At 35.5% G+C, this 72,089-nt stretch overlaps 1 protein-coding gene across 5 annotated transcripts; it reads right to left on the bottom strand.

The window, feature by feature from the left end:
- Positions 1-38,522: 38,522 nt before the first annotated feature.
- On the bottom strand, positions 38,523-63,684 carry LOC145664687 (uncharacterized). Of its 5 annotated transcripts, none has more exons than XM_081731547.1 (3): positions 60,443-63,684; positions 43,064-43,226; positions 38,523-40,319 (listed from the first exon to the last, which is right to left on the bottom strand). In XM_081731547.1, the coding sequence occupies exons 1-2, from the start codon at positions 62,247-62,249 to the stop codon at positions 43,069-43,071; spliced, it is 1,965 nt and encodes a 654-aa protein (XP_081587673.1). In that variant the 5' UTR covers positions 62,250-63,684; the 3' UTR covers positions 38,523-40,319; positions 43,064-43,068. The 5 variants fall into 5 exon arrangements, with proteins under 5 accessions (XP_081587673.1, XP_081587670.1, XP_081587672.1 ...); XM_081731544.1 differs by having other exon boundaries at positions 43,083-43,226; XM_081731546.1 differs by having other exon boundaries at positions 38,523-40,316; positions 43,083-43,226.
- Between the last annotated feature and the right edge of the window lie 8,405 nt (positions 63,685-72,089).

Here is a 72,089-nt window from a genome sequence, read left to right as displayed (position 1 = left end):
TGCGGGGACGCCGTACCCCCACCTCGAAAAAAATTAATGCGTCCCCCAGTTCCGAAAAAAAATATAATGGGTATAGATAGGCAGGGGAACAGCGTGGCGTGATGCCGCTACCTACCGTTCTCCCATCTTTTCAGATCCACTTTTACCACTGGTTGGCCCAGTATGTCAAATGGGAGGCAATTTGCATGGTGTAAGACGCCATTACCCTTCACACCATTCCAACTAATTGCCCTTATCTTGCAAAATGCATACGTTTTGAACTTACTACTGTGTTGGGTATCCAGGAGAACTCCCTGATATCAAAACTGGAGAGTCCATCTCAAGAAATGGCACTTCAAACTTTCTGCAAAATCTGTTCAATTTTGAACTTTTAACGCTCATAATTCGAACACGCTTGCGATCGAAGATTTCTCCGGTTGCCTGTTTCATATGTAAAAAGGCGTCGACTGGGCATAATATCGAAACGACGTCAGAGTAATAACCCGCGATCTTCTATAGTTTGTACTTAAAAATTCATAAAACCGTAAAGCTTGAATTGTTTTTTTTTTTTTCTATGATGAAAAGAAAGTATTCAGACCCTATAGCTTCACTTGAGAAACGCAACCACTCGTGTAGAAATGCAAATCTTTTTCTACTCCGGAGCTGCAGTGACTCCGTGGTAGAGCATTGACATCTTGTATGGTGAGTCACTGGTTCGATTCCAGCTTTGCCAGGTGAGTTTTTTGGTGGACACACACCATGTGTGTGTGTGGATTTTCTGAGTTTCTCTTTGTGCTCCTACTTTCTCATTCTACCATTTAATTCATTCTTATCATCATCATCTCGTTTAGCCTATGGCATAACCGAGAGACATGATTTTTTTTGTAACGTCCTATCATTGTGCTTCGAAGGAAAGATAGAAGGTGATGATGACAACGAATGAAATGGTTGAATGAAAGAAAGGGAGGGACCCGGAAGAAACTCCACTCATGGTTTGTCCACCACAAAGCTCACTTGGCGTGAGCTGGGATCCAGCCAAAAACCTGACCCACCAGAAATGAGTGATCTGTGTCTAGCTCTTATTGATCCAATATTCTGACGAATATTGTCCGTGAATTCCGATTTGTAAGTGATATGTTTACCGCTTGCGGTTGCAACATAAGAATAAGGAGCGGAGATGGAACCCATGCTTGGGACGCTGAATCTATATCAACAAATAATTTCTTGTTATCGCTTACCATTTTGCTCTATGTAAATTGGAAGTGTGATAAGGAGCAATGCAGAATGACTGAATGAAGTAGCTACAATCATTGGCATAAGTTACTGTTCAATCTGTAATATTATCCACGCTGTACTCAGATTTCGGAATGTGTGTGCCAGGATGGCATCACGCCATTTGATAGACGAACTGAAGCAGCGATGTGTTGATGTGTCACGAGATTTTGTCACGCCGTAAACGAGAAGGTAGTGACTTTCAGAAGAGATTCGTTACTGGGTATGAAACATGGGTGCACTACTACATTCCGGAAGTAAGAAAGCGAGCATGCAATGGAAGTATCCATTATCGGACACAACCATCTACAGGGAAGTTAGTACTTTCTTCTGGGACCAAAAGGGTAACATTTTGGAGCGTTACAGCATAGAGAACGCATAGTCAATAATATCTTGTATTCCGATCTCCAAAAAGGTCCTAAACTTACTATACGAAGTAATACGGACTTCTAAAAACAAATTTCCTCTATAACATAACAATACTACTGCCTCATACTACTGCCTGTGTAATGGCTGCGATCATTGAAAATCTTTATTTCATCCTGCTTTCGTACCGAATCTCGCCTCAGTGGTAAAAGGCACTAAAGAAAAAGAAGTTGCAATCTGATGAAGAGGTGCAACGAATGGTGTATGTCTGATTGCTATCCTATATATATATTTTAAAAAAAGATCTTTAGAGGCATTGGGACACTTTGGAAGTAATGAGAAACATATATTGAGCGTAGAGTGGATTGTGTAGAAAAATGAAATTCATTTGTTCCATGGTCTCTCAATATTTTCCTTTTTTTAAGTTTTAAAGGTTTTTTGACAGCTCGTAACACTAGAAAATTGTTGTTTCCGTAAGTACCGGATATGGAAGTGGAGATACGATTTGAACAACCGGTTCCAAGAACCTGAGAAATTTTAATAACCGGTTCGGACATACCATTGAGTAAAACAATAGACCCGTATGCTCTGTCAACGATCAGGCTATGAGCGTACGCAGTGGAGGCAAGGGGACAATCGCTTTACCCTGCATTTTCGAAAGGTGTTTCGTTGTTTCAAAACGCTTTTACCCAGAAACACACATGAAGGAACATTATATTTGGTTACAACTACTAGAATATTTAATATAGACCTATTTAATGTAGTCCACTGGAAGAAAAAAAAAGTCCTATTCTTATCTCTTAAGCTAATAATCTTCCAAGTATGAATATCAATTCCGTATAATTAGCGATAACAGCTAATTACTTTCTAAATATTCAAAACTTCCTATCTACGTCCTTACAATAGTATCTGCTCGTAATGTCTAGGGTATTAGGCTCATATCAAAGAATATTAAATGAAATTTCGAGAAATTAAATAGGAGATTATTCGTTTATTTACAAATAGAATACTCTAATTTAAAGGTAGGTTACTAACTTTAATTCAGGACGCCACTCCGCCCTATATGCACTCTATCTTCCTTCTTACCCTTCCCCAATAACTAATGGAGAAAGGAAGTATTTTAATCTAAACTCTAGAAATCCTAATTTCCTTATTAATCAAATTACTCTCTATTATAGCAGGGACCTGTGGAAATACGGTTTACAGAATTCAGTTACTCCTGGACCGTACTCCTTGCTTTTAAAGACGGGACCTTGAGTCATAGGTCACTGTCTGGCCTAAACCTGTCTCTGGGACTCCAAGTTAAGTCCACAAAAGGATTCTATCTAGCTTAAGCAAATAATTATATAGGATAGGTTGGTATTAGGGATAGGATGTCAGCCTCTACTCACGGCTCTATCTAAATTTCCTTACACTCAAGGAAATAAAGGAATTTGGTTAAATACTCACTCTAACACTCTCTTAAATGAAAGTTGCAGTGAGAAATCTCTAATCTCTTACAGCACCTAAATATGCTATAATTACATAAGCAGGGATCGAACCCAAACGCATTTGGATTTCAAAATAAATGTTCCTCCACCACTAGGACGGAACCAAAACCTCGAGTCTATACGCGCGTCACTCACCTCCGCCATAGACCCTTAGGAAGCTTATATACTCCCATTCTAAACAAGCAATAGTAATCCAATAGCCTCTGTTATAGGCGTAGGATTAAGCATCTAAAAATAACAACTTATTTCCTAAATCCCTATCATTTGTATATCCTATCTCACGGCCAAAGCTCAATTGCTTAAGCGGGCATCTGTAATGTAGTAGAATCACTATTCTGTCTACATACAGTAACTAAACTAGAGGGGACTCTCTCCAAACTGCACTATTCACTTCCAGTGCAGCGGAAAGGCTGGCCAAGATCCTACATTCAGGAATCCTCAAAACGCACAGCGACGAAGATAGGGGAGGCAGCCTTTTTATACGTTTCGACCTGCTAAAAAAAATAGCAACAAAAATTCTTTAGAAAGTTTTTTAGCGCCAACTTCTAGAATGGAAAATTCCCAGTAAGGGAGACTGAAATACAATGGATTTAGCAGCTAGCCTCCTCGACAGGCTTCTAAGAGAAAAAGTTAGCATGGAAAAAAGCAACGATAGAACTAGCTAAACTGTAAATAATAATATGGTTAATTCTTAAATAATAGGGGATGATGCTCTAATATATATATACATAAATATACAACATAAATTGATTAAATATTTCCTTACACTAATAATAATAAAATAAATGAATAGATATATATATATACCAATAAATTAATATACTCCAGGCCTGGATTTCTAACTTATAAATAAACACAATTATTTAATAGAGCAATATTTAAATTATATCATTTATATTTGAATATAATATCAGCAAGGTCGCAAGACGTACCTTGCATATAACCCCATCACAAAAAACAAAAAAAAGAAAGAAAAAAAAGAATATTATTCTCACATGCTATTTTGAGTATTCAGTTTATAGTCCGGATCAGTCTTATATTTCAAAAATTTTTCATCACAACACTATCACAATCACAAAAACAAAAACAAACAAATTTTTCATTTAATTTCGTAACGACTTAATTCTTTAGGGAAAATTTCCCTTCAGTACTTAGTCTCGTGACCGTCTTTAAAAAACATAAAAAATTGTTAATTTCCAATTTAATTCAATATTTATTCACTTCACTTGTTCACTCACTTCCACTGTTTTTTTTCTGTTTATCTGCACTACCGACTTGCAGATTTCTGTTCACTAGAAGTCCAACTTCCTTTTTGCCGTCTCGACTCCGTTCACAGTACCTGATAAATCTAAGTCCTTACCTGGTGTTAAGGGAAGGTTATCTAATCCCTCACCATCAGTGATTAGATCCAAGAAACAACCATCCTCGACAATAGCATCTGGATTACTGGAAGAATCTTTCGAACTCGGTCCACCAAGGTTGGAGTCCTCTTTCGTGAACAACTGCTTATTAAACTTTTGCAACGATTCTTGATATTGAAGTGCTCTAATGTCCTTCAGAGTATAACCTGGGTCATTTACTCGAACTTTTTTAATATTACTGTTATTTAACTGTGAAAAACGCATACGACGCTTATTGTTTCGTGAAGCATCTACGTGACACAATAATTCAAGTTCAAAACTTGCATCTGCTTTAGGACGAGCAGCAACGTACACACTACGTGTAGGTTTCTTAAATCCGTTCGACATTTTTTCAAAGCTTTTAGACTACAAACAACGATGTTTACAGTAAACGACGAGACGAGAAATTGTGATCTTGGCCAGGCTTGTTCCCTAAACTAGCTAAATTTCTCTAAGAAAGAAAAAAAATAACAGCACAAAGAATCTTTTTTTTAAGCTTAAATTACTACGTCTGTGGGATGTTTTATTTTCCCCCCAACTTTACTTTCTCTTTCGTCTGGAAATAGTGTTTTGGCAAACTCTGGCTGTAGTTCACGGACCTTCTTACATAATTCTGGGGCCATAAAAACAGGTTTGATCATATCAGCGTTTGTCTTGACTGTTCTACCACTGTCTTGATTCCGAAAAAATATAAGTATTTGCAGCTAACTGCTTTTCGATCTTCCAAGGACCGCTGTATCTCGGTAAGAGGCCTGCACTCACTTTATTAGTGGGTGAAGAAAGCCGTATTATCCGCCACCATACCATCTGACCGGGTTTGAATGGATTCGGTCGTCGACCTCTAATGTAAATTTGTTTTCTGTCAGCATGTTTTCGTCTCTGTACCTCATTCGCGCGTTTGTAAGCAGTCTCCATTCTCAGTTGGATTTCCCAAACATATTTACAATAATCTGGCTCCTCTTGAACTTCTTCTTTCTCTTCTTGGGTTTCATATAACGGGTGTTTAAAAGACCTTCCAAAGAATAGAAATGCTGGGCTGTATCCCGTAGCCGAACAAACTCTGGAATTTATTGCAAATTCAATAAGTTTAATATCTCTCGCCCAATTTTCATGCTTGTTAGCATACATGCCGAGTATTGTCTTTACATCTTTTATCATTTTTTCGCTTTTATTTCCCTTTGGCCTATAAGCGCTAATAAAATGACATCTTGTCTTAAGCAGACTCATTGTTTCTCCCCACAATTTTCCTGAAAATATTGAGTGATTGTCACTAGATATCTGAGAATAAGGTCCAAACTCCGAGAAAAAAGTTAAAAGACAGTCTACCATTGTCTTTGCAGTAAGTCTTCTGACAGGATAAATCTTTACCAATCTTGAAAATCCATCAACAAGGACTAGTCCATATCTATATCCTCCTATTTTACTCGGCACTAAGGATCCAAAATTATCGACATACAATATCTGGTTAGGCCTAACAGCTAATGAAGATTCCATAAACCCATACTTAGTATTAGTATTTTACTTGTATAAACTACAGGGAACACAAGCTTTGCAAAAATTTCGTACATCATCACGCATACTTGGCCAGAAGTAAGCTTCTCGCAACTTTCTTAGCGTTTCTATCCACGAAGGATGACCTGATTCTTTAATTATATGAGCCATCACACAGAGAGTTGCCCTCAATGAGTTTGGGATCCAAACCACATCCCTAACTTCATCATTTACTCTCAATCTTCTTTTCAGAATTCCATTCTCGTCTATAAAACAATTTCTCTTCAGTCTGTTAAATTTTTGTCTCAGCTTACTAGAAACTGACACCTTATCTCCTTTTAAGAAAGCAATGAATTTCGGAATAAAAGAATCTCCATTTTGATTTTCTCTAAGTTTATCTAAATCTCTGATTTGCGAGAAGTCTGCATAATTATTTTCTTCCTCTTCTTCTACTAACATGCAGTAAGGTAATTTTGATAGCATTTCTCTCTTTTCTTCTAGAGAAAAATTTTCTTACTTTGCTCACGACTAAGTTCTTTCTTCTCTTCCTTTCCTTCATTTGTTTCTTTAATAGTTTTACTTCCCTAAAACTATTATAATCAATGAGTAAAACTTCAGACGTTGGTAGCTCCTGAACGTCTACTACTTTTCCTTCGCTTGTCTCTATCTTTAGAAAATCAGAATCGTTTTCAGCTTCTAACGGTAGTAATTCATTAGCCTCGTTGCTCCCCTCAAACTCTGGACCTTCAGTGTGCGAGTTTTCGAGACGAGACAGAAAATCTACGGGATTTGTCTTAACTTGCTGAAATCTCAGCACAACTGGAAATCTCATTATTCTTGTTAACCACCTCTGAACAAGCGCTGGTACTTTCATAGATTTTATCAGTGATAAAATCGGTCTATGATCTGTATATACATAAATGACAGGAGCATGAATCAAATATAACTCGAACTTCTCAAGTGCAATAACAATGGATAAAAGCTCTAGATACGTAGAACTATATTTACTCTGAGTGGGAGATAACTTTCTAGATCCATACTCTACTACTGCTAAACGGCCCTTATCATCCTTTTGGCAGAGGGTGTACCCAGTAGCCACCGAGCTTCCGTCCACATATAAGTAGAACGGATCATCTAACTTCGGTAGAAGTAATTCAGGATCTTTGGCTAATTCCTCCTTTAGATGCAATAACGCTTTCTCGTGCTTTTCTTCCCATTTAAATTTTGCATCTCGCTTCAACAAATCTGTAAGCGGTGAAACTATCATAGCCATATTTGGTATCCGAAAGTGAAAAAAACGGGAAAAATCCCAAGATCGATTGAAGCTGTTTTACATTCTTCGGCCTAGTAATTTGCTGCGCCATCTTTAATTTCTCCGGAGTGCATGTTATTCTACCGGAAGTAATAGTATATCCCAGAAATTCTATTTTCTGCGTAAAAAGAACTGCTTTATCCGGGTTAAGGGTAAGTCCTGCATCGCTAATTCTCTTCAACGTTTCTTCAAGAGTTTCAATTAACTCATCAGGTGTTTGACCGCCCACCACTATATCATCATAGAATGAGATGACCTTAGTATAATATAGTTCCTTTAAAACCATTTGCATTAACCTGGCTAAAGCAAATGGGTAATTACATAATCCATAAACTCTTCTAATGAACTGATACGTGCCCAAATGAGTTATAAAACCTGTATACGGTTTACTTTCTTCATCTAATTCAATCTGAGCGAAAGCATATGATAAATCAAAACATGCATAGAAATTCATCTTTCCTAAGTGAGTTAGGGCTTCCATTATACTTGGCAAACCTACTTTTTCCTTCTGTGTTAGTTCGTTAACTTTTCGACTGTCTAATATGACCTTGAAACTACCATCCTTTTTCTTATGCAAAATCGGGCAGCTTACGTACGGAGTACTCGCCTTTTTTTATAATTTTATCTTTTTCCATTTGATCTAACACTTTCTCCATAATCTGCCTTTTCTCTATAGACATAGGTCTAACCCGACAGGAAAAGGGTTTGGGGTTTTTAATATTTATATGATGTTTCATTAAATGTGTAACTCCTGGTTTGTCTGAAAAAACGTTCTTATATTTTTCCAAAATATTTCTCATTTTATTTTTTCTCTATGGGTCTAAACTAACATTGTTTAACATCTTTTCTGTAAGTTGGCTGGGGGCATTCTCAATGGCCGTACAAGGGACATTTCCCTCCCCTCTACTTTTATGAGGTTTGTCATACTCGCATACCGCCATCCCTCCGTTCTCAATACACCATCCTCGGAGCGATATACACAAAACAATCTTTACCCTCGCCAGGCAGTCTCTTCCTGCAATCAAGGGTTTTAGAAGAGAAGATACCACGTGGAACCGTTGCCTAATTTTATGGCCGTAAAATTCAACTTCTACGAGCACACTCTCTAAGGAAGTCGTTGACCCACTCGCTAGACTTAAATACAATGGATCTTTCTTAAACTTCGCCCCTCTCTCTCTCCACAAATTTGCTTCGTTTTCGTCAACAAAGCTCAGTAGGCTGCCAGAGTCGCAAAACAAGAATACCTCTCTATTTAATATTGTCGCTTTTATTAGTGGCTCTGTTCTCCACCCTTGAGATTCCTTTTTTGCTTTCGATGCAATAAAAAAGAATTCTTTCTTTTCCCTGACGCACCATCGTTTCCCTCTTTACAAAGAGTACCGTTATCCCTCATTGATGTTGACAAACTTTTTGGAGTTCTCTCTCGATCCTCTGGAATTACGAATCTCGTAAGAAACGACTCATCGCTAAAGCACCATGAATTTTTCGCAAGGTAAAGATCTATCTTTGCTTCTGATAGAAAATCAGCACCAAGCACTAATTCAATAGAAGCGTGAGAAAGAGCATAGAATTTATGCGTAAATATCCTCCTTTTTATGAAAAAAGTTGGCATAACCACAAGACTACAGCTAGCTTCACCTGTAGCTAACAAAATCTTTTCATTTACTTTTTCCGACTTCGCTCCTTTCTCAATTAATTTTTTCGCGGTCTTAACATCAATTAATGAAATAAATGATCCACTGTCCAAGTAACAGTCTTTAATCTGTCCGTAAAATTTTCCAAAAAGATAAGGAGGTGCATTTTTCCCTCTAGCAAGTTTTCTAGGAAATCTAGTGACCGTAGCTGCAATATTTTCTCTTTTCCCGTGGTTCTCAACTTTTTCTTGCTGGGGCAGACATAACTTTTGTGCCCAAAACCTCTACACGCATGACATTTAATTTCAGCCTTTCTTGGTCCCTCTTTTTTACTTTCTCTCTTTTCATTTGTTTGCCTGCTAAAATATGCTGGATTTAATGCTTTCGGCCTAATCGGGGGGACTGACTCAGTGCCTATCTCTCTACTACTCACTGCAGCCAATTGGATACTTTCTTCCTTCCCTGCGCTATGCTGCTTAGCATAGTTATAATCTTCTAATAAATACGCTTGAATTTTCAAGGCGTATTCTTCCAACTCCCTTAAGTTAGCAAATTTCCTATCATGAAGAAATTGTTTATACTTAGGGTGTGCTTTACTTACAATCTTGGCTATCTGTTCTATCTCCTCGACTGGATTTTTCATACGAGAGAAAAGCAATGCCATTTCTCTAATAAATCTTGTGAACGATTCGTCCGGTCTCTGAATTCGTGTCGCCAATTGTGCTTCTATTTCGCTTTCATAATTAAAGCTAAAATATTCCTGCAGTAGACTATGCCTAAATGCAGTAAAATCTGTAAATTTCGACTTGAAATTAAACCATTTACGGGCGTCAGAAACTAAGGCATTTGGAATAACTTTCTCTAGCAATTTATTCATTGTCATATTTTTGCTCTTGGCAAAATCTGTCAATTCATCGAGGAAATCGAATGGATTCTCCGATACTTGTCCTGAGAACTTCGGTAACGGTAGTTTTATTTCATCCAAATTACTACATTTACAATTTCTGTGCTCAATATTTTCTTGATTCCCCTCTCTAAGCTTACGTATTTCCTCTACTATTTGGTCTATTCCTAGATCAACATCCGAATCTATCCCTAAAGCGGATTTTAACAAGTCTAATTCAATTACGTTCTCCATTTTCCTCCTACGTCTGTTTCTCGGTTTCATTTAATTTCTATGCCGGACGAGAATTCCCCACTTTTGGAACAAAAAAAAGTCCTATTCTTATCTCTTAAGCTAATAATCTTCCAAGTATGAATATCAATTCCGTATAATTAGCGATAACAGCTAATTACTTTCTAAATATTCAAAACTTCCTATCTATGTCCTTACAATAGTATCTGCTCGTAATGTCTAGGGTATTAGGCTCATATCAAAGAATATTAAATGAAATTTCGAGAAATTAAATAGGAGATTATTCGTTTATTTACAAATAGAATACTCTAATTTAAAGGTAGGTTACTAACTTTAACTCAGGACGCCACTCCGCCCTATATGCACTCTATCTTCCTTCTTACCCTTCCCCAATAACTAATGGAGAAAGGAAGTATTTTAATCTAAACTCTAGAAATCCTAATTTCCTTATTAATCAAATTACTCTCTATTATAGCAGGGACCTGTGGAAATACGGTTTACAGAATTCAGTTACTCCTGGACCGTACTCCTTGCTTTTAAAGACGGGACCTTGAGTCATAGGTCACTGTCTGGCCTAAACCTGTCTCTGGGACTCCAAGTTAAGTCCACAAAAGGATTCTATCTAGCTTAAGCAAATAATTATATAAGATAGGTTGGTATTAGGGATAGGATGTCAGCCTCTACTCACGGCTCTATCTAAATTTCCTTACACTCAAGGAAATAAAGGAATTTGGTTAAATACTCACTCTAACACTCTCTTAAATGAAAGTTGCAGTGAGAAATCTCTAATCTCTTACAGCACCTAAATATGCTATAATTACATAAGCAGGGATCGAACCCAAACGCATTTGGATTTCAAAATAAATGTTCCTCCACCACTAGGACGGAACCAAAACCTCGAGTCTATACGTGCGTCACTCACCTCCGCCATAGACCCTTAGGAAGCTTATATACTCCCATTCTAAACAAGCAATAGTAATCCAATAGCCTCTGTTATAGGCGTAGGATTAAGCATCTAAAAATAACAACTTATTTCCTAAATCCCTATCATTTGTATATCCTATCTCACGGCCAAAGCTCAATTGCTTAAGCGGGCATCTGTAATGTAGTAGAATCGCTATTCTGTCTACATACAGTAACTAAACTAGAGGGGACTCTCTCCAAACTGCACTATTCACTTCCAGTGCAGCGGAAAGGCTGGCCAAGATCCTACATTCAGGAATCCTCAAAACGCACAGCGACGAAGATAGGGGAGGCAGCCTTTTTATACGTTTTGACCTGCTAAAAAAAAGTAGCAACAAAAATTCTTTAGAAAGTTTTTTAGCGCCAACTTCTAGAATGGAAAATTCCCAGTAAGGGAGACTGAAATACAATGGATTTAGCAGCTAGCCTCCTCGACAGGCTTCTAAGAGAAAAAGTTAGCATGGAAAAAAGCAACGATAGAACTAGCTAAACTGTAAATAATAATATGGTTAATTCTTAAATAATAGGGGATGATGTTCTAATATATATATACATAAATATACAACATAAATTGATTAAATATTTCCTTATACTAATAATAATAAAATAAATGAATAGATATATATACCAATAAATTAATATACTCCAGGCCTGGATTTCTAACTTATAAATAAACACAATTATTTAATAGAGCAATATTTAAATTATATCATTTATATTTGAATATAATATCAGCAAGGTCGCAAGACGTACCTTGCACCACAAAGATATGCAATATACCTCACTAATAACTGTTTTGCATCATGCGTTATGCGCATCAATGTATGTCGGGCTTTTGCCCCTTCCTCGGCCTTGGAAAAATCCTGCGGGTGTTTCTGGATAAAAGTGTTCTTATTCGTAACTGTTATTATCTTCAGGTGTGCATAGTATCAAGTATGAACCAGTACTAAAAGATAGCATGAAATTGTTTTGAATATATGCCACTATAAACAAGAATCACAGAATTCATACTTGAGCTTATTATTGTTGAAGATCATGTGATATATGAAGTACAGCAATCAAGGTTCAAAAGCAAGTACTTGCAAGACACATAGAGAAATGAAGTAGGTTAAATATACTAGTAGATTTTTATAAAATTAGTTGTAAATAGCTTGGTAGGTAGATCACCTCTGGCGCACGAGATCGCTGGTTCGATCCCACTTTTCGCCAGGAAGACTTTCTGTAGGACCCATAATGTGTGTGGATTTTCTCGGTGTTTTCCCACTTCCTTCAGTCCACCATTTCGATAATCATCATCACTGCTCCTTTTAGATTCAGATTATAATCGTGGAATATTAAACTAGAAAATTTCAAATAGCGCCTTCGGCACCCTAACACCCGTGCTAATCGCGTAGTTTTACTCGCTGCGAGAACTTATGCAGAGTCATTCTGACGCGTGATTACTAAAGAGTTCGATTAACATATGTTTCCTGCAGTAGTCAGGCCTTTAGTATGACGCTAATCATACGTCAAAAGACTCTGCATAAAGCCCTATCTCAGTTTGCTCATTCCACCTGGATTGTGGAACAAATCTGTATGTAAGTAAGCAACCTAGTAAAAGTTGGTGATAGTTTTCATTTAACGTAGCCATGTTTGGTCCAGAAAACGCTGGAATTTTAGCCATAATGATTATCATCCCGGTAGCCACTCCAAAATTGTAGGGGGGCTCGGTTGAAGTTAGAGGGGGCTCGATCGAACAATATTATAGTTCATTTGCAAGCCTACGGTGAAAATTTTAGGGGGCCCGGCCCGCTTAGACCCCCCTGGATACGAGCCTGATGATTATGCCATCTAAAGTAAAGTTACACTAAGACATTCAACTTACAAAATATATGCACTGGGGAACACAACTTACAAAATACCTGCACGGGAATACAACTGACAAAATACCACGCTTGAAGGAACTAAGTCTGTTTTGTTGAAAAGATCGGATTTGTGTAATGGTTTTGCACTTGGATACTTATTCTTAATTTGCACCTTTCAGACATCTAGTTATAGATAAACGTATATCTTTGTAATTTGCAAAGAAAATTTTACCATTCAAGTAGTTTTCGTTACCCCTAAATACAGTTTAGTCGAATTTTGCCCAGAAAACGCTGGAATGTTAGCCATGATATTTAAGCCCCTAAAGTAAAGATGCTCCAAGGATTGCAATTTCGCCTATAAAATAACATTTTTGAACCTACGAAGAATATGTTTTGTCCTATCTATCTAGGTAATGATTTTGTATTTGTACACGCATCCTTAATCTGCACCGTAGAGGCATCTAATTATAAATAAATGTATAACGTTTAACTGCCGTTCTCTAAGAAACTATTACCAAAGAAATGATATGATTTCCCCCTAAATGCAAATTGAGTTGCTCTTTGACCATAAAATAATGGAATTTTAGCCATGATATATTAAATCTCTAAAGTAGAGATAAGTTTTACATCAAGGATTACAACTATTCTTATAAAACACCATTTTTGAGCGTGCTGAGAGTCTGTTTTGTCCAAAAGATGAAATTTATGTAATGATTTTGTATTAGTATAGGCATTCTTAATCTGCATCGTAAAGACATCTAGTTTGAGAGATACGCATAACGTTTCCTAAGTTAAAAATCACTTTTGATCAAAGAATATAATTAATTCATATTTTAAAGCAGGAAGTATTGAGTAAAATGGAAATAAAAACTCTCATTTCTCTTTGTTGTAAATCTTGTATAAAATGCGGCCGTGTCTAAACACTTTTCTATCCGTAACTCATGTGGCAACGTCGCATGTATTGCAATGAGCTCTGCCATCTAGTGAGCAAGTTTTACCCTAAAGGTGACTAGCGATCCAGCTTAAGGTTGTCAATGCTGTGAAAATCTTGTGATTACCGCCTCCCATTCGTCACTCAGTTATCCCTTGTCTAAATTTATTATTTTGTTTTAAAAATGGATCAGTAAATTTTTAAAAATCAGTCTCTCTACTTCATTTCTAGCTCAAAATAAATTCTTTCAATCTTCTATCCTGTGCTGCATTTCTTTCAAATGCATCGACAAACTTGACACCGGATTTTCCGCTTTCGAATCTCTAATGTGTTCCTTTACTCAGACTTTTAAATTTCTTTTCGTTTTGTCTATATAACTCTCTTAGCAACTGCTTTTTATTTCGTAAATACCCGATTTTTCATTGAGATCCGTGTAATAACTATTAAATTGGGTGATGTTCTTTTCTAAAGTTTTAGGTGGCTTTGAAGCTGTACGAAAACCGTATTGTATGCAGATTCTATTTAATGCAGTTGTCACTCTGGGAAAAATAGGCAATAAAATCAATTTTTTAATTCTTTATGTCGGTTTCAGATTTATCGGAACTTAAATTCCTTTTAACCCGATTATACCAATTATCTAATAATAAAGCTGGGTATCCGTTCAGACTACTCGGTTTCATCAGGTATTCAATCTCTGTTTGTTAATCTGTTATTAAGGAAGTGAGACGTATGGCTCGCAAAGAAGACTCTTCCAAATATTTGCTTTGGTACCTGCTGAATGTCAGATATATTGAATGTACTGTGTACCTGCTTTTGGCTTGTGGTGGATACTGGTAACGGATTTGTTGTTATGTCTTCTTACATTAAGGTCTAGGTACGTAAGACTGCCGTCCTTGTGTGTGTGTGTGTGTGTGTGTGTTGCACGCAGCTTTTTCACCTTGTTAAGTCCGTTCCTTTTTATTACTTGATGTTTCTATCATTTTTCCTCCTCCTTTTAACCTCCGTGACCAAGACTTTAGGGGAGAGTCGACAGCTTGGAATTTTAAAGATTCAGGAACTATAGAAACCTGTAAATAAAGTAAAAGAAGGAAACACACATACCATTAACAATAGAAAAACACAGAGAACTTATGGGTTAATCTTGTACATTACATATTCATGTTTACATACCAACTTCCCACCACACAACCTCAACCTACTGAGGTAGAGCGATACCTCCAATGCATGGGGTCCCTGGATTTGATCCCAGCTTGCGCTGTGTAGACAAACACCTTGCTCGTTGGTTATCTCGGAGTTCTCCCGTTTCCTCTCACTTTCTTCATTCCACCATTTCATTCATTTGTCATTATCAGCGTTTCCTTTAGCTTAACCGGCATACGCGTGGGACGTAAAACCTAAAGATCTCATTTTCATTTAATTTTTGTAAAGTTTGGGTTTCATGAGTTACGAGGTTTTGCACTTTCGTCGTATGTTTACCTAAGCGGTCGACTCAAAGTAAATTTTTGCCCTCATTTGTCTCATACACGTTGACTACCATAATCACTTCCTCACTATTGACATCCGTAATGGTACATATGACAGAAAAAAGGATCTGTAGAATCCCACAAACACACTTTGCGTAACGTTTCCTTTCGCTTAAAAAAATATCCTATCTGTCCCTATCATTTACCACTTTATGTATGATCAATAAAGAAAGTATACCCACCGCGGGTAATGTGCCTAAGAAACTCATTACGTAGTAAGTACTGGAAGATCTACCAAACGTTGTACTAAATAATTAAATATTACTATACTGATGTCCTGCGTTCTAATATGGCCCCTTGCATATTATTTTTAAAAAATCAGAAGTTCTTTAGACTCCAAAATTTGTCACAGTCTTACCATTAGTCCGCCAGATTTAGTGAGCAATTACGTCTTCCATTGACAAAGTAGAATGCGCGAAAATACTAATCGGTTGCGTGTAGGGTGACCAAATCGTCAACTAGAAAAAACGGGACATTTAGATAGATTGCTCATATATATATATATATATATATATATATATATATATATATATATATATATATATATATATATATATATATATATATGCCTCTCCGTTCTGTATCTCTCTTTCTGTATCTCTCACAAAAAAGGGCAAATTTACACTTTTCATTTTAAAACCTATTGAAAAGGTTGTGGAATTAATTGAATAACAAATGACTATCAGAAACTAACAAAAAATGAAATTTTGTAAACATTACTAAAAATATATGAAACATTCATCAATATCTGTCAATCAACAAAATCTGTCACCGGCAAAATTTATAACGAACTACTCTCAGCTTCTTACACTGTCGTCTGCGGAGTGAGAGTCTTGGAGGGGAAGGCCTAGGAGGGAAAACAGTGCAGCCACCTCCACATCCAATATCGGAAACGTCGTAATGACGTTGCTCAGTAATTAGACATATTCCAATATAATCACATAGCTTAGAAAATAATAATATAAACTAGGAAATTTTAGATTGGAAAGTTTTTTGTACCCGATGTACGTAAATACGGGATATTTTGGCGTCCCGGAAACATTTTCCGGGACACCGGGAATGGTTGTGAAAAAACGGGACAATCCCGTTTTTATGGGACGGTTGGTCACCCTAGTTGCGTGTCCACTGACGTGACGCACGTTAGCTAAACTTAGTCTATGTTCTGTTGGTATTATTTGTTGTTAAAAAAATCCGTAACAAATGTACCATTGCGCCAAGTATCCCTTTTGCTATATATATATATATATATATATATATATATATATATATATATATATATATATATATATATATATATATATATAGATAGATAGATAGATAGATAGATAGATAGATAGATATAGATAGATAGATAGATAGATAGATAGGAAGATAGATATTTCTAGATAGATAGATAGATATAGATATATAGTCCCCGATTTTCTAAAGTTGATGAGCTCGTTCGGCACTTCACCCCTCCCTCGCTACCACAATCAAGCTTAAAAAAGGCACTTCTCATTCATTATAGGGTAACAATATACAACGTCTACTCCATATATAGGACGTTTGTGAAAAATAAGGCGTTACTCGAGCAGACGGTTCTACCAAATTTTGACACATTTCTTACATTTTCAGGTTAGTCTAAAGCAATGTATTTCTTTTAGCAGCGCATGCACTAAATGAAGAACTCCATTACCACTTGCAAATTGACTTCAGGAGAGCTTAGTATAAATACAGTGTGGACATGTGGCATAAAAACTACAATGCATAAAACGCGTAACAATATGTGCTAGGTGGCCATTAAAAAGCACGAATGCTATCTAACTGAGTCAGGGCAGAACACAGCAGGGAGGCCCGAAGGGGTGTTCCGTAGGGAGCAGGCGCGTCAGCGACGGAGAGTATACACATAAACGAGGATAGTGGAAGAGCACACCTACATATACAATACTTGTACTATCACTCAAAATTCACTTCAGTATGCTATGCACTGACACGACTTACTTATATTCACACTCTCATTTCTTCACAAAAAGTGTTTCACATCGTATTTTATCTATAGATTTTCTATTTGGTAGTACCATCTGCTCGAGTAAACCTAGATTTGGTTATGTTGTGTTAGGTCTAAGTACTTGCATTATCCATTTCTCCTGTAAATCTTCAGTTTTTTAAGTGGTTCTGGACCCTTCTGTTAAACATAACCCGAACCGTGTGCTCGAGTGAACCCAAAAATAATACTTATGTAATATTATGAGTGTTTACGAGCATTATGCTGAAAACACGCATTAAGTGCAAGGGTGCTTTGAGTGTTTACGCGCATCAATTACGTTTTTAGCGTAACGCACGCACAAACACGTATTAACAATATCTTTCACAACTACAACCACAAAGATATGAAAAACCTTCCTGCTTACTTTATGTTCATATTTAATATAATTTACATTGTTGGGGGCCGCGGTGGCTCAGTGGTAGAGCGTTCACCTCTGGTGCTAGGGGTCTCGGGTTCAAACCCTGCTCCCGCCAAGTGAACTTTGTGGTGGACAAACACCGTGTGCGTGGGTTTTCTCGGGGTTCTCCCGTTTCCTCCCACTTTCTTCATTCCACCATTTCATTCATTACTCATTATCACCGTCTCCTTTAGCCTAACCGGCATAACCGTGGGACGTAAAACTCAAAATTTCATTTCATTTCATTTTCAATTTACATTGTTACCTCCTGTAGGCCTATGTCTTTTCCAGATTCAAGTAAACTCCCGAACAACATATTATTTTTCCAACGTTCTACACGCATATGAAGTAGACGTCGCATATCACTTCCTCACGCAGTCAAATAACGAAAATAATTAAAATTTAATACATTATAGCCTACTATTTACTACTTGAAACTGATTACTTATTTGCTCAAATTTCTCGACTTAAAACACCCGACATAAAAAATATTCACTTCACATCACTTCACTTCATGTGGAGGATAAAATCCCCCTTTATATGTTCCCGGCACTAACGCCTTTGAACAAAGTTTGTAATAAATGTATTCAGGTAAAGAGATAAATTAGTACAAAGGTAAAAGGTAGAAAGAAAAAAGGGTAATAATAATGACAAAGTAAGAAAGGGATTATACTAAAACGGTACCTAATAAGCAGTCTTGGGAAGTAACGTAACGGAAGTAACGTTTCCTAGTAACGCGTTACATTTTTTAAAGTAACTGTAACGGTAACGCGTTACAAATTTTTAAGTACCGTACCTAGTTTGCGTTACTTTTTTCGCGTTACATTTCGGATTAGTAACTACAATATATGTATATTTTTTCGGAAACGAATGTTTCTTTCCTGTAAGTGAATCTCCCAGAATCGAGCATGAACTACATATGTCAGTGATCGCCAGTCACAGACACACAGAGAAAAAAATAAGTTCTTAGTACCACTTGCTGTTTTTGGAAGATGAGGACAACCTTAGGGAAATCACGTGTACTAATTGCAAGCACCTGGAAGATTTTGTCGTAAGGTCGTCTATCATCTTTTCCCATAATTCATGTATTACATGTCCACTAAACCAATTCATCAACTTCTCCTTCCCATATTTCTTAACCCACTGGGTTTCTTTCCACTTTCTTATCACACTTGGTGATAAGAAAGAGGAAGTGGAAGTGTGAAGTTGACTTTTCCAAAGCTAGTGTCAATAATAATAATAATAATAGTAAATACGACTTATGCCAGTGAGAAAAGTAAAAGCGCTTGAGTAAATTTCCACTAGTGTTTTCCCCAGGTTGGTTTCCACTAGTGCACCCAGGTTGGTTTGTACTTTTCTCCTTATCTTGATGTCAGAAATCAGCTCCCAAACGTTGTCGGGAGCACCCTGTATGTATATTGTGTGTGTGTATGTATGTTTGTGGTTTGTAATTGTAAATTCTTATCCTTCTTTTTTCTTTCTTCAACAGGATTTTGCAGGTGTGACGATATCGCCGTAAGGATTAAATGACTTCTGCACACATACTCTTGTATATTTTTGTATATTAGATTTTTATGTTATATTTTATACTAGTATCTCTAATGTTTTAATTATCATTAAAAATATATTTCCACACAAGTGTATGTAATTTAATTTTAATACTTCCTCCAAACTTTTTGTATACGGGTCTCGCGTTATTCGTTGAAGTGCGTTATGATATAGTTCTCATTATTCATGGTTATGGCAGATTCTGGGTCATTAAACATTCAAAATTTTTTCTACACAAGAAATTTACTAGTTTGAGTAATAGTATCACATTTTAAGTTTTTTCTAGAGATCTATACACTCTTCCCAGGTACGGCACTACAGTATTGTGTAGGGGTGGAGTGGGTCAAGGGTCAAGATTTGTGAGTGGGTCGTGGGTCAACAGGCCGTGATCTATTGTGACGCACCTACGTCTCAAATTTACTTTCAAGGTCTCAAATTTTCTTCCTTTTTCGTTTGTTACTTACCTAAAGTGAGTGTATCTAAGTGAAAAAAGAACTTCAATCACTTTTGGATATTGATATTTATAATTGTAATAATAGCAATAGGACTTATTGCTTAGCTTTCCAGACAATCCAATTTTGCACTGCTTCGTTTTTTTTTCGTTGATATGTGACTTTCGAATTTTATACTATTCTCCACTGAAAAGTATCTGTAATTCAAAAAGGAAATAATTATGTCTGCTAATTAAATTTAAATTCATCATAATATGGTCCATCGCAAACACTTTACCATTTTATACAGTAAAAGTCAGATCCATCGGTATTGTAACAGACCGGTGCTTGAACGATTGACCATAGAAATTCATATTCCTATTCGTAATCATTCCTATTAGTGAGCCCATTTCAATAAAAAAAAGCGTCTACGATTAGGGGCCCTAGAAATAATATTTATTCGTATGGCTTTGAGATTTGTCAATATTGTCCCTCAATTAATTTGTCATGTATGGAACGGACCTAGGGACGTAACTAATGACCATGCAGACCTTGCCGTGGAGGAGGGCCCACAAAGAGTAAGATAAAGATGAAGAGAGGCTTATTTTAGAATGTTGAGGGGGGCCAAATGTTAATGCTTGCCCTCCCAGAAAACTTTAAGTTACGGCGCTGGAGGCCATCTGCGGTACTTAGTCTTAATATTCTTTAATTTTATAGTTACAAAAAACAGGATACTATTAGTAAGTATCAAAATAATTTCAACTACTTTCCATGTCCACATCATATTGAATTTTTGTGCCACCGCACAGTGATCTAAGTTTGTTTTCTTTGATGCTGTGTTTGATAGAAATAGAACAAGTTCTATTTTAGAACAGTTGTATCTCTGTTGTAAGTAAGCCAAACGTTGCATAGTTTAGTTTATTTTAGTTTAGCGTCCCTTTCAGCAGCGAGGCTATATGAGACGTGGACCTACTGATTAACGTGGAATCCGAACCACATGAGCTCCCGCCGGAAATCGAACCCGGGTCTCCCACGCCAAAGGCGCGTACGCTACCCGCTTAGCCACGGAGGAGCTCAAACATTGCATAGAACTTGAGATCGCACACGTTCAAATTCCACTTTGTGGAAATATTTGATAGTTGATACAATCTATGATGGAATGTTTGATCGTCTATAATCAACTTGGGAAAAAGCTACACTTGGCGGCTAATGTTAGTGTTGCAGCGTTGCGCTACGACCAAAATATTTAAAAAAGAAAATAAGCAGTAGTAGTAAAGAACAGGAAAAACATACTTTCTAATACTACCATATATACTTTAAATAACATATTTTTTTTCTTCTTTAACTGTCCATTCCGTTAATCTATTTTAAAAAGCGAGAAACAATCCGTCACAATGTCTCTTATTTATATTGTGTTGCAGCAAGCATACAACGACCAGGTTCATTCGGCGCGGGGATTGGAGCGGGAATCTCCTTTCCCCTGCTGTGCTTCTGCAACACAGCACGGTTTCTAGTGAACGAGAAGGCTTCTTGCGCTAAATAAGATTTCTGGATTTTATTTCACTACCAATTAACAAATGGAATTTGATTTTATGTATTCATATTTTTAAATTACGGTACTATACTGAAGGAAACAAATATAATTAATACTAAAAAAGAAGAAAGAAAAAAGTGATTTTGGAATTACAAAATAAGAATAAAAATATGTACTAGAGGAGAAAACTAAGTAAACAGGCATTTACAAGTTAATTTTTAGCTTATATAGATAAGGAAGGCTTCTTGTACAGTAATTTATGAAACAAATATTAATAAGTCAATATATAGAATCCCCTCTTTGTGGATAGTATTTTAGTATATACTTATTACTTTTATAAAATAAGTGTATTTTATACTTTTGATAACTCTCCACATAAAACTCTTTGATGGGAAACATCACATGGAATTAGTTATTAGATTTAATTGTAGCTATTCTGTGTGTGCTCTAATTCTGTAAATAACCTACAAGTTCTCAACGAATACTATACCATGACTTCTGCAAATAATATAATAATAATAAAAACATTGACGGAATATTGTTTACATTCTGAATCCTGAAAATACTAGCTATTGTGCACACCAGTTAAAATTAAGACAAGCCTCTGCTTACTTTTCCTTACTTGTGTTCTTTTGGAAGTCTCTACAAATTAATTAAATCATATTAATGTGTATAAAATGCAAAAGTAGAACTCACTTCTTCAAAAAGAAATGAGGGAACATTCCATCCTTATTTCTGTATATCACGTCCCAGTGATTTGCGGTCTGGACTTGAAAAACGGCCTCATGGTGTTTCCAGGAGGTTTGAAAGCAGATACTTCAGGGCACGTCGTGCTTTCTCTAGAAGATTTAGGTTTACTAGTGGTGCATGGCGGCCTATTTCATGCTTTTCATGTGGTCTTCCTGGACATGTTTCGCTGGTGTGTCCATCCTCGTTTAGTAGTGAGGAAGGTTCAGTTCTTGAAGATGAATGGTGCAGCTACTGTTTCACCCGTGGACATGAAGAATCCAACTGCTACAGGTCTTCACCATGTGATTTATGTCTTCTACCTTGGACGTGCTCTTCATCAGCCATGTTCCTGCTTGAAGTGAAATTTGATGGTAAGTTTTATTGAAGGTTTATTTTAAACTAATTAAAGTTCACTGTTAGATGATATAATGCAATGTGATTGACATACAACAGGCGACACTGTCTCCAACAAGGGATGTATAACATAAATTGTTTCTGCACTGCTCGTTTCATGTAGTGCGAGACAGTGTCGCATGGTGAATTTTATCATGAGATGGGGTGTATTCATATGGTTTCATGATCGTAGTATACATATGTTAATATGGAAAATGATTGTTTTCTCATAATATCTTGTTTTAGTGAAGTGTGTGGATTAAGACCTCGAAATCCTCGCTTTGCGCCCGTCTCTAAAACAATTAACCTACATTGTCGTGATTATTAAAATATTCCTTTCTAAACAGTTTTCTCTTAGCATTAGTTGTTTTATATCATTCTGATTTAAATATTTGTTATTTAATCTAGTGCCGTGTACAGTTGAGTATGCGTGAAGGGGTTGGGGTTTAGAGTCGCTTTGAGCAGGATATGGGAAAATGAATATTTACTGTATTACAGTAAATAGTAAATCGTTTTTGTTCTTGAATATATTAGAGTCAAGTGGTTGACCCCGTTGTTCGTTCTGCGTACAGCACTGGGCATGTACACTCATGTCCAAAATTGTTGTCGCATGTCTATAGATATGCTGTAGGAAAAGTGGCGTATTTACGATTTTGTTTCGGGAGGGGGGGAAGATTTGACTGAAAATGTGAAAATTCTGCAAGATATTTAATATACTTTACTATAGTGAGTATGATTTTTGGAGGTTAAGCCTGAAGCCCCCCTACATACGCCACTGTGAAGGAATATAATTTGATAACGAATTCGCCCGGTATTTCTTATAATGTTCGTATGTGTACAATCAGCAAAGACGTTTATCTGCTACATTTCATGTCAAAAGAGCGGTAAATAAGAACAATGAAATGAAAAGGACATTTCTTGTCCATCTAACAGCATTATGTTTTACTCATTCTAATTTTCGTATTAATAATTCTTTTTCTATGAAATTTACCACAAATATATATTTCTCGATTATACACATAGTATCAGTATTGAAAGTACAATGCAAACTCGTTATCAAATTATATTCTTACAAGAAGACAGTAATGCTCACTTGAAGGCTTAAGTTGTTTGTTAGTATGTTTGCATGAAGGCAAACTGAGTCGGCTCCTACAGACATTATCTCTCTCTTAATGTTGTCGATATAGGCCTTGTGGGTTTTCTCGTGGCTCTCCCGCGTTATTCATTTCACCGATTTGTGCATCTTTATCACCATCTTTCTCAGCCAAGGTGCATGATCCTGGGACTTAAAATTGGGACATTTTAATTACTTTGTTCATACAGCGTTCTGTGAATAAAAGTGACAACGTTAAGATAAAGTATATTTCTATTATTATTGGTCTGTATGTTTTACTTTGACTTTTAGTTTAAAAGGTACTATTATTTTATTATTTTTGAGATCGATCCGTATTTTCCTGGTTACTTAATCCACCTTTGGAATATTTCTTCTCCTCTTTGTGATAACATGTTTCGGAAACAAATTCAAACCTGCTAATATTAGATTTCATAGATCCCTACTCCTGAGGGATGGGGACCAATTACATTACTCTGACTGTCTCATTTGTTCAAGTAGAAATATTTTCATCGTTTAGGCAACCAAGGAATTCTTGGTTGATAATAAAACTCTAACTGACCAAACCAGTATATATATCTTAAGATTATATATTTATGTTACAGTTTCGGCTATGTAACATAACGATCATCAGACACATTATGAGGGACATGTCCAATTTTTGCAATTTTCACAGCTTATATGCAATGTGAATGCAAGACACGCCCACTTTCTCTTTACAAATAGTAAACTTTTAATTGACTCTAAAAGGTATTTTTTTAATTGCTGTAAACTTTTATTTGGATCTGAAGAGTGTTTTTTTTAAAATTACTGTAGTTACTTTCTCTTTTCGCGCATCTGTTATAAAACTCTTAATTAGGTGTTTGCCAATTACACTTAATATTCGCATTGTCCATCTGCTGTACTCCATAGTACACATTCTCCGACGGCTCTTTTTGATCCTCTAATTCTTTCTTTCTATTTTGTCTATCATCTTTTCCCATAATTCATGTATTACTAGTCCACTAGACCAATTCATCAACTTATCCTTCCCGTATTTCTTAACCCACTGGGTTTCTTTCCACTTTCTTATCACACTTGGTGATAAGAAAGAGGAAGTGGAAGTGTGAAGTTGACTTTTCCAAAGCTAGTATTAATAATAATAATAATAATAGTAAATACGACTTATGCCAGTGAGAAAAGTAAAAGCGCTTGAGTAAATTTCCACTAGTGTTTTCCCCAGGTTGGTTTCCACTAGTGCACCCAGGTTGGTTTGTACTTTTCTTCTTATCTTGATGTCAGAAATCAGCTCCCAAACGTTGTCGGGAACACCCTGTATGTATATTGTGTGTGTATGTGTGTTTGTGGTTTGTAATTGTAAATTCTTATCCTTCTTTTTTCTTTCTTCTACAGGTTTTTGCAGGTGTGACGATATCGCCGTAAGGATTAAATGACTTCTGCACACATACTCTTGTATATTTTTGTATATTAGATTTTTATGTTATATTTTATACTAGTATCTCTAATGTTTTAATTATCATTAAAAATATATTTCCACACAAGTGTATGTAATTTAATTTTAATGCTTCCTCCAAACTTTTTGTATACGGGTCTCGCGTTATTCGTTGAAGTGCGTTATGATACAGTTCTCATTATTCATGGATATGGCAGATTCTGGGTCATTAAACATTCAAAATTTTTTCTACACAAGAAATTTACTAGTTTGAGTAATAGTATCATATTTTAAGTTTTTTCTAGAGATCTATACACTCTTCCCAGGTACGGCACTACAGTATTGTGTAGGGGTGGAGTGGGTTAAGGGTCAAGATTTGTGAGTGGGTCGTGGGTCAACAGGCCGTGATCTATTGTGACGCACCTACGTCTCAAATTTACTTTCAAGGTCTCAAATTTTCTTCCTTTTTCGTTTGTTACTTACCTAAAGTGAGTGTATCTAAGTGAAAAAAGAACTTCAATCACTTTTGGATATTGATATTTATAATTGTAATAGTAGCAATAGGACTTATTGCTTAGCTTTCCAGACAATCCAATTTGCACTGTTTCGTTTTTTTTTCGTTGATATGTGACTTTCGAATTTTATCCTATTCTCCACTGAAAAGTATCTGTAATTCAAAAAGGAAATAATTATGTCTGCTAATTAAATTTAAATTCATCTTAATAAATGGTCCATCACAAACACTTTACCATTTTATACCGTAAAAGTCAGATCCATCGGTATTGTAACAGAGCGGTGCTTGAACGATTGACCATAGAAATTCATATTCCTATTCGTAATCATTCCTATTAGTGAGCCCATTTCAATAAAAAAAAGCGTCTACGATTAGGGGCCCTAGAAATAATATTTATTCGTATGGCTTTGAGATTTGTCAATATTGTCCCTTAATTAATTTGTCATGTATGGAACGGACCTAGGGACGTAACTAATGACCATGCAGACCTTGCCGTGGAGGAGGGCCCACAAAGAGTAAGATAAAGATGAAGAGAGGCTTATTTTAGAATGTTGAGGGGGCCCAAATGTTAATGCTTGCCCTCCCAGAAAACTGTAAGTTACGGCGCTGGAGGCCATCTGCGGTACTTAGTCTTAATATTCTTTAATTTTATAGTTACACAAAACAGGATACTATTAGTAAGTATCAAAATAATTTCAACTACTTTCCATGTCCACATCATATTGAATTTTTGTGCCACCGCACAGTGATCTAAGTTTGTTTTCTTTGATGCTGTGTTTGATAGAAATAGAACAAGTTCTATTTTAGAACAGTTGTATCTCTGTTGTAAGTAAGCCAAACGTTGCATAGTTTAGTTTATTTTAGTTTAGCGTCCCTTTCAGCAGCGAGGCTATATGAGACGTGGACCTACTGATTAACGTGGAATCCGAACCACATGAGCTCCCGCCGGGAATCGAACCCGGGTCTCCCACGCCAAAGGCGCGTACGCTACCAGCTTAGCCACGGAGGAGCTCAAACATTGCATAGAACTTGAGATCGCACACGTTCAAATTCCACTTTGTGGAAATATTTGATAGTTGATACAATCTATGATGGAATGTTTGATCGTCTATAATCAACTTGGGAAAAAGCTACACTTGGCGGCTAATGTTAGTGTTGCAGCGTTGCGCTACGACCAAAATATTTAAAAAAGAAAATAAGCAGTAGTAGTAAAGAACAGGAAAAACATACTTTCTAATACTCCCATATATACTTTAAATAACATATTTTTTTTCTTCTTTAACTGTCCATTCCGTTAATCTATTTTAAAAAGCGAGAAACAATCCGTCACAATGTCTCTTATTTATATTGTGTTGCAGCAAGCATACAACGACCAGGTTCATTCGGCGCGGGGATTGGAGCGGGAATCTCCTTTTCCCTGCTGTGCTTCTGCAACACAGCACGGTTTCTAGTGAACGAGAAGGCTTCTTGCGCTAAATAAGATTTCTAGATTTTATTTCACTACCAATTAACAAATGGAATTTGATTTTATGTATTCATATTTTTAAATTACGGTACTACACTGAAGGAAACAAATATAATTAATACTAAAAAAGAAGAAAGAAAAAGTGATTTTGGAATTACAAAATAAGAATAAAAATATGTACTAGAGGAGAAAACTAAGTAAACAGGCATTTACAAGTTAATTTTTAGCTTATATAGATAAGGAAGGCTTCTTGTACAGTAATTTGTGGATCAAATATTAATAAGTCAATATATAGAATCCCCTCTTTGTGGATAGTATTTTAGTATATACTTATTACTTTTATAAAATAAGTGTATTTTATACTCTTGATAACTCTCCACATAAAACTGTTTGATGGGAAACATCACATGGAATTAGTTATTAGATTCAATTGTAGCTATTCTGTGTGTGCTCTAATTCTGTAAATAACCTACAAGTTCTCAACGAATACTATACCATGACTTCTGCAAATAATATAATAATAATAAAAACATTGACGGAATATTGTTTACATTCTGAATCCTGAAAATACTAGCTATTGTGCACACCAGTTAAAATTAAGACAAGCCTCTGCTTACTTTTCCTTACTTGTGTTCTTTTGGAAGTCTCTACAAATTAATTAAATCATATTAATGTGTATAAAATGCAAAAGTAGAACTCACTTCTTCAAAAAGAAATGAGGGAACATTCCATCCTTATTTCTGTATATCACGTCCCAGTGATTTGCGGTCTGGACTTGAAAAACGGCCTCATGGTGTTTCCAGGAGGTTTGAAAGCAGATACTTCAGGGCACGTCGTGCTTTCTCTAGAAGATTTAGGTTTACTAGTGGTGCATGGCGGCCTATTTCATGCTTTTCATGTGGTCTTCCTGGACATGTTTCGCTGGTGTGTCCATCCTCGTTTAGTAGTGAGGAAGGTTCAGTTCTTGAAGATGAATGGTGCAGCTACTGTTTCACCCGTGGACATGATAAAATCCAACTGCTACAGGTCTTCACCATGTGATTTATGTCTTCTACCTTGGACGTGCTCTTCATCAGCCATGTTCCTGCTTGAAGTGAAATTTGATGGTAAGTTTTATTGAAGGTTTATTTTAAACTAATTAAAGTTCACTGTTAGATGATATAATGCAATGTGATTGACATACAACAGGCGACACTGTCTCCAACAAGGGATGTATAACATAAATTGTTTCTGCACTGCTCGTTTCATGTAGTGCGAGACAGTGTCGCATGGTGAATTTTATCATGAGATGGGGTGTATTCATATGGTTTCATGATCGTAGTATACATATGTTAATATGGAAAATGATTGTTTTCTCATAATATCTTGTTTTAGTGAAGTGTGTGGATTAAGACCTCGAAATCCTCGCTTTGCGCCCGTCTCTAAAACAATTAACCTACATTGTCGTGATTATTAAAATATTCCTTTCTAAACAGTTTTCTCTTAGCATTAGTTGTTTTATATCATTCTGATTTAAATATTTGTTATTTAATCTAGTGCCGTGTACAGTTGAGTATGCGTGAAGGGGTTGGGGTTTAGAGTCGCTTTGAGCAGGATATGGGAAAATGAATATTTACTGTATTACAGTAAATAGTAAATAGTTTTTGTTCTTGAATATATTAGAGTCAAGTGGTTGACCCCGTTGTTCGTTCTGCGTACAGCACCGGGCATGTACACTCATGTCCAAAATTGTTGTCGCATGTCTATAGATATGCTGTAGGAAAAGTGGCGTATTTACGATTTTGTTTCGGGAGGGGGGGAAGATTTGACTGAAAATGTGAAAATTCTGCAAGATATTTAATATACTTTACTATAGTGAGTATGATTTTTGGAGGTTAAGCCTGAAGCCCCCCTACATACGCCACTGTGAAGGAATATAATTTGATAACGAATTCGCCCGGTATTTCTTATAATGTTCGTATGTGTACAATCAGCAAAGACGTGTATCTGCTACATTTCATGTCAAAAGAGCGGTAAATAAGAACAATGAAATGAAAAGGACATTTCTTGTCCATCTAACAGCATTTTGTTTTACTCATTCTAATTTTCGTATTAATAATTCTTTTTCTATGAAATTTACCACAAATATATATTTCTCGATTATACACATAGTATCAGTATTGAAAGTACAATGCAAACTCGTTATCAAATTATATTCTTACAAGAAGACAGTAATGCTCACTTGAAGGCTAAAGTTGTTTGTTAGTATGTTTGCATGAAGGCAAACTGAGTCGGCTCCTACAGACATTATCTCTCTCTTAATGTTGTCGATATAGGCCTTGTGGGTTTTCTCGTGGCTCTCCCGCGTTATTCATTTCACCGATTTGTGCATCTTTATCACCATCTTTCTCAGCCAAGGTGCATGATCCTGGGACTCAAAATTGGGACATTTTAATTACTTTGTTCATACAGCGTTCTGTGAATAAAAGTGACAACGTTAAGATAAAGTATATTTCTATTATTATTGGTCTGTATGTTTTACTTTGACTTTTAGTTTAAAAGGTACTATTATTTTATTATTTTTGAGATCGATCCGTATTTTCCTGGTTACTTAATCCACCTTTGGAATATTTCTTCTCCTCTTTGTGATAACATGTTTCGGAAACAAATTCAAACCTGCTAATATTAGATTTCATAGATCCCTACTCCTGAGGGATGGGGACCAATTACATTACTCTGACTGTCTCATTTGTTCAAGTAGAAATATTTTCATCGTTTAGGCAACCAAGGAATTCTTGAATAATAATAAAACTCTAACTGACCAAACCAGTATATATATCTTAAGATTATATATTTATGTTACAGTTTCGGCTATGTAACATAACGATCATCAGACACATTATGAGGGACATGTCCAATTTTTGCAATTTTCACAGCTTATATGCAATGTGAATGCAAGACACGCCCACTTTCTCTTTACAAATAGTAAACTTTCAATTGACTCTAAAAGGTATTTTTTTAATTGCTGTAAACTTTTATTTGGATCTGAAGAGTGTTTTTTTTAAAATTACTGTAGTTACTTTCTCTTTTCGCGCATCTGTTATAAAACTCTTAATTAGGTGTTTGCCAATTACACTTAATATTCGCATTGTCCATCTGCTGTACTCCATAGTACACATTCTCCGACGGCTCTTTTTGATCCTCTAATTCTTTCTTTCTATTTTGTCTATCATCTTTTCCCATAATTCATGTATTACTAGTCCACTAGACCAATTCATCAACTTATCCTTCCCGTATTTCTTAACCCACTGGGTTTCTTTCCACTTTCTTATCACACTTGGTGATAAGAAAGAGGAAGTGGAAGTGTGAAGTTGACTTTTCCAAAGCTAGTATTAATAATAATAATAATAATAGTAAATACGACTTATGCCAGTGAGAAAAGTAAAAGCGCTTGAGTAAATTTCCACTAGTGTTTTCCCCAGGTTGGTTTCCACTAGTGCACCCAGGTTGGTTTGTACTTTTCTTCTTATCTTGATGTCAGAAATCAGCTCCCAAACGTTGTCGGGAACACCCTGTATGTATATTGTGTGTGTATGTGTGTTTGTGGTTTGTAATTGTAAATTCTTATCCTTCTTTTTTCTTTCTTCTACAGGTTTTTGCAGGTGTGACGATATCGCCGTAAGGATTAAATGACTTCTGCACACATACTCTTGTATATTTTTGTATATTAGATTTTTATGTTATATTTTATACTAGTATCTCTAATGTTTTAATTATCATTAAAAATATATTTCCACACAAGTGTATGTAATTTAATTTTAATGCTTCCTCCAAACTTTTTGTATACGGGTCTCGCATTATTCGTTGAAGTGCGTTATGATACAGTTCTCATTATTCATGGATATGGCAGATTCTGGGTCATTAAACATTCAAAATTTTTTCTACACAAGAAATTTACTAGTTTGAGTAATAGTATCATATTTTAAGTTTTTTCTAGAGATCTATACACTCTTCCCAGGTACGGCACTACAGTATTGTGTAGGGGTGGAGTGGGTTAAGGGTCAAGATTTGTGAGTGGGTCGTGGGTCAACAGGCCGTGATCTATTGTGACGCACCTACGTCTCAAATTTACTTTCAAGGTCTCAAATTTTCTTCCTTTTTCGTTTGTTACTTACCTAAAGTGAGTGTATCTAAGTGAAAAAAGAACTTCAATCACTTTTGGATATTGATATTTATAATTGTAATAGTAGCAATTGGACTTATTGCTTAGCTTTCCAGACAATCCAATTTGCACTGTTTCGTTTTTTTTTCGTTGATATGTGACTTTCGAATTTTATCCTATTCTCCACTGAAAAGTATCTGTAATTCAAAAAGGAAATAATTATGTCTGCTAATTAAATTTAAATTCATCTTAATAAATGGTCCATCACAAACACTTTACCATTTTATACCGTAAAAGTCAGATCCATCGGTATTGTAACAGAGCGGTGCTTGAACGATTGACCATAGAAATTCATATTCCTATTCGTAATCATTCCTATTAGTGAGCCCATTTCAATAAAAAAAAGCGTCTACGATTAGGGGCCCTAGAAATAATATTTATTCGTATGGCTTTGAGATTTGTCAATATTGTCCCTTAATTAATTTGTCATGTATGGAACGGACCTAGGGACGTAACTAATGACCATGCAGACCTTGCCGTGGAGGAGGGCCCACAAAGAGTAAGATAAAGATGAAGAGAGGCTTATTTTAGAATGTTGAGGGGGCCCAAATGTTAATGCTTGCCCTCCCAGAAAACTGTAAGTTACGGCGCTGGAGGCCATCTGCGGTACTTAGTCTTAATATTCTTTAATTTTATAGTTACACAAAACAGGATACTATTAGTAAGTATCAAAATAATTTCAACTACTTTCCATGTCCACATCATATTGAATTTTTGTGCCACCGCACAGTGATCTAAGTTTGTTTTCTTTGATGCTGTGTTTGATAGAAATAGGACAAGTTCTATTTTAGAACAGTTGTATCTCTGTTGTAAGTAAGCCAAACATTGCATAGTTTAGTTTATTTTAGTTTAGCGTCCCTTTCAGCAGCGAGGCTATATGAGACGTGGACCTACTGATTAACGTGGAATCCGAACCTCATGAGCTCCCGCCGGGAATCGAACCCGGGTCTCCCACGCCAAAGGCGCGTACGCTACCCGCTTAGCCACGGAGGAGCTCAAACATTGCATAGAACGTGAGATCGCACACGTTCAAATTCCACTTTGTGGAAATATTTGATAGTTGATACAATCTATGATGGAATGTTTGATCGTCTATAATCAGCTTGGGAGAAAGCTACACTTGGCGGCTAATGTTAGTGTTGCAGCGTTGCGCTACGACCAAAATATTTAAAAAAGAAAATAAGCAGTAGTAGTAAAGAACAGGAAAAACATACTTTCTAATACTTCCATATATACTTTAAATAACATATTTTTATTCTTCTTTAACTGTCCATTCCGTTAATCTATTTTAAAAAGCGAGAAACAATCCGTCACAAAGTCTCTAATTTATATTGTGTTGCAGCAAGCATAAAACGACCAGGTTCATTCGGCGCGGGGATTGGAGCGGGAATTTCCTTTCCCTTGCTGTGCTTCTGCAACACAGCGCGGTTTCTAGTGAACGAGAAGGCTTCTTGCGCTAAATAAAATTTCTGGATTTTATTTCACTACCAATTAACATATGGAATTTGATTTTATGTATTCATATTTTTAAATTACGGTACTATACTGAAGGAAACAAATATAATTAATACTAAAAAAGAAGAAAGAAAAAGTGATTTTGGAATTACAAAATAAGAATAAGAATATGTACTAGAGGAGAAAACAAAGTAAAAAGGCATTTACAAGTTAATTTTTAGCTTATATAGATAAGGAAGGCTTCTTGTACAGTAATTTGTGAAACCAATATTAATAAGTCAATATATAGAATCCCCTCTTTGTGGATAGTATTTTAGTATATACTTATTACTTTTATAAAATAAGTGTATTTTATACTCTTGATAACTCTCCACATAAAACTGTTTGATAGGAAACATCACATGGAATTTGTTATTAGATTTAATTGTAGCTATTCTGTGTGTGCTCTAATTCTGTAAATAACCTACAAGTTCTGAACGAATACTATACCATGACTTCTGCAAATAATATAATAATAATAATAAAAACATTGGCGGAATATTTTTTACATTCTGAATCCTGAAAATACTAGCTATTGTGCACACCAGTTAAAATTAAGACAAGCCTCTGCTTACTTTTCCTTACTTGTGTTCTTTTGGAAGTCTCTACAAATTAATTAAATCATATTAATGTGTATAAAATGCAAAAGTAGAACTCACTTCTTCAAAAAGAAATGAGGGAACATTCCATCCTTATTTCTGTATATCACGTCCCAGTACTCCCCGGCAATTTATACGTTTGATGCTTTAATCAACTCACAATTCTACCAAAATACAGTACATTAACAGCATTAAATTCCCAAGAACATATCTAACCGATTTAGTAAAATATTAAGAAACTCCTTTAAATTATCTATAACCCAATTAACATGAAGTACTTTATTGAAAATAAGAAAATAAGTTCTGGCATTTTTTTATATACTGAATGTTCATTTATTTCTCTGTCATCAATTTACAGTTTTTTTACTTTTAATATTGATTGCTTTTAATTACATTATTAGAAAAATGTTAATCAATCTTATTCCAGACTCATATTCCACTTACTCATATAAGCATCATAGACTATAACTACTCCAACCAATAGAACGGCATATAATCCAGAAGAAGCGATCCTATTGGTCGAATTTTGTTTTCCTTTCCCGAAAGTGCAACTTTTGCTAAAGCTGCTTCCCCCTCTGCAATCTCTAACTTTATAAAAGGTGTGACAATTTGATATGTCACACTTTGTGTTGAATAATTGTGGTGTTGTGTCGTGTCCAGAAAGTTATTGGTGTGTGAGTTGCAATGGAGAACAAGAAGCAAGTGTTTGAACTATTACATCCCGACTGGCAGCATTATCATCACAATAATAACTTCGGATGGAGTGAAAATCACGAAAAGTTGTATGGGATACTGGTATCTAAAGTGTCAGCAGGGATAATACCGTCTCCATATTACAAGACAAGTTTAGAACATAAACATTTCTCTCTTATTGCTAATCGTTTTGGTTCTACATTTCTACCAGGTCCTAAGTTATGTGACGAGTTACTTAGGGAGTTAGACAACAACATTGATTCTGTCACTTCTTTGTTAGACAGTGTTTCGATTAGTGATCAGAATTTAGTGCGTAATGACTGTACTATAATTGTGGAAAATATTCCTGAGAATCTGAGATTGGTGGAGGTTAAGGTTTCTGTGAAAGGTGCCAGGAATCAGTTGTCAAGCGATAATATTGCTGAGAGTGATTTGCGGTCTGGACTTGAAGAACGGCCTCATGGTGTTTCCAGGAGGTTTGAAAGCAGATACTTCAGGGCACGTCGTGCTTTCTCTAGAAGATTTAGGTTTACTAGTGGTGCATGGCGGCCTATTTCATGCTTTTCATGTGGTCTTCCTGGACATGTTTCGCTGGTGTGTCCATCCTCGTTTAGTAGTGAGGAAGGTTCAGTTCTTGAAGATGAATGGTGCAGCTACTGTTTCACCCGTGGACATGAAGAATCCAACTGCTACAGGTCTTCACCATGTGATTTATGTCTTCTACCTTGGACGTGCTCTTCATCAGCCATGTTCCTGCTTGAAGTGAAATTTGATGGTAAGTTTTATTGAAGGTTTATTTTAAACTAATTAAAGTTCACTGTTAGATGATATAATGCAATGTGATTGACATACAACAGGCGACACTGTCTCCAACAAGGGATGGATAACATATATTGTTTCTGCACTGCTCGTTTCATGTAGTGCGAGACAGTGTCGCATGGTGAATTTTATCATGAGATGGGGTGTATTCATATGGTTTCATGATCGTAGTATACATATGTTAATATGGAAAATGATTGTTTTCTCATAATATCTTGTTTTAGTGAAGTGTGTGGATTAAGACCTCGAAATCCTCGCTTTGCGCCCGTCTCTAAAACAATTAACCTACATTGTCGTGATTATTAAAATATTCCTTTCTAACCAGTTTTCTCTTAGCATTAGTTGTTTTATATCATTTTGATTTAAATATTTGTTATTTAATCTAGTGCCGTGTACAGTGGAGTATGCGTGAAGGGGTTGGGGTTTAGAGTCCCTTTGAGCAGCATATGGGAAAATGAATATTTACTGTATTACAGTAAATAGTAAATCGTTTTTGTTCTTGAATATATTAGAGTCAAGTGGTTGACCCCGTTGTTCGTTCTGCGTACAGCACTGGGCATGTACACTCATGTCCAAAATTGTTGTCGCATGTCTATAGATATGCTGTAGGAAAAGTGGCGTATTTACGATTTTGTTTCGGGAGGGGGGGGAAGATTTGACTGAAAATGTGAAAATTCTGCAAGATATTTAATATACTTTACTATAGTGAGTATGATTTTTGGAGGTTAAGCCTGAAGCCCCCCTACATACGCCACTGTGAAGGAATATAATTTGATAACGAATTCGCCCGGTATTTCTTATAATGTTCGTATGTGTACAATCAGCAAAGACGTTTATCTGCTACATTTCATGTCAAAAGAGCGGTAAATAAGAACAATGAAATGAAAAGGACATTTCTTGTCCATCTAACAGCATTATGTTTTACTCATTCTAATTTTCGTATTAATAATTCTTTTTCTATGAAATTTACCACAAATATATATTTCTCGATTATACACATAGTATCAGTATTGAAAGTACAATGCAAACTCGTTATCAAATTATATTCTTACAAGAAGACAGTAATGCTCACTTGAAGGCTTCAGTTGTTTGTTAGTATGTTTGCATGAAGGCAAACTGAGTCGGCTCCCACAGACATTATTTCTCTCTTAATGTTGTCGATATAGGCCTTGTGGGTTTTCTCGTGGCTCTCCCGCGTTATTCATTTCACCGATTTGTGCATCTTTATCACCATCTTTCTCAGCCAAGGTGCATGATCCTGGGACTCAAAATTGGGACATTTTAATTACTTTGTTCATACAGCGTTCTGTGAATAAAAGTGACAACGTTAAGATAAAGTATATTTCTATTATTATTGGTCTGTATGTTTTACTCTACTTTTAGTTTAAAAGGTACTATTATTTTATTATTTTTGAGATCGATCCGTATTTTCCTGGTTACTTAATCCACCTTTGGAATATTTCTTCTCCTCTTTGTGATAACATGTTTCGGAAACAAATTCAAACCTGCTAATATTAGATTTCATAGATCCCTACTCCTGAGGGATGGGGACCAATTACATTACTCTGACTGTCTCATTTGTTCAAGTAGAAATATTTTCATCGTTTAGGCAACCAAGGAATTCTTGGTTGATAATAAAACTCTAACTGACCAAACCAGTATATATATCTTAAGATTATATATTTATGTTACAGTTTCGGCTATGTAACATAACGATCATCAGACACATTATGAGGGACATGTCCAATTTTTGCAATTTTCACAGCTTATATGCAATGTGAATGCAAGACACGCCCACTTTCTCTTTACAAATAGTAAACTTTTAATTGACTCTAAAAGGTATTTTTTTTTAATTGCTGTAATCATAAACTTTTATTTGGATCTGAAGAGTGTTTTTTTTTAAATTACTGTAGTTACTTTATCTTTTCGCGCATCTGTTATAAAACTCTTAATTAGGTGTTTGCCAATTACACTTAATATTCGCATTGTCCATCTGCTGTACTCATAGTACACATTCTCCGAGGGCTCTTTTTGATCCTCTAATTCTTTCTTTCTATTTTGTCTATCATCTTTTCCCATAATTCATGTATTACTAGTCCACTAGACCAATTCATCAACTTATCCTTCCCGTATTTCTTAACCCACTGGGTTTCTTTCCACTTTCTTATCACATTTGGTGATAAGAAAGAGGAAGTGGAAGTGTGAAGTTGACTTTTCCAAAGCTAGTATTAATAATAATAATAATAATAGTAAATACGACTTATGCCAGTGACAAAAGTAAAAGCGCTTGAGTAAATTTCCACTAGTGTTTTCCCCAGGTTGGTTTCCACTAGTGCACCCAGGTTGGTTTGTACTTTTCTTCTTATCTTGATGTCAGAAATCAGCTCCCAAACGTTGTCGAGAACACCCTGTATGTATATTGTGTGTGTTTGTGGTTTGTAATTGTAAATTCTTATCCTTCTTTTTTCTTTCTTCTACAGGTTTTTGCAGGTGTGACGATATCGCCGTAAGGATTAAATGACTTCTGCACACATACTCTTGTATATTTTTGTATATTAGATTTTTATGTTATATTTTGTACTAGTATCTCTAATGTTTTAATTGTCATTAAAAATATATTTCCACACAAGTGTATGTAATTTAATTTTAATGCTTCCTCCAAACTTTTTGTATACGGGTCTCGCGTTATTCGTTGAAGTGCGTTATGATACAGTTCTCATTATTCATGGTTATGGCAGATTCTGGGTCATTAAACATTCAAAATTTTTTCTACACAAGAAATTTACTAGTTTGAGTAATAGTATCACATTTTAAGTTTTTTCTAGAGATCTATACACTCTTCCCAGGTACGGCACTACAGTATTGTGTAGGGGTGGAGTGGGTCAAGGGTCAAGATTTGTGAGTGGGTCGTGGGTCAACAGGCCGTGATCTATTGTGACGCACCTACGTCTCAAATTTACTTTCAAGGTCTCAAATTTTCTTCCTTTTTCGTTTGTTACTTACCTAAAGTGAGTGTATCTAAGTGAAAAAAGAACTTCAATCACTTTTGGATATTGATATTTATAATTGTAATAATAGCAATAGGACTTAATGCTTAGCTTTCCAGACAATCCGATTTTGCACTGCTTCGTTTTTTTTTTCGTTGATATGTGACTTTCGAATTTTATACTATTCTCCACTGAAAAGTATCTGTAATTCAAAAAGGAAATAATTATGTCTGCTAATTAAATTTAAATTCATCATAATATGGTCCATCGCAAACACTTTACCATTTTATACAGTAAAAGTCAGATCCATCGGTATTGTAACAGAGCGGTGCTTGAACGATTGACCATAGAAATACATATTCCTATTCGTAATCATTCCTATTAGTGAGCCCATTCCAGTAAAAAAAAAATAAAGCGTCTACGATTAGGGGCCCTAGAAATAATATTTATTCGTATGGCTTTGAGATTTGTCAATATTGTCCCTCAATTAATTTGTCATGTATGGAACGGACCTAGGGACGTAACTAATGACCATGCAGACCTTGCCGTGGAGGAGGGCCCACAAAGAGTAAGATAAAGATGAAGAGAGGCTTATTTTAGAATGCTGAGGGGGGCCAAATGTTAATGCTTGCCCTCCCAGAAAACTGTAAGTTACGGCGCTGGAGGCCATCTGCGGTACTTAGTCTTAATATTCTTTAATTTTATAGTTACAAAAAACAGGATACTATTAGTAAGTATCAAAATAATTTCAACTACTTTCCATGTCCACATCATATTGAATTTTTGTGCCACCGCACAGTGATCTAAGTTTGTTTTCTTTGATGCTGTGTTTGATAGAAATAGAACAAGTTCTATTTTAGAACAGTTGTATCTCTGTTGTAAGTAAGCCAAACGTTGCATAGTTTAGTTTATTTTAGTTTAGCGTCCCTTTCAGCAGCGAGGCTATATGAGACGTGGACCTACTGATTAACGTGGAATCCGAACCACATGAGCTCCCGCCGGGAATCGAACCCGGGTCTCCCACGCCAAAGGCGCGTACGCTACCAGCTTAGCCACGGAGGAGCTCAAACATTGCATAGAACTTGAGATCGCACACGTTCAAATTCCACTTTGTGGAAATATTTGATAGTTGATACAATCTATGATGGAATGTTTGATCGTCTATAATCAACTTGGGAAAAAGCTACACTTGGCGGCTAATGTTAGTGTTGCAGCGTTGCGCTACGACCAAAATATTTAAAAAAGAAAATAAGCAGTAGTAGTAAAGAACAGGAAAAACATACTTTCTAATACTCCCATATATACTTTAAATAACATATTTTTTTTTCTTCTTTAACTGTCCATTCCGTTAATCTATTTTAAAAAGCGAGAAACAATCCGTCACAATGTCTCTTATTTATATTGTGTTGCAGCAAGCATACAACGACCAGGTTCATTCGGCGCGGGGATTGGAGCGGGAATCTCCTTTCCCCTGCTGTGCTTCTCCAACACAGCACGGTTTCTAGTGAACGAGAAGGCTTCTTGCGCTAAATAAGATTTCTGGATTTTATTTCACTACCAATTAACAAATGGAATTTGATTTTATGTATTCATATTTTTAAATTACGGTACTATACTGAAGGAAACAAATATAATTAATACTAAAAAAGAAGAAAGAAAAAAGTGATTTTGGAATTACAAAATAAGAATAAAAATATGTACTAGAGGAGAAAACAAAGTAAACAGGCATTTACAAGTTAATTTTTAGCTTATATAGATAAGGAAGGCTTCTTGTACAGTAATTTGTGAAACAAATATTAATAAGTCAATATATAGAATCCCCTCTTTGTGGATAGTATTTTAGTATATACTTATTACTTTTATAAAATAAGTGTATTTTATACTCTTGATAACTCTCCACATAAAACTGTTTGATGGGAAACATCACATGGAATTAGTTATTAGATTTAATTGTAGCTATTCTGTGTGTGCTCTAATTCTGTAAATAACCTACAAGTTCTCAACGAATACTATACCATGACTTCTGCAAATAATATAATAATAATAAAAACATTGACGGAATATTGTTTACATTCTGAATCCTGAAAATACTAGCTATTGTGCACACCAGTTAAAATTAAGACAAGCCTCTGCTTACTTTTCCTTACTTGTGTTCTTTTGGAAGTCTCTACAAATTAATTAAATCATATTAATATGTATAAAATGCAAAAGTAGAACTCACTTCTTCAAAAAGAAATGAGGGAACATTCCATCCTTATTTCTGTATATCACGTCCCAGTGATTTGCGGTCTGGACTTGAAAAACGGCCTCATGGTGTTTCCAGGAGGTTTGAAAGCAGATACTTCAGGGCACGTCGTGCTTTCTCTAGAAGATTTAGGTTTACTAGTGGTGCATGGCGGCCTATTTCATGCTTTTCATGTGGTCTTCCTGGACATGTTTCGCTGGTGTGTCCATCCTCGTTTAGTAGTGAGGAAGGTTCAGTTCTTGAAGATGAATGGTGCAGCTACTGTTTCACCCGTGGACATGAAGAATCCAACTGCTACAGGTCTTCACCATGTGATTTATGTCTTCTACCTTGGACGTGCTCTTCATCAGCCATGTTCCTGCTTGAAGTGAAATTTGATGGTAAGTTTTATTGAAGGTTTATTTTAAACTAATTAAAGTTCACTGTTAGATGATATAATGCAATGTGATTGACATACAACAGGCGACACTGTCTCCAACAAGGGATGGATAACATAAATTGTTTCTGCACTGCTCGTTTCATGTAGTGCGAGACAGTGTCGCATGGTGAATTTTATCATGAGATGGGGTGTATTCATATGGTTTCATGATCGTAGTATACATATGTTAATATGGAAAATGATTGTTTTCTCATAATATCTTGTTTTAGTGAAGTGTGTGGATTAAGACCTCGAAATCCTCCCTTTGCACCCGTCTCTAAAACAATTAACCTACATTGTCGTGATTATTAAAATATTCCTTTCTAACCAGTTTTCTCTTAGCATTAGTTGTTTTATATCATTCTGATTTAAATATTTGTTATTTAATCTAGTGCCGTGTACAGTGGAGTATGCGTGAAGGGGTTGGGGTTTAGAGTCCCTTTGAGCAGCATATGGGAAAATGAATATTTACTGTATTACAGTAAATAGTAAATCGTTTTTGTTCTTGAATATATTAGAGTCAAGTGGTTGACCCCGTTGTTCGTTCTGCGTACAGCACTGGGCATGTACACTCATGTCCAAAATTGTTGTCGCATGTCTATAGATATGCTGTAGGAACAGTGGCGTATTTGCGATTTTGTTTCGGGAGGGGGGGCTTTGACTGAAAATGTGAAAATTCTGCAAGATATTTAATATACTTTACTATAGTGAGTATGATTTTTGGAGGTTAAGCCTGAAGCCCCCTTACATACGCCACTGTGAAATAATATAATTTGATAACGAATTCGCCCGGTATTTCTTATAATGTTCGTATGTGTACAATCAGCAAAGACGTGTATCTGCTACATTTCATGTCAAAAGAGCAGTAAATAAGAACAATGAAATGAAAAGGACATTTCTTGTCCATTTAACAACATTTTGTTTTACTCATTCTAATTTTCGTATTAATAATTCTTTTTCTATGAAATTTACCACAAATATATATTTCTCGATTATACACATAGTATCAGTATTGAAAGTACAATGCAAACTCGTTATCAAATTATATTCTTACAAGAAGACAGTAATGCTCACTTGAAGGCTTCAGTTGTTTGTTAGTATGTTTGCATGAAGGCAAACTGAGTCGGCTCCCACAGACATTATCTCTCTCTTAATGTTGTCGATTGTAACGTTGCATGCTCACACATACAACCGTGGTCCCGCGTTCAATTTGTCCACAGGTAAAAGTCAAACCTTGCCCAATAAACAGACACAATTCCTTCCTTTACCTGCATACAAATCAATCGCAAGCACACTAGTCGAGTTAGATTCCCCCGATTCTTGTTTTGGCAATTTCAGAGTAAAAACACTGAAAAATAATATGTCTTTTTTTCCCTGGTAGCAATCAAGCTTGTTTGAACTAGGAGATATATGTAAACTCGAAAAATTCAACTTGAACAATTTATTATGAACAAAATTTGTGTATAACAACAAGAAATTTCCAGACCCCGTTGAAAAACGATTAAATACTGAAATAACTTCAAAAACTTCCCAACAAATGACAATATGAACGGTTAACATTTAATTTTCCCAAAGTATACGAAAATATCAAATTCTTTTAACATTAATAGTTTCAAAAGATACAATTATACCCGTATATACATTTACTTTTTCCATTCACTGAAGTTTACCACCCTTCCGGCACTCAGTGACAATCCGGATCCACGTGAATAATTAATTTTGCTTTTCTTTCCCCAAAACTTACAATATTTCTTGTTTAGGTTAGGAATTAACAGTAATACGTCTACTCGGGTTTTACGCGTTTGTTTCTCAGGAAAATTCCTACTCAAATATTCTCCCAGTAATAGTTCTAAAGTTGGCATAAATGTGCTATTTGGGATCCGAACCCAGCATGCGCGATCCGAACCAATATATAATATAATGGGATCCAAACCCAAGGATTGGGTTTCCCATGCACTGCTCTGAAAAATAACGCAAGGACGAGTAAATTTCGAATCTCCTTCTACAGCCAAAAAGAGGTTAAATAATTCGTCCTCACTTTATTCCCCAGGACAGTACTAAGTACAAACCCAATACTCAATTTTTGTAGAAAAATAGCACTCTACTTACCAAAAAACACAAGAAATTCTTATACATACACTAATATTCAAAATATTCTGAAAACACACTAATTGAAGCAATATTATTCATGTAGATTTAAGCCAACTATCGCATAATTTCCAAATCATGATGTTCGAAAGGGAATTTCATTGTTATAACATACCAAAAATGAATTTAACTAATTTCCCAAACTTTAAACCTAACCCTTACCCTTTCCAATCTTCAAGTGACCGAATTGCTGGGCAAACCCACTCAGCAGCTACAGCCACTAGTGCTGCCATCTTTTGAGATTCGAGGGAACTCCTCGTGACAAGCACTCAGAAGTGAAGTGGAAGGGCATCTATTGAGTAGAAGCCCCATTACTTAACTCCTACCTTTACATCCAAATATACAATTAGAATTCCATCAGAAATCTCTCTTTTTTTTTTCGACGGAAACGCTAATATACGTTACATATAGATCCGTCTGCCCAAAAATTAATTACATCCATCAAAAGTATATGCGTTTAAGGAGAAGAATCTTGATCTTAATAATAATTACAAATTTCCATGCATTGCATGCTTATATACAAAAATTTTACAACTTACAGTCTCTATCCATCTATACCTTGAGGACGTGCTTTATTACAATGGAGTGATAGATCCGCGTACAAATGTGTATCCAAATTCGGGTATATACTGGAAGATCGTCTTCCCTCATTCATTCTGACATAACCACAAAAGACAGTAGGACCAAAACCACGGACAGCTCCTGCAGGATACAAAAATTAAGCGACACAAACAATTCACACAAACATGTCACATACATATATATACATAAACACAAGATAAAATAATCTTCCTTACAAAATTTTTTTTTCCTTGCACCTAAACCTTTTAGTCTCCAACCTGGTTCACGGGTTGCGCATTTCTCGGCAGAATATACCGTTTACAATGCTGAACATGTCTTTTTATTTTGACCTGGGGGTTGTCCACCTTTTCCAACCATAAGGTATTCATAGTTGGTTGACCAACTACAAAATAAGGACCCTCCCAAAGTTCAGCAAGTTTAGGGTTGAAATGTTTTTCTAATGATGCCTTCATGAATCTTTTGGTCAAGACTTGATCACCAACTTTAAAGTTAACTGGCAAATGCCTCTTAGAGTAGGTCTTTTCACATCTTTTCCAGGCGTTCTCCAAATTTCTTTTTATGATTTCATATTTCGTATTCTTATCGACTTCTTCGTCTAATATGATTCCTTTGATTCTTATCAATGTATGCCTTCAGAATTCCCTTCAAACTACGTATCGTTCTCTCACAAATGTTCGGAGATGGATTATACGGCGAGGTTGAAAGAAAACTTCTGTCCGTTGCCATAGAAACCGTCGTTTCTAGGGCAACAGATCCTGTCACGGTTAGCCAAAATTGAAAGAAGACGTAAAAATTTAACGAAGATAAAAGAGCTAATGTAGAGTTGGAGAGGAGTCGCTGAAATTAATTTTCTTTAACGAGGACGATTACGAAAGATCACTTACTGATTGAAATCCAGATTATTTTCCAATAGAGTAACTTCCAATAAACCTTTTGTTATTGTTAATTATTCCATATCGGACTCCCGAAGAAAACTTATCGAAACAACTTATTGACCGTGCCAATAGCGACTACTCTCAATCATGACTCCGTTTTCTTTCATTTAGAAATAGGAAAAAAGGAGAAGAAAGTAGAAGGGTAAAAGAAGGAGGTAGGTAAAGAAGAAAGAAAAGAAATAAGGTATTTTAATGAGAAACAGATTACTGGATAATTCCGGAAATATAGTAAAAGGTCGGGAAAGTCGTTGAAAGATGAATCATTCTAAATGTTATTAACAACTAATCAATTTTGGAATGCTTCGGAATAGACACATGTTCCCTCATACCACCCAGACCTAGCTCCAGGCACCACGATCATGGGGTTGCCCAGACCTAGACCTGGAAATGAGAAAAGTGAAATTTAATTCTTTGTAAAGTTATTCCAACCGGTGATTGATAACTATCCAGCATCTGAACTCTGTCCTCTAGGATCGACCACACATATGAATTAGCCAAGGAAAAAAAAAATCAAACTTATAAACTCAATATAAATTTATGTATCGTATCAATAAGAATTTCAACTTCCTGGAAGAAAGATGTCGTATTTAGGCTTATTCTTGCTATTTTTGCTTCACTCCTCGAGCCGATTTAAACCGTTAGTGACGGTCCTTCATGACCTAGGTTATTTACCTTAACACATATATTAAAACATGACACATATATTACAGATGTTAATATGACAAATGATATCACTAAAATTACTTATATTAAATCTATCATGCATTCACTCGCTCACTCACTCAGGACAGTGTATATATGTTTAAAGGAAACCAACTAACTACAAGAGTACAAATAGTTTATTACATTCATAGTGAAAAAAAAGGACAAAACAAATAATTATGAAGAAAATATTAAAAGCACAAGTTCTTGGTTATATATTAATAGAGTACATAGTGTTATATTTTAGTAATTTTTTATATATTCAATCATATTGACAAATGGAAAAAAAAAATAATTACATGTATCATATCTTAGGCATGCTAAAGCAAATTATGATTTGCGACATACGCAAATACGACACTTATTTCACTTTTAAAAAAATTGGACAAAGAGGAAAGAAAAAAAAACCTTTTGGTGTATTAGAACTTATATGAGTCTCTACCTCACGTCGAGATATTAAAATATTAGTAATTTCTAGCGTCCAAATCACAACTCACGCACTAGTCGTAGTGTCCAAAACGTTTCGCTCCATTTAACTTAGTTTGTGGTCATTTATATATATCTCTATATGTATATATATATATATCTATTGGTTTACAAAACCATTCGTCGTCTATATTTGGTTTGTAACTGGTAACAGTTTATATCTGCAATCGCACACTGCTACGTCTATACCCATCTAGGGATTTCGAGAAAATAACTTTCACTAGAGGAGGTTTCTCCTCTTAGACTGTCTATTTCCAAATTTATTAATCGAATAATTTCAAGTTATTTATCCAACACTGGGACACTTCACGAGACCTTTCATTAGGATCACTTTCGTATATGTTTATACATGGTTCGGATTTAAAAAAAAATGATCTTCCACAGGTGTACGGAGTATGATGGTTCAAATTGAGGATAAAAAAAAACTGGTCAAGTCATAGGATACACATGTAGGTGAGAAGGATTCAAGGTGCACTTTCCACAATGGTTTTAGGTTAATTGTTCAGGGATAATATTTGTTATGATGTGGGTTACGTTTAGACCTGCCGATATTTTTTCAATGCATGCCATTATATAAGTACAGAGGTTATCACTTACATTGATTCAGAGGAAAAGGAAAATTACTTAAGTGCACGGCGGTATTCTTAACAAAATCTACGTTCTTAAATTCGTCGGAAGACTTCTGGTAAACTATAGCAACCAATACACGTATAGGGGGACAGACACGAGCGCTCTTACATATATTCATAATACATTTAATATCATACTTTTACTTTAACATCATATTCACATACTAATTACACATACATTTCGAAGTATTTATTTCTCTATATATATATATATATTTATAATAAATGCGCACACATTTAAATTAATCATCCCCAACAATAAAATTTTACAAGGTTGCAACATTGTCCAAGAAAACAAATGACTTCCAACATTACATTTGGAAACAAATTAAATTTTATCTGATACCGCGCGTCTATAAATTTTTAACTTTTATATAATCAATTCGTGTTTAAATCATGAAGGAAAAAAAAACTTTGTGAGGCAGGCACGTAACACAGAGCATTTCTAGATATAACTAGGTAAATCAAAATACAATTTCTGGGCCCAGGTTAACTACAAGGTAATTGAAAACCAAAACAGAAAGGAAAGTGACCAACGGATTAAAAAAAAACTTAAGAGGAACGACGGTGAAAGAACGTAATCGAAGTGTCGTCAAATACTAAGTCTTTGTTCATTTCAGCGATAGGTCAAAATGTGACGGAGGACCCAATTATTATCTACTCCATTCATGAATCGTGTCTTGCAACGTCTCAGCTGGTAATTTCAGATCAGAGTTGTACGTTAAATAAATCGTAAGTAACAAGTTCGAAATCTGGGGGGGGGGAAGGTTGAAAAAAAATTTAAAAAACTTGAAGAAATGAAGACAGAGAGAGAGATAGAGAAGAAGGAAGACTAAGAATAGGGGCGCCAAAGACTTAAGTGAGAAATAACTAACGCTACAAAGTTAGAAGTCGAATTTCGCTCTCAACAAAATCCATAGCCAAAATATTCTTAATATGCCAAAAGGGTGGTCTACTCAAATACGTAGACTCAAGGAGCGCCCTGCTGCCAAGGATGCAAGTTCTGTGTCCATCAGATCCCAATCCCACAAGAGTTTGGTTGTAAGATTGAAATCCGATCCCCGTATCCGGCCCAAACCAGCAGGGTCCCGAAAATCCTCCGGAAGGTTAGAGACGGCGTTAATTTAGAATTTCAAAAGAAAAAAAATCATCCGACCTCTTGGAAACTAGAAGATTCCAGAATAGTAATGAAATTAGAGTAATAGCTAAGATATCCCTAATTAGAGTTTGCCAAAATAAAAAAAAAATTAAATAAACTGGATTTTGAATCGGTGATTTCAATAACCAAACATCACCGATGGCTACCCTGCGCAGACATGCCACCGTCTGGGACGTCGTTAATTTCCCTCATCTAATTAAACTAAGAAAAGACATGAAAATACTTAAGGGGACTAGGGGTCGACGTCCGGGTACGCTAAAATAAATTTCAATAACTAATTGTTTTGATTCTGTACCCAGTCAGAGCTGTCGCCTCCATGAACATTGTAAGCTAGCCCGAGTAGGTAACGTGGGAAAAAAAAATCTCACGGAGCAGGATATTCTATTTAAAAAAAAAAACCGACCAGAAGATATGATTCACTACAGCCCTGTTGTCTAACTACTATTGTCTTTTCATAATTTATTATTCAATATGTCTAGTCAGCGATTATATGATGCTACCCATTCTATCAGATGGTATTACTATGGTTGATTACTATTATGACACATAAACTACAAAGTATTACCGTAGTCCGACTATATATCGCCCTCCGGTCCGCGTGATATTATGGTGCAGGGGTCAGAACCTGAGATGTTTGTAGTTACACGTATCTATTCAATATCTATATATCAACACGCGGCGAAGTATTCACTGGGCTACTATATATTTAACTATATGGGTGTCCTATATTCTATATTCATTTACTACAATATTCATATACTTATTAATATTCATATTCACATTAATATTCATTTGCCACGACGCTATATTCTACAAACACCCTGTTTCCTCTATCTACGCCCAGCCTATTTACACATTTCATCATAATACTTTAAAATCTATAATCACTACAAACATTTTCCCATTCCGATCACCGCACGACAACCTCACTCGAACCCAAGACTCTTTTACCACACACACAATACTATGTAATACTTGGTAGCTTTATTAAGAACGAAAGAAAAAAAATCCTATGTATGTTCACTGAAAATAGAATTATCTGCGATAATGTCTAATGTTTATAAAATTCTGCATCAACAATGAAATTCTACAGCCACGAAGAAAAATGGACATTTAATATATTTTCAAAGCGAAGAACTAGCATCATATCGCCCGACTTCTGTTAAAAATTTACGTATTGTTTATTTATTTAAATATTTAGATTTCTAGACTATGCAGAATGTTGAAACTTTCAGAATATATTAATTTTAGGTCACTTGACCTAACTGTACATTCATATGGGCTGTGAATTATACCTTCTAGGTTTTATTTCGGAAAGAAAGGTCAATTTCATGAAAACTAAATCACTAAGCACCTCGACGGAAGAATGGCGGTTAGTACTGACTTCTGACACTAGGGCTAGCGACGATATAATGAACCCTTGAACAACTGAATGTGACCTTGTACACGGAATTATTATACTATATTACGTTCACTTAATGACGGAGTAATAAAAATTTATCGCATAGTAAATACTACACTGTCCAACACACTCTTTCATCACTTAATTATCACTATCACTGATACTACATTACAAATATACACATACTACTCGAACTACAAGACACATCATGCCACATTCATACTACATACTACATTAATACATGTTATACTAATAAATATACACAGAAATCATTCCGATTTTACCATGTTAAATCGGCTCTATGAAAGGTAACGAAAGGAAAGAAATGAACAGGGCCAACTGGCCCTTATATTTACTAAATCATATTCTTAAGTGTTTAATCAACGCCCCCGAGGGGACGTATCGAAGTATTAGCTAGCAATAGGACCCCTGCCCTGAAGGGGCAGGAACCCGGAACAAACTGAATGTTCAACTCATCCCGCTGGAAGCCGTACTCCCAATTTGGGAGTCAGATAGGAGCCCTTACTGAAATTTACACGTGCATTGTGATTACTGGACTGACTACCACAAAATTAAATACCGCCATGTATGTAATTAAAAAAAAATCACTCACTAACTACATAAACAAATCTATAATGGACAGGTCTTGTAACCCTCAATTAGTAGGAAAATTGGGAGGTAGAAATATGATGGGAAACACTGATCTTCTGAACCGGTTTTGGGAAAAGAAAGACGGAAATCACACTACTGTTGAATCCTGTCCATAGCGATCCGCAGATGAAAACATGGCGTCACTGTTGCACTTACTATTTCAGCTTTTTTTAGTCCAGTTTTGACTATGAAATTTAATAGTTTTTTGGCTCCTAGAGACTTCCAACGATTTTAGGTTAAAAAACTCCCAAATATTACCTTGTTTGCAGTTTTCTCACTCCGTTGCGACCTTTTAAGCTCGACGATCGAAATCTGGCTGTTGTCAGCAAGATTTTCCGGCTTGGAATGGAATAATTGCGCCCTAATATCATAGCGTGGGTTTATCAGCCAATCAAAACTAAGCATTTTGGCGGTGGGGCTTTGAAACGAATAAAATTTGGTAGAATCTGGATTAAACTAGTTTTTTAGAAGGACCTAGGTATCTAAAAGAGAGGTGAAGGGTGGTCCTGAAAATTCTGTCGAATTTTAGATTGGTTATTTGATCTGGAAAGTTTCGTCCAATAGTGGATCTATATTTTCGGATAGCACTGACACCGTAAGAATTGTAATAATCCATTTACATATACATATGCAAGACTTATAACTAATTTAAAATATAAATAAAGATATTGATTCCCAAAACTATCATTCCCAATGAACTTTTTTACAGTTTTTTCATGTTAATTTGAAATAGAATAACAAATAAAATTACGAATTATATGAACAGCCAGAAATTTTTTGTTAAACTTCAGGTACAGTCGGTGCAAAAAATTTCGGGCACCCTCCTATTAAAAACATAATTTCATTAGACTGTAATGGCACATTACAGTTCCCCGGCGTCGTTAAAAAAAATTTTGTTTGAATAACAAAATTTTGTTGAATAGAATTAACATGTATTAATACTAATAAACTAACTACTCACTCATACACTCATACACTCAAATGAGACAGTGTAACATTCACTTTGGGTATTGAGATAGAAGTTCCCGTTTTTTGTCCTCGGTACAGTTGAAAAGCTTAAGATTTTGGAAATTGCGAGTTCACCTTTTAGGTAGCAGGAAAACACGAGGCAACCAGTTCGCAATGTTCCCATCAAACGTGGGAAAACGTTCAATATCCCGGAGGGACACTTTAGAGCTCATACTAACATAAGTAGGGGAATTGTTGGTGGGAGTTAACGTATTATCCTGCACAATCGGAGTCGTCACCGGATTTACCACCGACGACGTCGTAGCGGTGTTATAACTACCCATGTAAGGGAAAGGCATTTTGTTGGTCGTATTGAACATGTTGGGCTCCATCACCGGACCAATCGCACCCATGAACAACGACTCAGAATGGCACCCATCTCCTTTTCCCGGCAACACGCTATGTGATTGTATACCTCCATGTAAGGAGGGAGCACTCACGCTAGTGACCGTAGTCGTCACAACACTCGACTGATTCGGCACACTATTAGAATTGAACCACGACTTTGGTTCTGACCGATGCATGGGGTAGTGCGTCGCAATATCCCGTGCATCAACCGACATTAAATTTTCTTTTCCTGCGCCACGGGTAGTTGTAGCGGGTAATATTCCTGAGGAATCGCTACCGGGGAAAGGATAGGTTACCTCTGATTTTTCGCGACTAGATTTTGTCATTTCTTTTCGAATATTTACTATGTCGTTCTGAATTTTCGAAATTTTCTGGTCAGTTACTTCCAGTTCGGTTTTCAATGATAAGTCTGACAAGGTTGACTTTAAACTATCAATTTCGGCCTGCTGTGTTTCTAGTTTATTGTCGATTTTATGTAATTTTGTGTCCATTTCTTCAATTTCAGAATTTACATGATCTAATTTACTTTCAGTCTCCTGCTGAAGTTGCTTTATGGACTGTTGAGCCTCGCATCTGACCAAATCGATGTCAGTAGACGTTTGCTCTCTCAATTTGTTTATTGAGGAAGCAAAGTCCAAACATATGTTGTCTATTTTGTGAGTTAATACTTCGAATCGAGATTCGGTTTCTCGGTTCGAGGCATCTATTTTTTCATTCATTTCCCGGCTATTCTTATTCATTTCGCGTCTCATCTCTCGGCTATTATTATCTATTTTTTCATTTATTTCGCGGCTATTTTCATTCATTTCGCGTCTCATCTCTCGGCTATTATTATCTATATTTTCATTTATTTCGCGTCTCATTTCCTGTAGCATTTGTTGCAATGAAAGGAGGAGAGCGTCATTATTAGATGACCCAGTCTTCCTTTTCTTTTCTTTGGGTTTATCACCAACTGGATCCCCATCTCTTTCATCATCATCGAGGTCAGATATCTCCACTGGAGATATTTGGCCTCGGTTCTTCGGGGTACTATACCCTCGCTCACCATCCGAATCGGGATGTTCATTTTCCTTTTCAGAGGATAAACTCATAGGTTCACGCGACTGGTGGAGCTTCCCCTCACATTCTTTACAATATTTGACTATCTCACCAGCCCGGACCTTTTCTGCATTTTCAGCAGTATCCTCTAAATTAATACAACTGAAATGAATCCATTTCAGCCCACATTCGTGACACCTCACTAGCCTACGAGAGACGCGAGCTCTTTTCTCACTACTTTCTAATGTACATTGCGTACATGAGACTTCCGCGTTCTCGTGTGATACTACTTCCCTATTGGTTGCCATAGTTTCCATATACAAAGACACAATATAAACACATGCAATTATATCCTTATAAACTAACAATACTTATTATTCAGGTACTATTCATAAATTAAGGACTCCTATCTAATTCCCTCCTTGGGTCAACTTCCAGCATTTTCAATTTTTAGAATTTGACAAATTCCTTCATTTCCCCCTTTCTACAGAGAGAGACAAAGATAGCAGAACAGCCAATGACTATAATTATTTAATCTCACTGTGACTTTTTAATTATTCATCTTTGTGGCCAAGTCAATATGTGCTCGATCCTAAACAGTGTTTAATAAATAATTTCAGATCCGTTACCAGGGAAAACAATTGTTTCCATGGTAACTGTCCTATGTCAACGGTCGCCAATATTGAAAGAAAACTTCTGTCCGTTGCCATAGAAACCGTCGTTTCTAGGGCAACAGATCCTGTCACGGTTAGCCAAAATTGAAAGAAGACGTAAAAATTTAACGAAGATAAAAGAGCTAATGTAGAGTTGGAGAGGAGTCGCTGAAATTAATTTTCTTTAACGAGGACGATTACGAAAGATCACTTACTGATTGAAATCCAGATTATTTTCCAATAGAGTAACTTCCAATAAACCTTTTGTTATTGTTAATTATTCCATATCGGACTCCCGAAGAAAACTTATCGAAACAACTTATTGACAGTGCCAATAGCGACTACTCTCAATCATGACTCCGTTTTCTTTCATTTAGAAATAGGAAAAAAAGGAGAAGAAAGTAGAAGGGTAAAAGAAGGAGGTAGGTAAAGAAGAAAGAAAAGAAATAAGGTATTTTAATGAGAAACAGATTACTGGATAATTCCGGAAATATAGTAAAAGGTCGGGAAAGTCGTTGAAAGATGAATCATTCTAAATGTTATTAACAACTAATCAATTTTGGAATGCTTCGGAATAGACACATGTTCCCTCATACCACCCAGACCTAGCTCCAGGCACCACGATCATGGGGTTGCCCAGACCTAGACCTGGAAATGAGAAAAGTGAAATTTAATTCTTTGTAAAGTTATTCCAACCGGTGATTGATAACTATCCAGCATCTGAACTCTGTCCTCTAGGATCGACCACACATATGAATTAGCCAAGGAAAAAAAAAATCAAACTTATAAACTCAATATAAATTTATGTATCGTATCAATAAGAATTTCAACTTCCTGGAAGAAAGATGTCGTATTTAGGCTTATTCTTGCTATTTTTGCTTCACTCCTCGAGCCGATTTAAACCGTTAGTGACGGTCCTTCATGACCTAGGTTATTTACCTTAACACATATATTAAAACATGACACATATATTACAGATGTTAATATGACAAATGATATCACTAAAATTACTTATATTAAATCTATCATGCATTCACTCGCTCACTCACTCAGGACAGTGTATATATGTTTAAAGGAAACCAACTAACTACAAGAGTACAAATAGTTTATTACATTCATAGTGAAAAAAAGGACAAAACAAATAATTATGAAGAAAATATTAAAAGCACAAGTTCTTGGTTATATATTAATAGAGTACATAGTGTTATATTTTAGTAATTTTTTATATATTCAATCATATTGACAAATGGAAAAAAAAATAATTACATGTATCATATCTTAGGCATGCTAAAGCAAATTATGATTTGCGACATACGCAAATACGACACTTATTTCACTTAAAAAAAAATTGGACAAAGAGGAAAGAAAAAAAAACCTTTTGGTGTATTAGAACTTATATGAGTCTCTACCTCACGTTGAGATATTAAAATATTAATAATTTCTAGCGTCCAAATCACAACTCACGCACTAGTCGTAGTGTCCAAAACGTTTCGCTCCATTTAACTTAGTTTGTGGTCATTTATATATATCTCTATATGTATATATATATATCTATTGGTTTACAAAACCATTCGTCGTCTATATTTGGTTTGTAACTGGTAACAGTTTATATCTGCAATCGCACACTGCTACGTCTATACCCATCTAGGGATTTCGAGAAAATAACTTTCACTAGAGGAGGTTTCTCCTCTTAGACGGTCTATTTCCAAATTTATTAATCGAATAATTTCAAGTTATTTATCCAACACTGGGACACTTCACGAGACCTTTCATTAGGATCACTTTCGTATATGTTTATACATGGTTCGGATTAAAAAAAAATGATCTTCCACAGGTGTACGGAGTATGATGGTTCAAATTGAGGATAAAAAAAAAACTGGTCAAGTCATAGGATACACATGTAGGTGAGAAGGATTCAAGGTGCACTTTCCACAATGGTTTTAGGTTAATTGTTCAGGGATAATATTTGTTATGATGTGGGTTACGTTTAGACCTGCCGATATTTTTTCAATGCATGCCATTATATAAGTACAGAGGTTATCACTTACATTGATTCAGAGGAAAAGGAAAATTACTTAAGTGCACGGCGGTATTCTTAACAAAATCTACGTTCTTAAATTCGTCGGAAGACTTCTGGTAAACTATAGCAACCAATACACGTCTAGGGGGACAGACACGAGCGCTCTTACATATATTCATAATACATTTAATGTCATACTTTTACTTTAACATCATATTCACATACTAATTACACATACATTTCGAAGTATTTATTTCTCTCTCTATATATATATATTTATAATAAATGCGCACACATTTAAATTAATCATCCCCAACAATAAAATTTTACAAGGTTGCAACATTGTCCAAGAAAACAAATGACTTCCAACATTACATTTGGAAACAAATTAAATTTTATCTGATACCGCGCGTCTATAAATTTTTAACTTTTATATAATCAATTCGTGTTTAAATCATGAAGGAAAAAAAAACTTTGTGAGGCAGGCACATAACACAGAGCATTTCTAGATATAACTAGGTAAATCAAAATACAATTTCTGGGCCCAGGTTAACTACAAGGTAATTGAAAACCAAAACAGAAAGGAAAGTGACCAACGGATTAAAAAAAACTTAAGAGGAACGACGGTGAAAGAACGTAATCGAAGTGTCGTCAAATACTAAGTCTTTGTTCATTTCAGCGATAGGTCAAAATGTGACGGAGGACCCAATTATTATCTACTCCATTCATGAATCGTGTCTTGCAACGTCTCAGCTGGTAATTTCAGATCAGAGTTGTACGTTAAATAAATCGTAAGTAACAAGTTCGAAATCTGGGGGGGGGAAGGTTGAAAAAAATTAAAAAAACTTGAAGAAATGAAGACAGAGAGAGAGATAGAGAAGAAGGAAGACTAAGAATAGGGGCGCCAAAGACTTAAGTGAGAAATAACTAACGCTACAAAGTTAGAAGCCGAATTTCGCTCTCAACAAAATCCATAGCCAAAATATTCTTAATATGCCAAAAGGGTGGTCTACTCAAATACGTAGACTCAAGGAGCGCCCTGCTGCCAAGGATGCAAGTTCTGTGTCCATCAGATCCCAATCCCACAAGAGTTTGGTTGTAAGATTGAAATCCGATCCCCGTATCCGGCCCAAACCAGCAGGGTCCCGAAAATCCTCCGGAAGGTTAGAGACGGCGTTAATTTAGAATTTCAAAAGAAAAAAAATCATCCGACCTCTTGGAAACTAGAAGATTCCAGAATAGTAATGAAATTAGAGTAATAGCTAAGATATCCCTAATTAGAGTTTGCCAAAATAAAAAAAAATTAAATAAACTGGATTTTGAATCGGTGATTTCAATAACCAAACATCACCGATGGCTACCCTGCGCAGACATGCCACCGTCTGGGACGTCGTTAATTTCCCTCATCTAATTAAACTAAGAAAAGACATGAAAATACTTAAGGGGACTAGGGGTCGACGTCCGGGTACGCTAAAATAAATTTCAATAACTAATTGTTTTGATTCTGTACCCAGTCAGAGCTGTCGCCTCCATGAACATTGTAAGCTAGCCCGAGTAGGTAACGTGGGAAAAAAAAATCTCACGGAGCAGGATATTCTATTTAAAAAAAAAACCGACCAGAAGATATGATTCACTACAGCCCTGTTGTCTAACTACTATTGTCTTTTCATAATTTATTATTCAATATGTCTAGTCAGCGATTATATGATGCTACCCATTCTATCAGATGGTATTACTATGGTTGATTACTATTATGACACATAAACTACAAAGTATTACCGTAGTCCGACTATATATCGCCCTCCGGTCCGCGTGATATTATGGTGCAGGGGTCAGAACCTGAGATGTTTGTAGTTACACGTATCTATTCAATATCTATATATCAACACGCGGCGAAGTATTCACTGGGCTACTATATATTTAACTATATGGGTGTCCTATATTCTATATTCATTTACTACAATATTCATATACTTATTAATATTCATATTCACATTAATATTCATTTGCCACGACGCTATATTCTACAAACACCCTGTTTCCTCTATCTACGCCCAGCCTATTTACACATTTCATCATAATACTTTAAAATCTATAATCACTACAAACATTTTCCCATTCCGATCACCGCACGACAACCTCACTCGAACCCAAGACTCTTTTACCACACACACAATACTATGTAATACTTGGTAGCTTTATTAAGAACGAAAGAAAAAAAAATCCTATGTATGTTCACTGAAAATAGAATTATCTGCGATAATGTCTAATGTTTATAAAATTCTGCATCAACAATGAAATTCTACAGCCACGAAGAAAAATGGACATTTAATATATTTTCAAAGCGAAGAACTAGCATCATATCGCCCGACTTCTGTTAAAAATTTACGTATTGTTTATTTATTTAAATATTTAGATTTCTAGACTATGCAGAATGTTGAAACTTTCAGAATATATTAATTTTAGGTCACTTGACCTAACTGTACATTCATATGGGCTGTGAATTATACCTTCTAGGTTTTATTTCGGAAAGAAAGGTCAATTTCATGAAAACTAAATCACTAAGCACCTCGACGGAAGAATGGCGGTTAGTACTGACTTCTGACACTAGGGCTAGCGACGATATAATGAACCCTTGAACAACTGAATGTGACCTTGTACACGGAATTATTATACTATATTACGTTCACTTAATGACGGAGTAATAAAAATTTATCGCATAGTAAATACTACACTGTCCAACACACTCTTTCATCACTTAATTATCACTATCACTGATACTACATTACAAATATACACATACTACTCGAACTACAAGACACATCATGCCACATTCATACTACATACTACATTAATACATGTTATACTAATAAATATACACAGAAATCATTCCGATTTTACCATGTTAAATCGGCTCTATGAAAGGTAACGAAAGGAAAGAAATGAACAGGGCCAACTGGCCCTTATATTTACTAAATCATATTCTTAAGTGTTTAATCAACGCCCCCGAGGGGACGTATCGAAGTATTAGCTAGCAATAGGACCCCTGCCCTGAAGGGGCAGGAACCCGGAACAAACTGAATGTTCAACTCATCCCGCTGGAAGCCGTACTCCCAATTTGGGAGTCAGATAGGAGCCCTTACTGAAATTTACACGTGCATTGTGATTACTGGACTGACTACCACAAAATTGAATACCGCCATGTATGTAATTAAAAAAAAATCACTCACTAACTACATAAACAAATCTATAATGGACAGGTCTTGTAACCCTCAATTAGTAGGAAAATTGGGAGGTAGAAATATGATGGGAAACACTGATCTTCTGAACCGGTTTTGGGAAAAGAAAGACGGAAATCACACTACTGTTGAATCCTGTCCATAGCGATCCGCAGATGAAAACATGGCGTCACTGTTGCACTTACTATTTCAGCTTTTTTTAGTCCAGTTTTGACTATGAAATTTAATAGTTTTTTGGCTCCTAGAGACTTCCAACGATTTTAGGTTAAAAAAACTCCCAAATATTACCTTGTTTGCAGTTTTCTCACTCCGTTGCGACCTTTTAAGCTCGACGATCGAAATCTGGCTGTTGTCAGCAAGATTTTCCGGCTTGGAATGGAATAATTGCGCCCTAATATCATAGCGTGGGTTTATCAGCCAATCAAAACTAAGCATTTTGGCGGTGGGGCTTTGAAACGAATAAAATTTGGTAGAATCTGGATTAAACTAGTTTTTTAGAAGGACCTAGGTATCTAAAAGAGAGGTGAAGGGTGGTCCTGAAAATTCTGTCGAATTTTAGATTGGTTATTTGATCTGGAAAGTTTCGTCCAATAGTGGATCTATATTTTCGGATAGCACTGACACCGTAAGAATTGTAATAATCCATTTACATATACATATGCAAGACTTATAACTAATTTAAAATATAAATAAAGATATTGATTCCCAAAACTATCATTCCCAATGAACTTTTTTACAGTTTTTTCATGTTAATTTGAAATAGAATAACAAATAAAATTACGAATTATATGAACAGCCAGAAATTTTTTGTTAAACTTCAGGTACAGTCGGTGCAAAAAATTTCGGGCACCCTCCTATTAAAAACATAATTTCATTAGACTGTAATGGCACATTACAAGGTTTTTATGTCCTGTATCCCTAGGCTGTACAGGAAATGAGTAAAGTACTGTGATACGAAATATGTCGCGCAATCATGAACCACCTTAGAGACAAATCCAGTTCTTAAAAATATATCCATTAATTTCTTACAAATAGCTTGACTTGAGAGTTTCCTTAAAGGTTCTAAGAATACAAACTTACTACAGGCGTCCACTACTACTAATACATATTCATATCCCTGACTACTAGGCCATTTCCCGGCGATATCGATAAAAAACGTGTTGTTTGGAGCTTTTACATGTCTCGTATAATAATTTCCCTGAGGCAAGGTGTTCCTATCACGAATCCTTTGACATTTTGAACAAGATCTTACAAACTCATTAATATCCTTAAACATATTCGGCCATGTCATACGTCTAGCAATGGCGGCAGTTGTCTTTCTTACCCCTCTATGAGCACCACTTATTAATTGAGAATGGAAATAGTCTAGTATAGTTGGTACTAAACTTTGTGGAACTACTACTCTATAACCATCCCCAATCTGGCTCTTCGTTTTCTTTAACAAGATACCATCTCTTAAAATATATGTGTCTACACTTTCTTTCCTTTTTAATTTACCTATGATTTCTTGAAGATCTTTATCTGACTGTTGATGTTCTTTTAAAGGTTCATTTAACAACGGCAATTTCCAAAAATTTACAAAACTCAAGTTGACATTTTTACCATTGTCTTTTATAACCTCAGCTGTATTAGGTTCATTAGTATAAAATTCCACATGATTTCCTATTCGCGACAGGAAATCTGCAACAATGTTAGAGCTCGTCCTAATATGGAGAATTTTAAATTTAAACTGGGAAATTTTCTCCATCAGAGTACCGTACTTCCTTTGCCGTTTATGATTATGAAGTAACCAAGATAAAGCCTTCGAATCTGTGTAAACTACAAAGAAATTATGCAAATAATATTCAAAACGTTCTAACGCCAAAGATAAAGCCTTCGCCTCTAACTCGTACACATTTTTGCTCCAATCTGATGGTGGTATGGCCTTTGAAAACATATGTACTGGCATTAATTCGCCATCTTTATTATACTGAGATAATATCGCACTGTAGTTTTTCAAGGAAGAATCACAATGAATAACAAAACTTGAATTCATATCCGGGACCTTAAGGATTACCTCGTCACAAAACGCATCTTTAAGTTTTTGAAAAGCATCATCGTGTTCTTTAGTCCATTTAAATGGAACTTTAGCGGAACGCATCTCCTGTAAAGGTGCAATGAGTTCAGCAAAGTTATGTACAAATTTTGAAAAGAATTGGAAAAATGCACATACCCTATTCAAGCCTTTCCTATTCTTAGGTTTCGGTAGATTTTTAATAGTTTCAAGTCGGTCCTCATCTATAGTCATCGTTCCACGTTCAAATTGAAACCCTAGATATTTTATTCGGGTTTGAAACAAAAGAGTTTTGGAAGGTGATACAGTTAACCCAGCTTCCCTGAACCTACTTAGAACTTCCTCAACCAGTTTTTTGTGTGATTCTAAATCAGGCGTAAATATTAACACATCGTCATAAAATATTTCTAAGTTATCCCCAATTAAGCCGTCTAATATTTTTGACATCAAATAACTCAAAACATGAGGTGAAGTTGATAACCCCATTGGCAGACGTCGAAATTGATACATCTTATTTTTAGTTACAAAGGCGGTTACCTGTTTACTATCCTCAGTGAGCAAGCACTGGTAGAAGCTTTTCTTGAGGTCAATCTTTGAAAAGATATGGTTATTTGATATGCTAGAGATAACATTTTCAAGATTAGGTGACGGAAAGTTCCGTGTAATTATCTTTTTGTTCACAGAGCCGTAAGCCACGACTAATCTCTTACTATGGTCCCTATTCTGGACCAAAAAGCATGGACTGGAAAATGGAGAAGCATTAATCTCTTCTACCACCCCCTCTTTTACTAAATCTTGAATAAAATTATCTAATTCTTTTTGCTTATAGTTTGGTACACTATACGGTTGTAACTTAACTGGAGTTTTATCAATTAATTCAATTTGATAATAGAAATCCTTCACACATCCTAAACGATTTGAAATAACATCTGAAAAAGAAGTTACTAAATTATTTACATAATTTTGTAATTCAGGATCTTGAACTAAAAGTTCCGAAGAAACTTTATAATTACCTTCTGAAGGTGCTGCATTCTGCCCAGAATCAGTAACCTGAAGCACCTCATGGTCCACATAGGTTTCCAATTCGGCAGCCAACTGTTCTCCAAGCGCCTGCTGTTCTGATCTGCAAGTCTGATTTTGTAAGGTTCTAGGGAATCGAGCAGCCTCCTCAGCCCCCTTCGAGCATGCGGGAGTGGGATGAACCACGCTATCCCTAGAAGATAAAAAGTTTGTCCCAGGAGTAGACTGTTGCAGGTTAGATGGGGGATTTATAGGAATTATTAACTTCCTAGCTTGGATTTTGTAAAGTCTGTTGGACACATCTATCACTGCTTGATATTTTCGATGGAAACTATTTCCCAATAAGAGATCAAACTCTGTAGATGGAACTATATAAAAGTTTTCAGAAAACTGTTGAAAACCCATCCGAAAATATAAGCGAACTCGTGATTTAACTGTCACTTGTTGATCACCAAGACCTACAACTTGCAAACTAACATCTACTTCCCTGATTTTACACTGTTTTTGCAGATTTCTAAAGAATACTTCACTCACAAAGCAGGACTCGCTCCCTGTATCGAGGATTGTTTTTACTAATTTCCCTTTTATATATGCAGGCACAACCAGAAGATCTCTATTATGATTATTAGGTTGTGAAGAATTTATAGTTTGGAAACCAGATTCATTCACCAATGACTTATGTTCAAAATTTCTACCAAAAGCACTGTTCCTTTTTCGAAAATGTTTGTTTGAACCCGAAGAACTAGTCACAATATTCCTCCTAATGGCACCTGTATTACCTTGATATTGTTCATTACCTGATGACGTATTAGCATTCTTACCAGAAATTATTACATTTTGATTTTGTTCAGGATTTCCGTCTAAACTTCTACCTTCTATCAAATTTACCGGTTTACTATTTACACTAGGTTGACTAATTACATTACAAATAGCCGTTTTATTTATTATTCCCTTATGGGGATTTTTATTTACACTACCCATTACTGGTCCGACAGCATTTCTCAGTTTGTAATAGTCGCTACTGTACCTATACATATTATCAAAATGTAAAGCTGCGTCCTCAAGCTGTTCAAAAGTCATCGGTACTCCCCTACAGTTGAAAAACTTATGAACCATTGGACTAACCATATTACAAATTAAGTTACAAATCACTGGTTCTTCGAAATTCATATCTAAAACATGTATTAATGCTAATTTTTCTTCCACAAATTCATACAAGGTTTGATTTTCCCTCATAACTCGGTAAAACTCTAAACGCATAAACTGTGTTCTAGCCAAAGGTGAGATGAATTTAATGACAAGTTGTCTACAAATGTCACTCCAAACTGAACCTGTACCAATCATTGACTGCAAAAGGTAATTAAATTCAACTTTAGTCCGCGCTAAACTAGCTATTAAAGTAACATCACACGGTAAATATTTACTACGCACTATTTTGTCTAGTTTCAAAATGAATTGGAATGATAATTCTGTATTTGTACCGTCTACCAAAGGTAATTGATTAGTCTCAGCCAACAACAATTTATACACCCCTTCGGTTGCTAATTTATTAAAATCAAAATTCAAATGCTCAGAATGCATATTATGTCTGTGTACATTTCGTCTATCTAAGCCTGGCACAGAGGAAGAACGTATCCGTGGCCTCCCACGATTTGGTTCAACAAAGTTACTCTCAAAATTTGACTCAGCATTATGAAAGCAAGGATTTTCAAAAGCTACATAACCTACAAATCCTTCTTCACTACTCGAACTACTACGATCAAAATTATCAATATTTTCATAATTCTGCCTATTATCCATCTTTCCTGTAGCCAGAGTTCAAAATTATCCGTAAATTCTTCTCCTTTTACAAACAATAAGCAAATGCGCAACAACTCGTGCCAACTTGTGCTAGGTGCACCCTCAAAAATTTCTCCACACACATTTGTTTTCTTTTCATATATCTCCTGAATATTACTCTGCGCTTAATTTTTTTTAACATTAAATTCTAATCTAAACAAGTATATAGCCAAAACAAGTACCACTTGAAGATTGGAAAGTTGTAACGTTGCATGCTAACACATACAACCGTGGTCCCGCGTTCAATTTGTCCACAGGTAAAAGTCAAACCTTGCCCAATAAACAGACACAATTCCTTCCTTTACCTGCATACAAATCAATCGCAAGCACACTAGTCAAGTTAGATTCCCCCGATTCTTGTTTTGGCAATAGCAGAGTAAAAACACTGAAAAATAATATGTCTTTTTTTTTTCCTGGTAGCAATCAAGCTTGTTTGAACTAGGAGATATATGTAAACTCGAAAAATTCAACTTGAACAATTTATTATGAACAAAATATATGTATAACAACAACAAGAAATTTCCAAACCCCGTTGAAAAACGATTAAATACTGAAATAACTTCAAAAACTTCCCAACAAATGACAATATGAACGGTTAACATTTAATTTTCCCAAAGTACACGAAAATATCAAATTCTTTTAACATTAATTCATCAAAAAGAAACGTTAATAGTTTCAAAAGATACAATTATACCCGTATATACATTTACTTTTTCCATTCACTGAAGTTTACCACCCTTCCGGCACTCAGTGACAATCCGGATCCACGTGAATAATTAATTTTGCTTTTCTTTCCCCAAAACTTACAATATTTCTTGTTTAGGTTAGGAATTAACAGTAATACGTCTACTCGGGTTTTACGCGTTTGTTTCTCAGGAAAATTCCTACTCAAATATTCTCCCAGTAATAGTTCTAAAGTTGGCATAAATGTGCTATTTGGGATCCGAACCCAGCATGCGCGATCCGAACCAATATATAATATAATGGGATCCAAACCCAAGGATTGGGTTTCCCATGCACTGCTCTGAAAAATAACGCAAGGACGAATAAATTTCGAATCTCCTTCTACAGCCAAAAAGAGGTTAAATAATTCGTCCTCACTTTATTCCCCAGGACAGTACTAAGTACAAACCCAATACTCAATTTTTGTAGAAAAATAGCACTCTACTTACCAAAAAACACAAGAAATTCTTATACATACACTAATATTCAAAATATTCTGAAAACACACTAATTGAAGCAATATTATTCATGTAGATTTAAGCCAACTATCGCATAATTTCCAAATCATGATGTTCGAAAGGGAATTTCATTGTTATAACATACCAAAAATGAATTTAACTAATTTCCCAAACTTTAAACCTAACCCTTACACTTTCCAATCTTCAAGTGACCGAATTGCTGGGCAAACCAACTCAGCAGCTACAGCCACTAGTGCTGCCATCTTTTGAGATTCGAGGGAACTCCTCGTGACAAGCACTCATAAGTGAAGTGGAAGGGCATCTATTGAATAGAAGCCGTATTACTTAACTCCTACCTTTACATCCAAATATACAATTAGAATTCCATCAGAAATCTCTCTCTTTTTTTTTTTTTTCGACGGAAACGCTAATATACGTTACACGATATAGGCCTTGTGGGTTTTCTCGTGGCTCTCCCGCGTTATTCATTTCACCGATTTGTGCATCTTTATCACCATCTTTCTCAGCCAAGGTGCATGATCCTGGGACTTAAAGTTTTGACACTTTAATTACTTTGTTCATACAGCGTTCTGTGAATAAAAGTGACAACGTTAAGATGAAGTATATTTCTATTATTATTGGTCTGTACGTTTTACTTTGGCTTTTAGTTTTAAAGGTACTATTATTTTATAATTTTTGAGATCGATCCGTATTTTCCTGGTTACTTAATCCACCTTTGCAATATTTCTTCTCTTCTTTGTGATAACATGTTTCGGAAACAAATTCAAACCTGCTAATATTAGATTTCATAGATCCCTACTCCTGAGAGATGGGGACCAATTACATTACTCTGACTGTCTCATTTGTTCAAGTAGAAATATTTTCATCGTTTAGGCAACCAAGGAATTCTTGATTAATAATAAAACTCTAACTGACCAAACCAGTATATATATCTTAAGATTATATATTTATGTTACAGTTTCGGCTATGTAACATAACGATCATCAGACACATTATGAGGGACATGTCCAATTTTTGCAATTTTCACAGCTTATATGCAATGTGAATGCAAGACACGCCCACTTTCTCTTTACAAATAGTAAACTTTTAGTTGACTCTAAAAGGTATTTTTTTAATTGCTGTAATCGTAAACTTTTATTTGGATCTGAAGAGTGTTTTTTTTTTAAATTACTGTAGTTACTTTCTCTTTTCGCGCATCTGTTATAAAACTCTTAATTAGGTGTTTGCCAATTACACTTAATATTCGCATTGTCCATCTGCTGTACTCCATAGTACACCTTCTCCGACGGCTCTATTTGATCCTCTAATTCTTTCTTTCTATTTTGTCTATCATCTTTTCCCATAATTCATGTATTACTAGTCCACTAGACCAATTCATCAACTTCTTCTTCCCGTATTTCTTAACCCACTGGGTTTCTTTCCACTTTCTTATCACACTTGGTGATAAGAAAGAGGAAGTGGAAGTGTGAAGTTGACTTTTCCAAAGCTAGTGTTAATAATAATAATTATAATAGTAAATACGACTTATGCCAGTGACAAAAGTAAAAGTGCTTGAGTAAATTTCCACTAGTGTTTTCCCCAGGTTGGTTTCCACTAGTGCACCCAGGTTGGTTTGTACTTTTCTTCTTATCTTGATGTCAGAAATCAGCTCCCAAACGTTGTCGGGAACACCCTGTATGTATATTGTGTGTGTATGTGTGTTTGTGGTTTGTAATTGTAAATTCTTATCCTTCTTTTTTCTTTCTTCTACAGGTTTTTGCAGGTGTGACGATATCGCCGTAAGGATTAAATGACTTCTGCACACATACTCTTGTATATTTTTGTATATTAGATTTTTATGTTATATTTTATACTAGTATCTCTAATGTTTTAATTATCATTAAAAATATATTTCCACACAAGTGTATGTAATTTAATTTTAATGCTTCCTCCAAACTTTTTGTATACGGGTCTCGCGTTATTCGTTGAAGTGCGTTATGATACAGTTCTCATTATTCATGGTTATGGCAGATTCTGGGTCATTAAACATTCAAAATTTTTTCTACACAAGAAATTTACTAGTTTGAGTAATAGTATCACATTTTCAGTTTTTTCTAGAGATCTATACACTCTTCCCAGGTACGGCACTACAGTATTGTGTAGGGGTGGAGTGGGTTAAGGGTCAAGATTTGTGAGTGGGTCGTGGGTCAACAGGCCGTGATCTATTGTGACGCACCTACGTCTCAAATTTACTTTCAAGGTCTCAAATTTTCTTCCTTTTTCGTTTGTTACTTACCTAAAGTGAGTGTATCTAAGTGAAAAAAGAACTTCAATCACTTTTGGATATTGATATTTATAATTGTAATAGTAGCAATAGGACTTATTGCTTAGCTTTCCAGACAATCCAATTTGCAATGTTTCGTTTTTTTTTCGTTGATATGTGACTTTCGAATTTTATCCTATTTTCCACTGAAAAGTATCTGTAATTCAAAAAGGAAATAATTATGTCTGCTAATTAAATTTAAATTCATCTTAATAAATGGTCCATCACAAACACTTTACCATTTTATACCGTAAAAGTCAGGTCCATCGGTATTGTAACAGAGCGGTGCTTGAACGATTGACCATAGAAATTCATATTCCTATTCGTAATCATTCCAATTAGTGAGCCCGTTTCAGTAAAAAAAAAAAAGCGTCTACGATTAGGGGCCCAAGAAATAATATTTATTCGTATGGCTTTGAGATTTGTCAATATTGTCCCTCAATTAATTTGTCATGTATGGAACGGACCTAGGGACGTAACTAACGACCATGCAGACCTTGCCGTGGAGGAGGGCCCACAAAGAGTAAGATAAAGATGAAGAGGGGCTTATTTTAGAATGTTGAGGGGGGCCAAATGTTAATGCTTGCCTTCCCAGAAAACTGTAAGTTACGGCGCTGGAGGCCATCTGCGGTACTTAGTCTTAATATTCTTTAATTTTATAGTTACACAAAACAGGATACTATTAGTAAGTATCAAAATAATTTCAACTACTTTCCATGTCCACATCATATTGAATTTTAGTGCCACCGCACAGTGATCTAAGTTTGTTTTCTTTGATGCTGTGTTTGATAGAAATAGAACAAGTTCTATTTTAGAACAGTTGTATCTCTGTTGTAAGTAAGCCAAACATTGCATAGTTCAGTTTATTTTAGTTTAGCGTCCCTTTCAGCAGCGAGGCTATATGAGACGTGGACCTACTGATTAACGTGGAATCCGAATCACATGAGCTCCCGCCGGGAATCGAACCCGGGTCTCCCACGCCAAAGGCGCGTACGCTACCCGCTTAACCACGGAGGAGCTCAAACATTGCATAGAACTTGATATCACACACGTTCAAATTCCACTTTGAGGAAATATTTGATAGTTGATACAATCTATGATGGAATGTTTGATCGTCTATAATCAGCTTGGGAAAAAGCTACACTTGGCGGCTAATGTTAGTGTTGCAGCGTTGCGCTACGACCAAAATATTTAAAAAAGAAAATAAGCAGTAGTAGTAAAGAACAGGAAAAACATACTTTCTAATACTCCCATGTATACTTTAAATAACATATTTTTTTTTCTTCTTTAACTGTCCATTCCGTTAATCTATTTTAAAAAGCGAGAAACAATCCGTCACAAAGTCTCTAATTTATATTGTGTTGCAGCAAGCATACAACGACCAGGTTCATTCGGCGCGGGGATTGGAGCGGGAATCTCCTTTCCCCTGCTGTGCTTCTGCAACACAGCACGGTTTCTAGTGAACGAGAAGGCTTCTTGCGCTAAATAAGATTTCTAGATTTTATTTCACTACCAATTAACAAATGGAATTTGATTTTTTGTATTCATATTTTTAAATTACGGTACTATACTGAAGGAAACAAATATAATTAATACTAAAAAAGAAGAAAGAAAAAGTGATTTTGGAATTACAAAATAAGAATAAAAATATGTACTAGAGGAGAAAACTAAGTAAACAGGCATTTACAAGTTAATTTTTAGCTTATATAGATAAGGAAGGCTTCTTGTACAGTAATTTGTGAAACAAATATTAATAAGTCAATATATAGAATCCCCTCTTTGTGGATAGTATTTTAGTATATACTTATTACTTTTATAAAATAGGTGTATTTTATACTTTTGATAACTCTCCACATAAAACTGTTTGATGGGAAACATCACATGGAATTAGTTATTAGATTTAATTGTAGCTATTCTGTGTGTGCTCTAATTCTGTAAATAACCTACAAGTTCTCAACGAATACTATACCATGACTTCTGCAAATAATATAATAATAATAAAAACATTGACGGAATATTGTTTACATTCTGAATCCTGAAAATACTAGCTATTGTGCACACCAGTTAAAATTAAGACAAGCCTCTGCTTACTTCTCCTTACTTGTGTTCTTTTGGAAGTCTCTACAAATTAATTAAATCATATTAATGTGTATAAAATGCAAAAGTAGAACTCACTTCTTCAAAAAGAAATGAGGGAACATTCCATCCTTATTTCTGTATATCACGTCCCAGTACTCCTCGGCAATTTATACGTTTGATGCTTTAATCAACTCACAATTCTACCAAAATACAGTACATTAACAGCATTAAATTCCCAAGAACATATCTAACCGATTTAGTAAAATATTAAGAAACTCCTTTAAATTATCTATAACCCAATTAACATGAAGTACTTTATTGAAAATAAGAAAATAAGTTCTGGCATTTTTTTATATACTGAATGTTCATTTATTTCTCTGTCATCAATTTACAGTTTCTTTACTTTTAATATTGATTGCTTTTAATTACATTATTAGAAAAATGTTAATCAATCTTATTCCAGACCCATATTCCACTTACTCATATAAGCATCATAGACTATAACTACTCCAACCAATAGAACGGCATATAATCCAGAAGAAGCGATCCTATTGGTCGAATTTTGTTTTCCTTTCCCGAAAGTGCAACTTTTGCTAAAGCTGCTTCCTCCTCTGCAATCTCTAACTTTATAAAAGGTGTGACAATTTGATATGTCACACTTTGTGTTGAATAATTGTGGTGTTGTGTCGTGTCCAGAAAGTTATTGGTGTGTGAGTTGCAATGGAGAACAAGAAGCAAGTGTTTGAATTATTACATCCCGACTGGCAGCATTATCCTCACAATAATAACTTCGGATGGAGTGAAAATCACGAAAAGTTGTATGGGATACTGGTATCTAAAGTGTCAGCAGGGATAATACCGTCTCCATATTACAAGACAAGTTTAGAACATAAACATTTCTCTCTTATTGCTAATCGTTTTGGTTCTACATTTCTACCAGGTCCTAAGTTATGTGACGAGTTACTTAGAGAGTTAGACAACAACATTGATTCTGTCACTTCTTTGTTAGACAGTGTTTCGATTAGTGATCAGAATTTAGTGCGTAATGACTGTACTATAATTGTGGAAAATATTCCTGAGAATCTGAGATTGGTGGAGGTTAAGGTTTCTGTGAAAGGTGCCAGGAATCAGTTGTCAAGTGATAATATTGCTGAGAGTGATTTGCGGTCTGGACTTGAAGAACGGCCTCATGGTGTTTCCAGGAGGTTTGAAAGCAGATACTTCAGGGCACGTCGTGCTTTCTCTAGAAGATTTAGGTTTACTAGTGGTGCATGGCGGCCTATTTCATGCTTTTCATGTGGTCTTCCTGGACATGTTTCGCTGGTGTGTCCATCTTCGTTTAGTAGTGAGGAAGGTTCAGTTCTTGAAGATGAATGGTGCAGCTACTGTTTCACCCGTGGACATGAAGAATCCAACTGCTACAGGTCTTCACCATGTGATTTATGTGGAGAGAATGTCTTCTACCTTGGACGTGCTCTTCATCAGCCATGTTCCTGCTTGAAGTGAAATTTGATGGTAAGTTTTATTGAAGGTTTATTTTAAACTAATTAAAGTTCACTGTTAGATGATATAATGCAATGTGATTGACATACAACAGGCGACACTGTCTCCAACAAGGGATGTATAACATAAATTGTTTCTGCACTGTTCGTTTCATGTAGTGCGAGACAGTGTCGCATGGTGAATTTTATCATGAGATGGGGTGTATTCATATGGTTTCATGATCGTAGTATACATATGTTAATATGGAAAATAATTGTTTTCTCATAATATCTTGTTTTAGTGAAGTGTGTGGATTAAGACCTCGAAATCCTCCCTGTGCACCCGTCTCTAAAACAATTAACCTACATTGTCGTGATTATTAAAATATTCCTTTCTAACCAGTTTTCTCTTAGCATTAGTTGTTTTATATCATTCTGATTTAAATATTTGTTATTTAATCTAGTGCCGTGTACAGTGGAGTATGCGTGAAGGGGTTGGGGTTTAGAGTCCCTTTGAGCAGCATATGGGAAAATGAATATTTACTGTATTACAGTAAATAGTAAATCGTTTTTGTTCTTGAATATATTAGAGTCAAGTGGTTGACCCCGTTATTCGTTCTGCGTACAGCACTGGGCATGTACACTCATGTCCAAAATTGTTGTCGCATGTCTATAGGTATGCTGTAGGAACAGTGGCGTATTTGCGATTTTGTTTCGGGAGGGGGGGCTTTGCCTGAAAATGTGAAAGTTCTGCAAGATATTTAATATACTTTACTATAGTGAGTATGATTTTTGGAGGTTAAGCCTGAAGCCCCCCTACATACGCCACTGTGAAGGAATATAATTTGATAACGAATTCGCCCGGTATTTCTTATAATGTTCGTATGTGTACAATCAGCAAAGACGTGTATCTGCTACATTTCATGTCAAAAGAGCAGTAAATAAGAACAATGAAATGAAAAGGACATTTCTTGTCCATTTAACAACATTTTGTTTTACTCATTCTAATTTTCGTATTAATAATTCTTTTTCTATGAAATTTACCACAAATATATATTTCTCGATTATACACATAGTATCAGTATTGAAAGTTCAATGCAAACTCGTTATCAAATTATATTCTTACAAGAAGACAGTAATGCTCACTTGAAGGCTTCAGTTGTTTGTTAGTATGTTTGCATGAAGGCAAACTGAGTCGGCTCCCACATACATTATCTCTCTCTTAATGTTGTCGATTTAAGCCTCGTGGGTTTTCTCGTGGCTCTCCCGCGTTATTCATTTCACCGATTTGTGCATCTTTATCACCATCTTTCTCAGCCAAGGTGCATGGTCCTGGGACTTAAAGTTGGGACACTTTAATTACTTTGTTCATACATCGTTCTGTGAATAAAAGTGACAACGTTAAGATGAAGTATATTTCTATTATTATTGGTCTGTACGTTTTACTTTGGCTTTTAGTTTAAAGGGTACTATTATTTTATTATTTTTGAGATCGATCCGTATTTTCCTGGTTACTTAATCCACCTTTGGAATATTTCTTCTCCTCTTTGTGATAACATGTTTCGGAAACAAATTCAAACCTGCTAATATTAGATTTCATAGATCCCTACTCCTGAGAGATGGGGACCAATTACATTACTCTGACTGTCTCATTTGTTCAAGTAGAAATATTTTCATCGTTTAGGCAACCAAGGAATTTTTGATTGATAATAAAACTCTAACTGACCAAACCAGTATATATATCTTAAGATTATATATTTATGTTACAGTTTCGGCTATGTAACATAACGATCATCAGACACATTATGAGGGACATGTCCAATTTTTGCAATTTTCACAGCTTATATGCAATGTGAATGCAAGACACGCCCACTTTCTCTTTACAAATAGTAAACTTTTAATTGACTCTAAAAGGTATTTTTTTAATTGCTGTAATCGTAAACTTTTATTTGGATCTGAAGAGTGTTTTTTTTAAATTACTGTAGTTACTTTCTCTTTTCGCGCATCTGTTATAAAACTCTTAATTAGGTGTTTGCCAATTACACTTAATATTCGCATTGTCCATCTGCTGTACTCCATAGTACACCTTCTCCGACGGCTCTATTTGATCCTCTAATTCTTTCTTTCTATTTTGTCTATCATCTTTTCCCATAATTCATGTATTACTAGTCCACTAGACCAATTCATCAACTTCTTCTTCCCGTATTTCTTAACCCACTGGGTTTCTTTCCACTTTCTTATCACACTTGGTGATAAGAAAGAGGAAGTGGAAGTGTGAAGTTGACTTTTCCAAAGCTAGTGTTAATAATAATAATTATAATAGTAAATACGACTTATGCCAGTGACAAAAGTAAAAGTGCTTGAGTAAATTTCCACTAGTGTTTTCCCCAGGTTGGTTTCCACTAGTGCACCCAGGTTGGTTTGTACTTTTCTTCTTATCTTGATGTCAGAAATCAGCTCCCAAACGTTGTCGGGAACACCCTGTATGTATATTGTGTGTGTATGTGTGTTTGTGGTTTGTAATTGTAAATTCTTATCCTTCTTTTTTCTTTCTTCTACAGGTTTTTGCAGGTGTGACGATATCGCCGTAAGGATTAAATGACTTCTGCACACATACTCTTGTATATTTTTGTATATTAGATTTTTATGTTATATTTTATACTAGTATCTCTAATGTTTTAATTATCATTAAAAATATATTTCCACACAAGTGTATGTAATTTAATTTTAATGCTTC

This window comes from Thermobia domestica, chromosome 11 (genome assembly GCF_964235325.1).
Source record: "Thermobia domestica chromosome 11, izTheDome1.hap1.1, whole genome shotgun sequence".
Lineage (NCBI taxonomy): Eukaryota > Metazoa > Arthropoda > Insecta > Zygentoma > Lepismatidae > Thermobia > Thermobia domestica.
This window is presented reverse-complemented; position numbering and strand designations above follow the sequence as displayed.

Bases quoted from the DNA above. Each gene is read 5' to 3' on its own strand.
- LOC145664687 (XM_081731544.1), bottom strand. From the start codon at position 62,249: ATGGATAATAGGCAGAATTATGAAAATATTGATAATTTTGATCGTAGT. The intron at 43,227-60,442 runs GTAATTATAAAG...TGTATCCTGCAG, and splicing joins GAATGCAGCACCTTCAGAAG to GAGCTGTCCGTGGTTTTGGT. The intron at 40,320-43,082 runs GTATAGATGGAT...TTTCACTTCAAG, and splicing joins TAATAAAGCACGTCCTCAAG to CAGGAACATGGCTGATGAAG.